The sequence below is a fragment of the Colias eurytheme genome, chromosome 2, assembly GCF_061535395.1.
Source record: "Colias eurytheme isolate Ceu_HAF_F1 chromosome 2, ilColEury1 Martin Lab GWU primary, whole genome shotgun sequence".
Classification (NCBI taxonomy): Eukaryota; Metazoa; Arthropoda; class Insecta; order Lepidoptera; family Pieridae; genus Colias; species Colias eurytheme.
Window position 1 is genome coordinate 4042723 of NC_142981.1, and position 70283 is coordinate 4113005.

The following is a 70283-nucleotide window of genomic DNA, read 5'->3' on the forward strand; positions in this document are numbered from 1 at the left end:
AATATTACAAATCAAAAAGGTACTACGATACATTATCACAGCTATTACGTAGACGTCAAAAGCAAAGTTATGTGAAAGCCATTGGAAAGCCATACCATAAAGAACGTCCATTCAGCGTGACGTATCTAAGCATATTATATTCACCCTTTTCTCTACTTTTAGACTTTCTTTGTGTTACTCATACATTGGATCCTTAAAACTGATTGACTTGATTATGTGAAAAAAAATATAACATACGTATAGTATAAGATTATATGTGTATACTTGATAGTTTTTCTCTAGTTTATTATGATTTATATGAAATGTTATTGAAACTTGAGTAAAACACCCATTTTCATGGAATCGAAACCAAATTTCAATTTTATTACTACTTGAACCATATATTCAATTAATTAATTAACCAAGTGCTTTCAACCAAAATTAGGCATTCTACAATTATTGGAAGAACATTCGAACATCCGGGTAAATGTACTTATTCTGAGAAGAATAACGTCGGAAATTATTAACGTCACTGTCGTTATATAGGATAAACATGTATAGCAATCATAATATTTTTATGACACTCGAGTGTACCTGATATTTATAGAGCTAATTATCTTAATTAATTACTCTAAAATATCTGTCAAGCGATATATTGTGATAGTTAACATTTTCATTAGCAAGCTTTTGTCTTTATAGTACCTATGGTAGGATGAATAGATATAGGTAATTATCGTGTTATTCCATAGAATAATTATTATAGCTCGAACAATAAATCATGTCGGAACAATTATTTTCATTGGGAACAATAACGTCTGTAATCGCAGCGAGTTCTCATTACCCGAACCTCTATTGAGTTTGTAACTGCTAAAGTTATCGTTCTTTGTCCTTAAGGACCTAGTTAGCTACAATATATTATGTCGTTTTCCCGCCATTTTTTGCTTTTTGTACAAATTTCTTTTTGTATTTTTCTTTTGTACGTAGGTTTTATTCAGCGTTATTTAAAGAATAGTTAAAATAGACCATAGAAATTATTTAATTGTTGGAGGTGAGCATACTTGGGTAAAAATTGCCCCAGCTCGCATCGGGAAAGGTACTGCACCTCGGTTACCAACCTAACATACCTTTTTCTCGATCCTCTCAGTCTATTACTTCATTCCCGTCGCCAATCCTTTTCTTATTGCCTTTAAAGCGGGCATTTGAAGAGACCCTATTTCTACAAAAATGTTAATGGGCTGTGGTCATATCTTACCATCAAGCGAAATATCAGCTGGCTGCACATCAAAAACAAGAGCTTATATTGTTACTATAATATAGGTATGTATTATTATCTTGTCTAAATATTCTCTATGAATTTTATGACATTTATTAATTTCTATTATGGCCATGTCTGCTAAATGCCTGTGAAATTATAACAAAATTAATAAAAGGACCCTTATCAACTGTCAAGAAGCTCACACAAAGGGTGCCTCGTGATAAAAACTCATAACTATGGAATATTCAATTTAATAATAATTCACATCTAGTTTACACAAATGACAGGAATTTATATGACAAAATTTTCTACATTTAGCTTTTATTCTTAATTTAGTAAAAAAATAAACGTTTATTATATTGTACCTATAATAATATATATATATACTGACATGTTAAAAACTAAATAGTTTATTTTTCCTGTAAGTTTTTCGAATTGTGTGATATAATCGAATCATATCTTTATCAAAGCTGCACTAAATTTAGGTTATTTCAACCCTTCCTCATTCAGCATAGGTTCAATGGCTTAATACTAGATATTATATCCCTATAGTTCTAGTCATGAATCGGATTCTCTTCAATATCAAAATAAACTTTCTTGTATTGAAAACTACCACTTCAATTGCAAAAGCGATAACTCTTCCCTTAGACTTAATGAATGTTACAAAGTTACAACACGTTACAATTAGTATTACTGGGCACTATGGGTCTAAAGAGAATAACCATAATGTACCACTCGTTGCGAAATATCGATAAACAATCATAAATGTCACATTAATGACAGTTTTGAGTTATTACTCATAATTAGCGTTGAAATATGAGCCACGAGGAAAAATACGTTCAATAGCAATTATAAGGAATAAATTGGGAGAGAGAAGTATTCTCGATAATTGGGATTATATTGCTTATTATAAAGAATTCGGATAGTAGGTACTTTTCTTGTGATATTTGGTTTGAATGATTTTATATTATTTAAATATTTAAGTAATAGGCAAGAATCACCCTGTGGTAGAAATTCGATTCTGTCTTATGACCGATTCCTGCTTTACAATACACATATCGGGTTCAAACATTTGCATTGTAATACAGCAACAACAACGTTATAGGTACTACATGATAATAATATTATGTCGATAAGATTGATTGAGATTCGAAACTGTATATTGCACTAAGGATTATTATAACAAATTATCTCTACCATTCCTATCTGACACTTAAGTCTGCTAAGCTTTCGTATTTATATGTAAAGCGGCGAAAAATCTCCCTTAATTCAGCTGAAAAACTGCATGTACACCGTGATAAAGAGCAGCGAGGGTCGCGGATTATCAGCACTAATCTCGTTAATATCCAATCCAGCCTAAATAAATCATGTTTAAATAGCCGTAAAACTGTCCACCTACGAGTTCGTTTAATCTCTTTGATATGGATCGTGACATGATCGAAATGCCTAAGGATATAACATATCTAACGTAGGTATAAAATCAACACGAATATGTTGGTTAAGTCTATTTCATATTTATTAGATAAAAATAGAAAAATAATATACTAGTAAAAATAGAGCGCCCAAGGATGTATGTGACGTGACCTAAATGTGGATTATAATATCTTTCTACTACCTACTTAAAAGTAAGCTGAAACATTGGAACACTCGTCATACTAAACTTTCAATGATATTGATTTAAAATTCCACGTTGAAAGCCTTGTTACGAAGTACTAAAAGCTTTTAGTTTATTAGCGAAAATGTACTCATCTATACACTTTATATAATTTTAGATAAAACAGAGAACATCTTAAATGCGATATCGTTTGAAGTTCTCTAATATTTTTAGTTAACATAATATGACAATGACGATAATTTCAAGCTACATTGACTAACTTCATGGTTTAATTTTGACAAATATGAAACACAATGATTTTGGTATCGTATATATAAAATTCGACCGATCGATTCCATTTGTTCCTAAATTCATACATCTATTTGATTGTGTACTCAACTCGCATCTATACCTCTCAACATCGACGTTGTTATAACAAATATTGTTCAGAATTCTGGAATATTAAAACGCATCGTGTCCTGAACATCGCTGGGGGAAAAGCAAATGGGTCACATGTTCTACATTGCGCCACGTCAGGGACTACGCTCGTCCATTACGCCGCAGGCAAAGTACTCGCCAGGGATTCTAAGTTGTTGGTATATGATCAACGTATACGCCCATGCAAACACCATTTTAGACATGTTTCGTAAACTAGCTAGTGGCCACGACTTCTTTCACAAAGATGTAACTTTTATTTTATCTAGTGGGTGGAATAAAACAATATTTTAAAGTAGTAAATGAAAGTTACTCTACTTAGTTAACCACAAGCTTAATTAAGGACCTCAAGAGTATGTTGTAAACAAACAGACAAACAAATAATATCAATGAGTAATCATCGGCATTGTTATGTGTTCTTTTTGTCCCATGTATTGAACGTATAGACAGCATTTTCCGTTTGAATATATTTTTTTATGAAATGCACGATATCTTCACATTTTCTTCAACAAGAATTTACTTCTAAATACTTTTCAAGTTTGAATTTGTTTTAAAGACCAACGTTAGTTTCTGAAAATCTTTACGAGATTGTGTGAGTTTTTAAGGCAAGAAAAGGAATTAACGGGTTGTTTTACTCGATTTCTATACACATTGAGATAGGACACAATGCAAGGACAGCCTTTGTTTATTGAACGATGTATACATTCTATCCTTGTTTGGATATTACGATAACAAATCACGAACATAATATAAACCTTGACTCAGCAACTTGAGCAACGGTAGATGTTTTCAAAAGTGTTTGTCATGAGAAAAATTGCGAGCGTGATGTAGAGCCCTTCACATTTCACTTTTAGAAGCACGGTTTTTATTTTAATTCGTATGAAAGTTTAAGAAAATGTAAAATATACTTCCAGCAAAGGAAAAACTTAAAATTAAATAAAAGTCTTTTTTCATTTAAATATCTTTAATAACTAACATACTAAGTAAAAAACATATTCGTTCAAACATACATGAGTTATCATAATTATATCTCCTTACTAATATTATAAATGCGAAAGTAACTCTGTCTGTCTGTCTGTTACTCAATCACGCTTAAACTACTGAACCAATTTGCATGAAATTTGGTATGGAGATATTTTGATACCCGAGAAAGGACATATAGGCTACCTTTTATTGCGAAATATGTACCACGGGCGAAGCCGGGGCGGACCACTAGTATTTTATATTCTTTTCAAAGCCTTTGTCGAACTTGTAACATTATTTTTTATTGTTTAAGGTTTTTTGTGTTGTGTAAAGTGTCTTGCCTTGCGGTGGTATGTAAACTCCGGCTGAGAATCCAGACGGCCGGAGCCTTGGGCGATTGAGGGATGAACCTGCGAACTATCAGAGTTTTTTCTTGTTTTTTAGGTAGTATTTTTTATGTAAGTACAAATCCGAAAATATTCTCATTTTATTTTTTGTGTTAAAAGTATAAAGAATTTTAGCGAGCAGCACAAAGAGATTTAACAAGCGTCAAGTACGTCTAAAAATCCATTAGAAAAAGTCGCTCCCAACAAAAGCTTTAACATTAGCACTGTGGGAATTGTTATGTAAGGATCATTAAAAGATTTTATGAAGGAAAGTACAGAAAAACTGTAAAAGGTACGGCCAAATCTCGGCACAATTATCAGTCCTACAGTCATAATTACAGAGGCCGGGGAGGTTAAACGAGATAAGCGACCTAAGCATAATTTACATAAGCTGGGACACCGCGCTTCTTACATAATTAGTACAATGAATGGGAGTTATGACAGAGATACTTTGCTTAGGCTGCGTTTATACAGCGAGGTAATTAATATGTGCTCCATCATGTCAACTTGGCTAAATGTTTAACGTCTGCAGTGCAGGGAAGTATGGTAACTAATCTGTCCCTACCAAGTCTTTTTTCCTGTGGGAATTGTTCAACATTTAAATATTTTTTTGATTTTGAATTAAGTGACTTATACACACGTTTTTATTTTTAAGATTATTCATTTCTTATGTTTCTGCAAGAATGTGAAATCGTGAGACTTATTGAACATAAGAATATTTTTCAGTGTAGATATAATAAAATATTTTAATATTTTTATCAAATACAGATAAGTTCGGTATGTAACCAGCCTTTAAAAAGTTGGTTGCAAAATTTCGACGTGATCATATTAAATCTTGTTACCGCAGACCATAGCCGCAGACTCATTATCACGCTGAAATATTAAATAGTTGTGTCTAGATGTTCCTGGTTAAATGTTTCGAAGAAATATTTCTTAGTAACCAAATTATTTCCACCGAGGTGGGTTTATGAAGGACGGTGATAGCAGTTAGTATACTGTGAATAGTGGTGAAGTAACCAGATTGCAGTCCCTCCAATGACAAAATTCTTTGAAATGCGCGTTGGAATATTTTTGAACTCATCAAATGTATTTTTTTTACCTACGCCTTAACTGAATGAAAGGACTATGGTCCATAAGGCACAGATAATATAATACTATACTTCAAAAAATTTAGCTGCTGAACAGTAATTATTGATGGTTACATTTTTCCTGCTACTTTTAAAGGGCTACAGATTACACAAGAAAATTCATAAAAGTCAAACCATTTCATGGGGTATTTGTATGAATGTGAAACAAGAATTATATAGTAGTACATACGACGAAGTATGTAGGTATGTTTATAGCGAAATAAGTACAAATGACTTCTATAAACATAATATTATTTTATAGCCTTTTTTATTGATATAGCTTGAAAAGACATGTATTATTATATAAGTCTAGTTTAAATTACGGAAAGACTTACTTCGCTTTATTAATAGCACTAAAAATATAAAACGTCTCAAGTTAGAAGTACCTCCTCGTCCCAAATTCGCAACACGCGAGACGCCGCGCCGCGGCCGTCCCGCGTCCGTTTTTTCTGCAAAAGGAAATGAGATTTTCCCGCAGATATAGAGCTTTCCACGAATCATTGTCGACACTTTTAATAATACGATTTATTTTTACGTAAATGATATTTTTGATCTGTTTTGTTACCAATTTGTTTAGCTTGAAAAGAAATTAATTGCATGCTTCTTAAAATGCTGGACAAAATAAGGTTTTTATTAATTTCAAGTATAAAATAAGCATTAGAAGCATTTCGTTTGGATTCTAATAATTTAATTAATAATTTGATTTTGACATCCAAAAAATTGAATATAAATTATAAATAGGTACAAGGGTACCTACACTAATAAAACAGCATTCCTGTGCAAATACCTAGCTTTTAGTTTGTTTAAATACAAATTATGTTTTGTACCTGAATATTATATGAATATAACAATATTGCCTATGAAATGTTTGAATACGTAATCTAATACATCACATATTATGTATTCAAATGGGCTGATAGAATAGAATCATCTGTGTTGACTTAATTAGGTGTATCCACAAGTGTATCATATTGTAGTTTCCAAACTATTTTAAATTATAAATTGATAAGTACCTTCCGTGAAAATATTCAAAGTGCAAGTCCTTGAGAAACGTTTTTGATTTTTATTTAAGACGTTCAAGCAGAAATAAAAAAAAAAACGTCTTATTTGTATTAAATAAGTAAATATTTATTTAATCGAATCTCTAAAATTTTTTGATTGCTAGAATAAATAAATCTATTTACTTACTATTGAGTCATTGTAACGTTGACAAATAAAACTGAGGCCCTTTAATTCTACAGATACCATATTGATGGATGATACAGCGTTGAGTGGCTTTATTTCATTTGCAGTACTAGAGAGTGCTCCTACGAATCCTCTCTGCTATTTGAAATTTTGTTTCATTCATGCTACCGTCGAGAGTTGTTGTTATTTTGTTATAGACCCACTTGACCGGAATAAACCAACGATTGAATGGATATTTTTCAGGTTTAGGTACATCCTATTATACTCTTTAATGACTTGCGTTTTTTGTCAACTCATAGTGAATTAAGCAAAAAATATTTTAAATAATATTAATTCTACATTGCTTGCACGTTTTGCTCTGCGTAACCAATTTTATAAACTCTTATATTTTCCTTTGTACTCATTAAAAATACAGTATATTTTTTAGGAATAACAAAAGATTAAGTGTAAATATTATAGTTATTGTAATTGTTCATAATTCGTACTGAATGGTACTGATTTTCGAAGAAAATCGCTTATATTTAGTCATCAAGTGCGAACACGGAGGGGAAACTTTTGCACTAAGTTGATTGCTGTCCTGTTTAACTTTTGACGACTAGAGCAAAGAAGACAAATTAGATACTTATAATGTGAATAATAAAGAATACAGTAATATTTATTAAACAGCTCTTGAATTAAAGAAACAAAAATAAAATTCTGATTAACATAATACTGGTGGTTCGTTATCCAACAAATACAAATAGCGCACAGTATGCAAAGGAAAACACAATTATCAAAGCGAGGGTAGGCGTGGAAATAAAAAGCACGGATTATGCAAAAGCACAGACGGTTCGTTCAGATAAAACTCGCTTATTATGCGTTGTTTGTAAAGAGATAATCAGTCAATAAGTTGAATAAACGTTTCAGGTCCTTAGGGACAATAATAGAAGAGGTAGATACACAGCATATTTATTTGCACGGTATGTTTTGTCGGTAAAATATCATAATAAATTGTTTGAATTGTAAAGTATGGAATAAAATAATTGCAGAGAATGTCTAGCTATACCTATATAATCAATTAAAAGACTTTAACATTGCAGATAAATAAAAAAGAACGATAACAAATGAATTGTATGGCCATTAGCCGAAGATGTCTTCGCGACAAATGGCGTGAATAATGACTGCCGAGTGTAATGCGCTTGATTGTCTTCCGTCCATTATAAAGTAAAATTCTTCTATTAATCATATTTTTATTGCCTCGCTATAAGTTCTTCAGATTTATTTATTGATGTCTTGTTTATTTTAGAATAGACCAGACAGGCTCTATAATTGAAGTACCTATCGATAAAAAAGGTTTTATTATCTAAATGTTATTTGAGATTGAAAGTGAATCGACGCCATGTAGAATCTGGAATATCATCTTTTAAATAATAGTGATAATTATTATTTTTTGACAATTTTCTTATCTTGAGAACGCTTAGTAACTGTGCTTAGTAAGAACGCATTGAATATATTCGAAAACAAATTTGTTTTCAACCAAAATACAAGTTTACAGAAAATCAATGACGGCGTACAATATTGAACAGGCAAGATAGATTCAGGTTTTTATGCCTTCTGAATTGAGCCGTAGAAATACATGGAGCTACATTTATTGCGGTGCATCGAGCTCTCAGTTCGCTATCTTGAAACTTTACGAGCTTTTTCAATGTTCTACATTAGTGTATTCACAAATCGTACGATACAGCAAGCTTATTTATTTCACGATTTAACATTTTCGATAACATTTACCGTTAAACCTTTGAAACCACAATTTGAAATTAAGTCTTGAAAACACCAGAAAGATTTTTTTTTATTGTTTTTTGACAAAAAGTCCAAGTGTTGTTTTCAGGTGAATTTTTCTAAGCGATTTCAAACGGTTTCTGTTAGCAACTACCTACTCAACACATTTTGATAAAATTTTGCGTTACTGCATACATATAATTGTATACATCAAGGGTAAAAGTACATTAAAATGGGCTACGAAATATTAACAGAATAGGTATCCGCTTGAGTAGTTGTGAAGCGGCGTATTTCGCCAATTTTATATTCCACTCAGAGACCAAATGAAAAACATTCCTGAATTCAAATTATTATGATGAATACCAAACGTGTTTTTGTTAGCAGTTCTGGCATTTGTGTGAATGTTTTTATAAATAATTGCAAATCTACAAGCTATGCTGTCTGGATCTTTTCTTAATATTAGCACTAAACAGCTTTATTAGCTATGCGAGAGCTTTTTTATATTCTTAAGAAATGCTTTTCTTTTCAAATGTTATATAGAGATATTTTTTATTCGATTTATTCGAAAAGTGGATTTTTGTAATTTCAAATTACCTATTAATTTCAAATAATATTAAACTAAACATTAATTATAAATTCGCTGTCGCTCACTGTCCGTCCCTATGTATGCTTATTTCTTTATACTACGCAACTGATTTTGAATAAAATAATTTTATTAGATTGCGTGGTTCTTGAAGGAGGTTTTAGTATAGCTATATAATATAAATTGTTAAGTTTTATAGAAAGTGGGCAAAACCGCGCGAGGAAAGCTACCTCTAGTATGTAAAATGCGGAAAATCCGCACATATTAACCGTGATTTAAGATATTTAACTTTTTCATATACATACATAGTTTTTTTATTGCTATAGACATTGTTATAGGTATAACAAGTGAGAAGCAAAAGTAAACTAAAATATTATGGAGGTCATTAAACTTAACGGTACTTACAAAACATGTGTACGATCATTTAAAACCTGAACCTATATTTGGCATTACCTCTCAGGCGGCTCGTTGGTCTAGGGGTATGATTCTCGCTTTGGGTGCGAGAGGTCCCGGGTTCAAATCCCGGACGAGCCCGTGTACTCTTTTTTTCGTTATTTTTTATATTTTCATTCTTATCTCACGATTGTTTTTGTTATACAAACGGACGACTCTCTCAAGATAAGAATAAAATAAAATTTGATTTTACCTAATTCGACATACATTAACATTTACATATTTATTTCCCAGATTTTATATTTTTGAAACAAATTGAACATACATGTTGTATTTTTACGTTATATGTGCCAAATATGTAATTAGTAATTACTGAACAAGGAAGGAATATAATAAATATTATCTCACCCACATTTAACAACCCCGGGATCGTGTTTCAACGAATAAATTATTTTTCATAAACTTATTATTACATGTATTTGTGGCCGCTTCTGAGGGTTCTATTGTTTTATCTGACACCGGGGACCTCTATTCATACGGAAAATGTAAAATTAACTCATCTATAAAAGAACAGCATATCATGCGAAAATATTTCTATATTATTATCTTTTCAATGTAAATAATATTATGTTAAACAATGTAATAAATTCTTATTGCAGAGGTAACATTATGAAATTATCGCTAATGTTTTCCCCGACTATTTCTCGTGACCGTACCAAGTAATAAAATTATATGACCACCCATTTGTTACAAATAGAGTTACAGAGATTCCCTGAAAAATGGTGGGAAGAAGTGAAGAATTCGTCGCCATTTTTAACGTTTAGGGATCTTTGTAGAAGTTTTGTAGATTTATGGCGCATAATTTGTACCCCGTGAACACTTTTTTGTGAGTAATGCAAGATCATTTGGTAAAAAACGAGAATAATATTCGGACGACATGGTATTTTTGATAATTTATCAAGTTCTATGTTGACAACCAACCATTAGAAATATATCGGAAACATCTAAGCATCAATTTATTTGAATTAGGGCTGATTTTTCAATCCTTGGTTAAAACTTATTCGTCAAATAATGTATTATACCATTTTAAAAACATATTCTAATTGCTCGTATTTGACAGTTTACGTGACATTCTAATATTATCGTGTAATAGTTTATTTGACGGATAAGTTTTAACAAAGCATTGAAAAATCGGCCCTTAAAGCGCGTCACACCCACCCACAAAATTTCGGGTCATTTGTAACAGGATGGCGGTTCTACAGGGGTCTTAGTACGCAATGACAAAAAGAAAAATGATGGTCAGAACGCTGATACCCGATACCATAAGATACTAAGTATAACGTTTTATATTAGAGAATCTTAATATAAAATATTATAGTATCTTCACCGTGTGTGACGCGCTTAAAAGAAAAAATGATACAATTATCTTTCCGTGATACACATGAATATACCTACTATATTTTCTTAAATACAGATAACTAACATAGGTACAATTTTTATTTATAGACTAAGGTCGGGTCTATAAGCAATAACTTTATATGAATATGATGGCACGTGGACAGCCATTCGACCCTAAAACTGACAGGGATAAATTGACACGTCTCCGACAAACGCCTTCGATCACTACACGGTCGACTACACATGTAAACAAGGGACTGTTTATTATGCTGAATATCAAAGTCTTTAACAGTTTACTGAATTTTGATTAATTGATAAATATATGTTAATATTAATTTAGATAACTCACATAGTAACGATATTCGCTTAAGCAAAGTTGAGGCTTCATATCTTCCAAAATAATATGATAATTTGAGCTTTCGTCAATGGTCAGCTAACGGGTCAAAGAATTGAAGATAAGAACAGATAAAGCTCCTAGGTACATCCCTATTTCTCCACCCCTAAGGTGTATCATATTGGAACGTGGCCACTAAAATGTTAACAACATGATTGCGGTTAAAAATCTCCAGACAGTTACTCAGTAGAGCGTGAAATTTAATTTCAAACCCGTAATTAAAAGCCTTTTAAAAGCTATCCCGGAAACGAGTTTACCATCTCACATAATGGTAGTTGCACGTAAATTTAAAGGCCACAGAGAAACTGCGCAAACATTTTAACTGGGAATGTTGGTTAACTGCATTCTCATTAGTGTTTGATTAAACTCGTACGGAATTACTGGCAATATAATGTCTATGTGCTTTTATCTGATCTTCCTTGCAAGTTGCCCGCGTGTATTTATTTTATTTCCACACTGTTATGGCCACTTTCAGTGTAACATATAAATAGTAAACAACTTTGACCTGCGGATTCTGGTTTGAGTCAAAATTACGTGATCTGTATCGGTAAGTAGGGAATTAGGAAAATTGGTAGTCTGAGAAGAAAGTTACTAGGTACCTAACTTAAGTTTGACGGTTCAATAAAGTATTTATATATTAAGAATTACATTATACATACATATTACATTAATAATTGGTTACCTATAACATATTTTGTCATCAGTAATTAATCCTCTGAAATCTGAATTCTGATTAACTCACACACTTAAAGGTTTTACAGTATAATTAGCTACCTAGACCGAAACCAATCACTAAAGTCATTATAAATACATCTGTAGCAGTCACTGTATAGTTAATTGCTCGTCATAAGTCGACATTTAAGTCAATATTTGTGAGGGCGGCACAAACAGGGCGGCGGCGATCAAACATCCTGCTCCTTAGACGATTATGGATTAGTCAAGTATGACTTATACTTATGAAGTGAGGCTTATACACGTGAACTACTTTATTTGTTTCAGCTTTACTTAAGAACTTCTTGATATATTTAATGATAAGCACAAGCTTGTTTATACGTTGTGTCAATATTTCAATAATTATACCTAAATTAACGAATTAAAATTCATTCCTGATTCCATTACCTATATTCTATATCATTAAAAAAAAAACATATTTATATTATCATAAAAACAAAAAACTCGACTGCAAAATTTTGATCTTGATTACTTTTTGGCGCAATTTTTTTTCCTTTTTAATTTTGTATCACTCTCAAGAGTAAGATGAATTTTTTGACACAAATCATATAAAAATACACCAACGACGACGATAGAAATGAACATACCTTCATTTATACGTACATATCTACATACCACAGATCACAGAAACTAAAGGCATACACTCAAAAAACTTAACCCTCCTATGACCTGTCGCAGACGAGTAAAAAATAGTACCTAAAGTTAATTAACGTAATGTAAAGTGGGACATGTTCCATGAACATTAATCAATAACCTTCCCGGGTTGTTCTGTAAGTTTTTACTATCATCTACAAGATAACGAGCTATCTATCTATTCGATTTCAATCATCTTGCCCCACATCCCACTGCGCCATAAATCGTACCTGCCGTTACATTTTATTACAAGTTCACCTCAAATTTTCCGCAGGCTTTTACCTAAGCGAGTCTAAGTGATGTTCACTTTCACTGGTAAGGCAGCTGAGCTCTAAGTGAATTTCAGTACATCGTATATGTATACCGTATAGATGATAATTTGGCTTCAGGGTGGATGAGAGGTAACGTGGTGTGACGAAGTGGCGCGCTTTAAGTGCTCTGCTAAATTGATCGCAATGACAACGTTGCTACTGCTAAATATTACCTGCCTGACACTACAGTTATTTCGGTTTATTATGTGTGTTGGTGTCAATGAAAGCTCTCCTAGAGAAATTATTACGGAGTATTAAGTTCAAAAGTAGAAGCTTTATTTCGCTGTTTTTATTTTGTTTGTTAACTCTTTATGTATTTCTGTCATTTATAGCTCAGAGAATATGCGAAGCAAAGTTTTGGGACAATATTTGCATAACAAAGAAATTTAAAAGGAATGCAAATCTAGCTTTAAGTTTTAAGTGCTGAAAGCTGTATTTGTAGGATGTAACTTCAGTAGTTACTTTGTTATTTGAAGTATAAGATTTAGCTCTACATGTAGATAAATAAATATCTTTACATAAATTATTGCAAGCAATGAGAACAGCATCGCACGTTGAAATGAGGAAATAAGAACAGATTCATATGAAAATAAAACCCAACTAACATGCTACACCGTACACGTAGAAATAATTGCTAATCTCACAAATTAAAACAACGTTCCACCAGAACTCCACAGAACAAAGGCAAGAACATAATTACCATTTTAAATTGAAACACGATACACAAGTACGTCTCGCGCACAAAGCCAAATTAAATAGCAAGTAATTCAATCAGGGTCAGACCTTGTACTAATTGCTAAGTCAAAGTGGCGGCGGAGCTACGGGACGAGAGGTTTGATTTTGGACGTATATTTTCCATTGTTTCTATTTATATGTACTGGACTTATTTAGTGGTCGGAGTGACGGACTGTCCCTTTGCCAGCTTTCTATATTTAGGATCGCAAAAGGCCAACCAATGAAGGACATTTTAGGAGTTAATTGTCAGTTGTTAATTCTGAGTTAAAATTAAAATATATGTATATAAAAAATAATATATGTATATAATACAGTAATCTATTTTGCGGATTATAATCCTATAATTTAAATGATACATTTGAAAGACGTTGTGTGTAACCAGTTTAAATTGGAATCCAAGATCTTTATTACAAGCATGATTTTCTGGTTAGGGAGCCAGGTGCAAATTTGGTTAACTATTTCCTCTCAAGAGATAATTCGTCAGTCGCATGAGAGTATAGTATTATAAAGCCTCGTGAACGTCAGCTGGCGCTCGGTGGGGGGGGTGAGCGGTTGTAGCCTCCCACGCACATAGGAAAAAAAATACATTCATTCATTCATTTCCTCTCAGCTAAAAATTTGTCAAATTGTAGCTAACCCAATATCTCAACGAAAAAAAATAGTCAGCTGGTTACAACATGGTGTATTATACGTCAGCTGGTGTCTCGAACATGAAAGTTAAATTTAAAGAAAAATTTATTTTCCGTTATTTCCTCTCAAACAAAAATTTACCTGATGATAGCTTATATGTAACTGTGGATAAATATATATGTCAGCTGGCTGTATCTTGGTGGAAAAACCGCCAGCTGATACGGGAGGCTACAACCGCTCTTCCCCCCAACCGAGCTCCAGCTGACGTTCACGAGGCTTCATAATACTATACTTTGATGCATTTTACTAATTACCGCTTGAGAGGAACTTGGTCATAAAATCTGCTGCTGGCTCCCGGACCATTCCAACCAAACCATTTTCATTAATTTCACGGAACACAATTTTTGACAAGAGCGCTCGTGGATATCGATTTTGCAATATAAGTGACAGTTCAATCTATCGCCTTTTCCTTAAAATTATTGTATGGTCTATTCTTAGTAATTATTATTGGCAACTTTCTAAAAATAAGGAATTTTTGAGCTAAATTTAGAATAATAAATGTGAATTATCTCACAGCACTTTTTAGTTCAGTAATTAAGACGTTATTGTCTTTAAAAGTCTTTGTCAAGGATACACCAGATTATTCCGAGATATTCTTTATCTGTGTAAATAAAAGTCATTTATCAAGAGGACGGTTTGCAGTTTTTGTGTTCCCAACAGATACAAATGAGGTCCCGTTTACTCAACATCTATATCGCCATCTTAAGTCGCGTAATGACTTTTTTATGCTTTTCCCTAGTATTCTTTGTAAAATTGTGGGGACATAAAATGGGGATTGTATTCATGTAAGAAGTGAATTATTTTGTCACATCCTTGTAATTTTTTTTGCGTAGTCTATATATATGTTTCAAATAATTTAACGATGTTCGTGTTATATTTTCGAAATTAGATCACTCAATCACCTAATTATAATTATGTAATATTTATTAATAACAATTTTACATTTTATAAATTTCATTGCATTTAAATATCTATACGTCAGTGTGTCATAATCCACTTTCTAGGTAACTTTAATAGCTACCACAGTAGAAATGTACACAATTATATAAATTGCATGCCAACATCCTTAGCAAGCAAAATAAAAATTAAATTGTTATACATTCCGATGAGCGCACTTAATTGAATGTGGGAAAGTCGAACATGCTTCAGTACGAAAATAAATTATTGGTTTTATTTGAAATACAGTAACTTTTCCATTAAATAGAAACAACGGTTACTTTTATTTTAATTTGATAATATTAATTAAACATTTATTGCTGAGCTCATAGTTTCTGCAATCATTCTGTAATGACTGCATTATTAATTGATAAAGTCTGCTGTTCATTTGGATAAATTATAACAGATTAATATTTTTTTCCTTATTATTTCTTTACGTAGGATACAAACATAATACACATTTATCTAATGACGACAAACTCTCGAGCTCTTAAAGTTAGTACATCATCATCATCGATGCTTTATGTTTTTTTTTGTAATGCTTATCTATGAAAACAAAGCAAACTCAAACATTATAAAAAATTTTCGCCCAAACAGTGTACATATTTTTTTTATTTCACATATAAAAATCACCTTTAATATCATGATATGTTATGATTACTTATGACTTATTAACTCTTAAAGGTGAAAATACATGTGATGAAACCCTAGGAAGAAAACCATTTCCCAAATTATTTCTTACCTCCGCTAAATGAAAGGGTTTCCTTATGAACACTGTATTTCAATAGCAATAAATTGCGAATTTATTAAAACAGTAATTCGAAAACTTGTTACCGTGTAATTGGTGTTTGTATTAAACCATATAATATGTAAATTATAGTGCATTGATACGCATTAATTAAATTTCAATCGTGTCTGAATTAATTCATTTATATATTCATACTTTTGAAAATATACGAAAAGAAGCAACGATAAACAACATAAATTATTCTAAATATATTTTGTACAAAAACTCATAATCGTGAAGAGCCGTCAACGAGAATGAAGTATCAGTACTTCGAGACTTTTCTTCATAAATTTGTTAAAAAATACATAGCTCAACTTCTAGCGATCCCTCAACTTATAATTGGGTTCCTTCGAGGGAGTTTTTAAAACATCAACCAAATGTTATAATGCATACCTACACTTAAAAACTCATTTTAGAATGGGATAACTTTTAATGGGGGTAACACCTACCGTTTAGAAAAAAGTGGTACACATTGTCAATATGAGAGTATATTTTAGAGTCCTTTTCCATCGACAGTTTCAAAACTTTATACGGTTTTTGGGTACCACTACCATATCATCAGCTAATTATTGGGTAGCTGCGGCCAGCGGCAACATAATAATATATTTTTTTCAAATTGTTGAAGTACAACTTTCCATAAAATTAAAAGACGACGAGCACACACATTTTACAATTTATTTATAATTTGCTTGCACATATTAGCATGTAACTAGTAGTAAAAATATTTAATTACATAAATAGCTTCAAACGATACTGATGCTTTGTTGTTCTTAGAAATAGTGACCACGCGACTTAAATATTAGGAACATAGATATAGCTATATAACCAATTTGGTATATTGGAATTGCTTTCAGTGCGATTGACGTGGCAAACAACCCTTTTGATAGCTGTATTTGCTATTTATATGTATTTTATTTGATATATAACGAACTCCATATTTCAATATGGAGCCAGTAAATCGTGTGCAGTTTCCATACGTTAAACTAGGTTTGTGAATGACGAATTGCATTGTGATTGCGAACTGGAATGCTGTAACAAATTTTGTATTCGAATGAAAATACCGCTTTGAATATAACAAGTAAACCCAATCAAATTTTAATATAATATTGCGTAATGAAGCATATTCCGGTGAATGATAAATTGATATTATGAAATTACTAATGCGAATTATTACTGAATATAGACATTTTAACTTGCATATTTTTGTTGTTCGAGAGCAACATCAACATTGAATACTTTAACTTGTATTAAAATCTGTTTCGTCTTATATTTAATCGTATAATATTAAACATCAACATTTAGTTGCATTTATTGCTCCTCGATATTTTTAGATACTAATTTCCACTGCGTTCTTGCCGCTCAAGCTCACTGTTTAATTATATCCATTTATATTTGATCTACCTGTTTTCATTCATACAGAATTATCCAAGAAGTAGAGACAATTCAGACAGCGCTTACGCCACATAGACCGGGAGATACTGACACAAAATTTCGAGTCATTTGTAACAGGATGGCGGTTCTACAGGGGTCTTAGTACGCAATGACAAAAAGAAAAACGATGGCGTGAACGCTGGTACCGGCGGCTTAGTCGCGTGGGCGTTAGTCGAACTCGTCGGAAAATAGCGAAAGTCAAACGATTTGTAACAGTATGGCACTTATTTTTCCTGTAAGTTTGAGGATCAACAAATATAAATACAAAATTTCAAAGATCTATGTGTTGGAAATCTTCACTTATATAAATTAATAATAAATTAAGTTTTCAAGTATGACAGCACTTTTTCCCCCTACTAGAAGTATGGCAAATATAATAATGGTCACATTTTATCAAATACTCTCCAAAAATCCAAATGCAATACTGGTACAAAAAGTTTGGCAAAATAAAAATTTTTTGCAGATTTTCGGCGGTATGGCGACCATTTGGAATCGTCCGAAAAGTATGGCATGGCGATTTTCGTAAATGGCTGCACGACGATAGTTACCTGTGCAAAAGTTAGCCTGGTACAAATGGTTGAATGATTGTTTTATTTAAATCAACACATTCACATCGGTATGGCGGGCTGTAAGTCACACCGGAAAAGTATGGCATGACACTACCGCCTACTCCTTTTTTATGGGCTATCGGTAAATTCTAAAATTTTTGTGTTACAAATCGTTTGACTTTCGCTATTTTTCCGACGAGTTCGACAAACGCCCACGCGACTAAGCCACCGGTACCAGCGTTCACACCATCATTTTTATTTTTGTCATTGCGTACTAAGACCCCTGTAGAACCGCCATCCTTGTTACAAATGACTCGAAATTTTGTGTCAGTATCTCCCGGTCTAACAGGCGGACAGACAGCACTTGACGAGGGTCTGCAAACTACGCTGTAACTTTAATTAGCCGTACTAATTTCGTCCTTATTTCATAAAAGCAACGACAAATTACTGTACCCTCTGATTACCGACGTAATTCTGTAACGGTTTCATGATCTTTAGAGGTGGTAATTATCTACCTTAAAATGGCACTCATAATAAATAATATTTTATAGCACAAGTACCGCTTGTATAATATAATAGTTATGAATTATGATTATTATCATCTTCTCTCCTCTTTCGTTGATAAATTTTAAATTATGTAGTACATTTAAATATTAATTGAATACTTTCAATACTTACTAAATATTATAGAGCTCTTTAAAAATATATATATCTACGATTTAACAGTATTAAACAACATTTTATACTTGAAATGTTTTCCTGAAAGAGAAAGAAAGTAATTCCGGGAAAATTTAGTTTTAAAACGTTTTGTTATCTCTTCTAGATCGTTTTAGTTTTAAAACATTCTCTGGCTGTAAGAGGAGCAACAATAGCAAGCGTCCGTAGATAACAGGAATACTGAGTTAATCAGGAGCGCTCGGATTATCGTACAACAATAAATTGTTGGTCGAATCCGAGCTGTGTATGTGGTTAAGCACTCTCGGGTTCAATTGGACGATAACAATGTTTATCCGAAAGATAAACATAAAGCAAATGCAGAATGCAACTGCAGTGTCATATTAGATTATTCGTTTTGTGTTCCACGCTTTGAAATATTGCGCCAAATGGAGGGCACATAGAATTTTACGTAGGAACAACAATGGAATTTATATTGTTACCGGGAATATCGCGGCACAATATTTCGGAGATTCCAGTTTTGAGAAATTCTTTGGCCTTAAACCAATGTAGCATAATATCAACTTCCCGGTGGAATAGTAAACATAAATAAAAACTTGCACATCTCTAGGTAGAGCCATAGAATGAAAGCACTGCACCAAAATATAGAAGCCATTAGATATTCCATATCCATAGGCATTTAAAACTTTCAAAAGTTTTAAATGCCTTAAAACTTTTGAAAGTTTTCTGTTTTTTTTTATTAATTTATATTTCGATATGATTAGACGCAAGAATATGACAAATAGAAACAAGGTCATATCAATAGATCAATTATTTACCTAAGTAAGTTATTGCCAGCTTCAGTTCCCTTTTATAAATTTATTTTATATAAGAAGGTAACGTAGTTGGTTTATGCCATAGATCGATATGCATTGGAGCCGTGGGCTTAGCAATAATCCGAACGCATTGCTTAAGGCTGCGGTTCTCAAAGTAGCACTTCAAACGTAGATAAGTAACAATAGTAATGCTTCAACACAAGCAATTTTTCAATCCTTTACATTAGATACTAATTAATCTTAAATATCTAATACTGTGAGCACATCGCAACCGCGGTAGCTTTTTGTAAAAACAGGTTTAAAAAATACCCTTATTCAGCAGAAGAAGAATTGAATTATATAATACAATATTATAAAATTATTATTAATAAAAAAAAAATAAAAGCTTTCCTTAGCAAACTGTGTGCTAGAACCTTCCTCTTGGTCCACTTAATCCATTAAATAAAATCGCATCAATATATAGGTACCTGTTGCGTAGTTTTAAAGATCTTTGCATACATATGGCATATAAGTATATCTTAGCGATAAATGAGTTTATTTACTAAAATATTCTTATTTACAAAGTCTATTGAATGCAAAAGGTTTGCGAACCTCTGCTAGTGCGATCCACAGAGGCCGAGGACGGAAAGTGATTTGTGTTTAACACGAAATAGAATCTCCGGGACGGGCTCCAGGTGATCTCAGCAATTTGCATAATACCGCTAGTTCGTTCACGTCATATTACCAGAGCTATATGTTATAGAATATAATAGCTACATGCCTTTATAAATAGATATTATAACGATAAATGTTTAGGTTTCATACGCACTATCGTCAATACTAACGCAAATCTTGCGAAGAGGAAAAGGTAGAGCATTATAAGATGGTTGTAATAAAAAGTAAAAGAGAGACTCGTTAAACTTAGATATTATGCTTCACTAAATTCACTAAAATATACTTAATTAAAATGTCCCATTATCAAATGAGAATGTTAGTAGGTATCCTTCCTATACCTATCCAATTCCTACATTCAATAAGACAGTTTTTGGAGTGATTTCTCTCACAACTTTTTAACAAGCGCTAGAGCCTACAACAACAATGATACAGCTTTGCCATGAGATAAAGTTTCATTAACATGATTGAGTCAAACGCAGTGCGATGGATCCACCAATCACAGTGAATAATGGATGAGACACAACCCGTGTGACCTCTGTCCTAATTTTCGTTGTCAATGTCCAGCATGGTAAGTTCCTACATACTCAATACTGTTTGAATTTCTTACGTTACTTTGGTTTTTGAGTCTTCATTTATAAACACATATCTTAAAATTGCCAAAAAATCTATAAATTATTCGGTCTATTTTTGATTACATATAATAAGGAGAGAATGTATCAGCATGGTAGGTAAACTAAAAACACACATCAAACGTACTAAAGGTGTAAAACGACAGAAGGAAGGATCAGATGATTTACGACGTGATCCCTCCGCACACATAAAGGTATAAACATTTGTTTATGTCACTAGATATGTAAACAATAATGCGACGATACACGAGGTTCCATAACTTTTGTATTTATGTCCCGTGATGCGAACAAAAACGGTCGTTTCATTGAAAATGGGCAATACGATAGCAAACAGCAGTATAAATTGCTCTTCGTTTTGTTTTAAGTGTTATGATCTTGGTTCGTCATTAAATATTATAAATTTCAATGAAATACGATAAGAGGTAAAAATATAACCGCTAGAAATAAGAATAATGAAGTGATTACTTTTATTTCGTTAACTTTATTAATACAAAATCAATCATTTTAAAGTTTTTAGTATTACGGCAATTGGCATCCATACGTTTTATCTATGTAAATTAAGGTTCCTCACGTTAATAGCTATAACTTCAATAATATGGCAAATTAAATTGAAAAGTACCACACTAAGTAAACAAAAAGTTGAGGTTTTCCAGAAACTTGTACAAGTCGAAGCTGAAGCGTTTGGCAAATATTGATTGTGTGGAGTGTTGAGAAAACTTACGAGAATACTATTCTATTGTAATTTATTTGTTGTTAACTACTAAATTTGAATTTATTGAAAAAAAAATGGTTGAAAACCTACCAGCTGAATATAATTAAATGCTTTATATTTTGCCTAATAATATAATTTGAAGACTCTCATCACTTCACGGTATTCGAAGCAATTGAAGTACTCTCTGTCATAAAGTAAGTAATCAGCCTTGTATAGCTGGCTATGTTTTTAACTTATACCATTACATCAAGACGGCGCGGCGGTAAGGACCTAATTGTGAAATAAATTTATACTTAAATTGTGTACGACAATAACTCTGTTCAAAATGTCTGTTTATAATAGTTAACAGATTTCGATGAATTTTGTTATAAAGAATGGCGCAGGGCGCAGGATGGCGTAAGTTCTGCCTGATAAGCTTCTTAAAAAGTTTTGAATTGTTTGTAATTAATTTATGTATCTAATAATATGACTATTTTGGTAATGTTCAAAGGGTATAACGTCTTTATCCGATATAGAGGAAACGTGATATATACTATAGAAACTTGAACGACAAAGAACCCTTGTTCATAATAAGTCACTCATTCCTTTGGCTCCCGCAGTAGTGTGAAATGACTCTTACCTTCGAGTGAAATGCGAACGCCTGAAGAGTTTTGTGTAGCGCTCTTGCATCTGTCTCACCTTGTGTTTTTGTGCATTCTCTTGAACTCACGGCGTATCAGCTAGTTTCATTAGCTCAGATATATAGTAACTAATTGAGTTTTTATGGATCTTTAAGACTCAAATATTGCAAATATCTTTAGGTTACGTTATTACCGGCTTTATCTAGCGTAGTACCTTTTAATAGTGTTTTGGTATGTTTGCATTTATTTTTATTTAATAAACTCCGCAAATACTAAAAGAATACAATATATTCGTCGCTCCAATAATAAAATCTATTCAGAGTCATTAACTACTAAACGAAAATCAGGTTATCGGTACATATGATACGATCTCTGTCATCCCAAAATTAAATGACCTACAAAATTTTAGTAGGAAAGGTTTCGCAAAATACGTATGGACTAAATATAAGTCGATTAGCTTTGTGCATATCAGTGGTTAACTACATAATATAGAAAATTTAGTTTATTTCATCATTTTTGGTTACTAAAATAAGACACCAATATTATATTTAATATTTATTTATAAAATCCATACCTACTACATTGTGATAAATTATAAAATTCTCGTTTTATGTAAAACAGCCATTTTCCCCAGCATCTTGAGTTGATATATCTAACCACTTTCATCTTAAATGAGATTAATTTAAACGAACATCGTTCGAGGAGGGTAATTAATCTCGGAACAATATTTCAAAGGAATGCGATAAAGTGATGAATATAAATAAAATGTATCAAATACGATATTTTTAAATTAACGAATATAATTATTATATGGACAGACGACCTGGTCCGAGTGGCAGGGAGCCGCTGGATGCAGGCCGCCGGTGACCGGTCGTGGTGGAAAACCTTGAGGGAGGCCTTTGTCCAGCAGTGGACGTCCCACGGCTGAAACGACGACGACGACGACGACGAATATAATTAAAATTAATTAATCTTAAACTATAATGATATGATTAGCATGTTTTCGAACTGTGTCTGATAAGTATCTCTTTATTTTGGCAATGATTTTACAGTAATGCTACTTTCTAAGTGACTAGATCTAAAATAATGTAACATAGCTTTGCTATACTCCGAAATACACGAATTGACTAGGTTGCCATTTGACATTTTAAAATACGTGAACACTAATCAATATATATGAGTGTAATGAACGATTAAATTTCTTCGTGAAAGTAAGGTCCCTGCCCCAGTAGCGAGTATTAACATTATTTAAGTAAAAAGAGTATAAATTTATTTTATTACAATGTATATTTTATTTTATGAGCAGCACAAAATAACGTAAGTATATAAAGCAACACGCGCTTTTACTATAAATCTTACAAACTATGTATAAAATCTTTGTGCCAACCAAAATCTTTTTCGACCTCAAATCGATTAGACAAGAATCACTTTAAAACATTTATTAACCGACTTCATTTAAAATATATCATCTAATGTGGGTAGAAAGAACAATAGAAACTCTAGAGAAGTAATTTACGCTAACGCTCGCTAGTGGGATTGACAGTCAGCTTAAGGGTGCGCTTAATAAATAATGTCTTAATGTAATGAATATGTAGTCTAATGAAATACCAATCACGATTAAGGGATCATCATGTAATTCTGCTAAGTGCACTGTGCGATCACAATATGTAACTGTGTCTTAAATCTAATACTATGCTGAAATTGTGTATCGTCTTCTCAGTCCTTTAATATCTAAGGGTAGAATTCCTTGGCAGTCAAAATACAGATTTATATATAGTGTTTCTAACCTAACCTAATATGCGAAAAGGGTTGAATTTTTTAGCGTGATTTTGAGAATTTTGTGGTCTCCGGCCCCTCATAGGTTTGTGGATTGGTTCAACCGCACCAGATAGCAACGGTGATTGGAAATCGTCAATTTCTTCTTCTCTTAAATTATCATCACTATGTTGGATATCAATGTCTGATGTGTCAGAAATTATTGTTGGCACTGTCTTATCATTATCGTTGATGTCAGCGCCAGTTGTTTTTTCAGAATTGTTAAAAACATGGGTATCTGATATCAATTGAACAGAGGCAGTAAAATTATGCGAATTATCATCTGAATTGGTAGGGGTATCAGATGTATTAATTAATGATGTCATAGAAATATCACTGTGCTCTGTAAACTCGGATGTATATCTATTTATTTCAGTTACGGTTGAATCGGAATCAACTGACAAATTGGGATGTCTATTTTTGAGTGGCTCCAAAGTTGGTTTTGATTCTTCGACTTTACTTATATTGTCTCTAAAGATGGGCATCTTTGTGGCAACTTCCATAACCTGAACGTTAGTTGAGTTGTTATTATGTTCTATGTTAAAAGTAATATTGATAATTTCATCATGTAAGACATAAACATTTGGTGATGTCGCATTTTGTTGGTATTTTGTAGAATTTTTATTTGTGTTAGTCGCAGGTATGTTAATTGTTTCATTATAAATACTTTTATCTTCTACAACTTGTTTTCTAAAATCATTAGGTTCTCTAATAATCACGGTCAGCTCTATAGAGGATTCATCTCTTTCATTGTCATCAGTGAGTATTTGTGTTTCATTTTGAATAGTTTGTTCCCGATTTTCACCTTGTTCTGTTGTATCTGATAATGAGATAGGAGTTTCTACAGTGGTGTAGGATGGTGCTAAAGATAATAAAGATTTATTTGAACTCCTTTTGACATTTATTATTGAAATTGATTTTCTTTTAGAATCATCGTATTTTGCATACTTTGAAGTATATTTTTTCGGCATTACTTTTTTCGTGTAATCCTTATCGTTATTCTCGTTGTTACTTTTTAATTGCGAGACACTAATTAAAACACTGTTTGCTAATGTTGTCGGAGTTTCATTTGTCGTGTTGTCATTTTCTACATTTACCAAATTAGTCGTCATCGTCACTTGATTGCTTGGATGCATTATATCTTTATAATCATCGTGCTCTTGTGCAAGCTTTTCTTCAAAAGACATTGCAGTCATATCATTGCTTAATCTAGCTTTGGCCATTACTAGGGGTGGGACGAAATGATCAGTAGGTTGATTAAATATCGTTTCCAAATTACCAAGCCGAGCAAGTTCATCGTGTAATAGCTTATGTTGAATGTGGCGTTCATCCTCTAACTTATCCGCATACTCGTTACTTGCAATGTCATCTTTGAAAATTATACTGGGAATATTATTATTTAGATTGTTATTTTCCACAGGGTTAATATTTTCATTTCTAGTGGTTGGTTCATATTGTTTGGTTATAAATTGATTGCGCTCTCCTAAAATATAATTATGAACAGGAGTAGATTTTATAAAACTAGCCTGTTCTATATCTCCACGTCCGGTTGTAATAGCCTCCTCAGTCATAACATCATTATCTTGGTCAATGGAAACGTCAGTAGTAACTTGCCAATCCGAATTGGTAAAATGTATATTTAGTGTAGATGAAGCTTGTTCTTCTTCAGTACACGATAAATCTTTCAACAAATCTTCACGTTTCTGAAAGAAAGTGTGATTTTAGTTTATAAGTTATAGATTAAATATTTTTTTTATTTAAAATGAATTTGATACGAACCACATTGCCCGTGCATTGAACGCGTTTCACACCAGCTAAACCACAGTCAGTTGTAAGTTGAACGGCTGCACTCTCCGGAAGGTACAAGACAGTAAGAGCTGGCAATGCTTTTACCATACAGCCCTCGTTGCCAAGCGCCCATTGAGGAACTATAAAGGAATGCTATTTTAATCAATCGCTTTCTCATATCACAAATATAAATTTTAAATAGAAAATAAACAAGAGTATAGAATAGTTTATAAGAGTTCTCATCAATAATTTACCCGGCAGTTCGCAGATAAAGGAGGCAACAGAAGGTCCACCGCATGCTCGAGCATCCCATCTATAGTCCGCTGCGGGATCAGCAGCTGCACAAAGTGGTGCAGTTCGCGAGTCTGGAGCTGAACTCCAATACCCTTCACCACTTAAGCCTCTATAGTCACTAAAATGTAAGTATCCATATTAAGCAATTTTGAAATAATTACCTATGCAAAATGTTAACAATAAATATTTTTTTCAGAAAGCTATTTATGATTAAAAGCGGATGAATAAAGAAAGCTTTTTTTGTTTTGATGTAGGAAACAATATTATTTTAACAGATCAGATGTCGTAGCATATGACTCTTTCTAATATGTGTAGGTTTAGTTTGTATGAATTAATAATTTTCTTACGTCCATGTGAAATCCCCATCTGGGTTGCTTCTAATGAGTCCAACCCAAACTGCACTGGATATATCTAACTCTTTTAGGTATGCTCGAACAGCGTCATATTGTGCCGTAGTGTCGACTGCAACAAAGTAATATGAATTAAATGAGAATGATTGCATTAAAATCGTATAATTATGGATTAATTAGCTATAAGAAACAGAAAGACTAACAAACGCTTTCATACTAGTCCGTTTGTTATTGTTACTTGTCAATGTTTTTTTTTTTTCAACTCTCAATATAAAAAAAACGAATACTTAATTTTTAGTATTTACGTCTATGAATATAAAAAAAACTCATGGACAGAAAAAATGTTATAGTCAATTTTTGCATATTTTGTTGTTTCAATGTCTCGTCTGAAGCCTCTTATATTTTCAACTGTTTTTAATAAAAAGCCCTTCTTATTACATTACCCATAAAAACTTCAATTTATAGCTAACTAGCTTTCCGCCTGCGGCTTCGCCCGCGTTTTCAAAGAAAAACCAGCATAGTTCCCGTTCCCGTGGGATTTCCGGGATAAAACCTAGCCTATGTTACTCGTGGATAATGTAGCTTTCGAATGGTGAAAGAATTTTTAAAATCGGTCCAGTAGTTTATGAGCCTATTCATTACAATCAAACAAACAAACAAACAAACAAAGTTTTCCTCTTTTTAATATTAGTGTAGATGTAGATACCAGTATAGGAACCTATAACCGTAAATATCACTTTTTGAATTTCGTTCTCGAGTGTTACCCGTAGTATCTTTTGAAATACAGTTATAACGAAAATTGGAATGAATTCATAAACCTTTCGTGAATAAATAATCATTTTAATGGAACGCTTAGCTTCGCAATAAAGTTGGTATCTCTGTCAGCAGATTTATAGCGCCCTGCCAAACTCGGTGAAGGAAAAATTGTTGGAATTTCGTTCGCAATTTCCTTATATACGCTGAATGAAACCAATCGGAAAAACATACACCGTATTACGCGTTCTACTAAGAGTTTTGTTCAAATTATTCATGGTTATTCTAAAGTTCTCGTCTCTTAAAATGTCATTATTCCTAATTTGAATTTTCACTGCCGTCTTGTGAAGTTTATCTCATTTTTCTTAGTAACGATCGATCATCATCTATTTTATGGTATCTTGCCAATTCTTCGCTTATAGAAGACTTCAAAGAAGCCATTTATCATTGTTGATTGGCAGCATATTTTACAATATTTGAAAATGTTAAAATGTACCCTTTTTGGTGAAATATTTACCTAATGCGTTTTCGTATGCTTTACATTTCATATGAAACTACTTAGAAGTACGCTGAAGGTTTCTATTCATCTTTGATATTGTACGTAGCCTTTGAGAATAAAGGCTTTACCTCCAACAATGTGAATACAATCGAAGTGATTGACAGCAGCATTCGAGCACCAAATTACAACGGGAACTACGATGTTCGAGGATCTTTCGAGTAGGAAATTTGCATTAACGCTGAGTGATGTCAAGTCTACAAGCTAGCTATAAATTTAAATTATTAACGTTCGTTTATTATCGTCAGTTTATTCTTAGATAAGAAAAAATTGGTTATTGTATGTATGTATATTTTATGGTGATCGAATTATAAATACAGTGGCATTCGCGTAGATGTTTATATTGCTAGGTTGTAATAATTTGGATATCAACTAAAATAAAAAGTTTTGGTGTTTATTTGTGAAGGTTCTGCTAGGACATACTTCAGTCTTCACCAAAATTATTATTCGATGCCAGTTTGTGCTTATTTACACAATTAATATAGAAAAATAAGTATTTTAAGATAAATTTAAAGTTCGTAGTTAAAACAACAACCATATTTGTTCAAAATCCATACTAATATTATAAATGCGAAAGTAACTCTGTCTGTCTGTCTGTTACTCAATCACGCCTTAACTACTGAACCAATTTGCATGAAATTTGGTATAGAGATATTTTGATACCCGAGAAAGGACATAGGCTACTTTTTACCCCGGGACATAGGATAGGTTTTATCTCGGAAATCCCACGGGAACGGGAACTATGGGTTATAGGTTTTTCTTTGACTGTGCGGGCGAAGCCGCGGGTGGAAAGCTAGTATCTTTATAAAGATCTAGTATCATTGAACCTACGGACTTGGTTGGTACTTCTAAATTTTGTAAAAGCTTGTTGTGTTTTCTCTGTGTACGTTGAGATTTTTCAATGAAGCGTAAAGTTTTAAATGGCGAGTTTATTTAAAATTTCATAAAATCGTTCAACATGGCATTTTTATTAAAATATAATATTGCAATATAATATACAGTTCAGTATGCTTTGTATAGCAAAATTTAAAGCTTTGCTAAAGCTTTAAATTTCGTATTGAATATTTCGTTGGTTTTACTCGACATAATTATTTATCTTTGAATTAAAATTACTACTATAGCCATTCATTAAATTAAAATAAGATATAGAAAAGCGCGAATGAAAGAAAACCCGATAAACCCTTTCAGGCAATAACAAAAGAAGATTAAGTGCTGCTGTAATAACATATAGTGGCATTATCTACGAGCCAGTTTTTACTAAAACGTCATTTATCATCCCGTCACAGGGTTATTTCTTCACATTTTATGTAAAGGAAAATTGTATTATACGAATAGACTGTTCCTCTATTCTTCGAAAGCAATGATAATTAATTTAATAATCGTTCAATGGAATAAATTCAAGTTAATACCGCCGATAAATTAAAATGGAAACATTCGTTTATATAACTCTGACATTTTATCATATAACGTTGTTCTACAGAAAAGAGCGTTTATTCTTACAAACATTTCCTTTTATTTTATTTAACAGTTCTTTATACCTTTCATGGACGTGTCTAGGTTCTACAGACCTGGCAGTGCGCCAGACAACTCGCGACTCCCAGCGGGACTCTCGACGGGCGAAACTTCGAAACGACGCCAAGTCAATATTTGTGAGGCTGTTTAACTGCCCGCCACACATCTACGGGCGACATTTATTACCCGGATACACACTCATGCAAGTGATAATTGCTTTGTGACCATAAACTTTCAAATTTCAATGCGGCAACTGTGCTACGCAATTATAAATTCATGTGGATAACTTCGATAATAGATGGAAATATTGGTTCACTTCCTTTTGAGCTTTTGGTAGTTTATTTTATTATAACAAACGTTTACATTTGATTGACTAATAGAGTGAGAGTTCCTCAATATAATGTTATAAAATCCGCTTATAAAATCAATGGCAGAATAACATTTTTCAATGTTTTATTCCCCGAATATAAGATGATATGTGAATCAAATATGTTTTGCCAAATTAACCTTTAATAGAAATTTGAAATGTTCAAATCGAAAATCGAGTTACCTTTAGCAAAAATGTGTTATGATGTTCAAATGGAGCGAAAATAGAACACTATTTAAAGACCAGGTCTGCGCAGAAATTCCTCTGAGTATTACGAAGTTAGCGAAATACAAAATCAAGAAAATTTATATTAAATCGTGATGCGGGGAAGTCATCCGCAGTTTAGTCCCGGGAGACGTCAACATTTTGTACCAGATTTGCGCAGGTGTTCTTGGCTGGAATATTCCAATTTGAAATACTTCATTAATATTTTAAGCTAAAACATGAAATGTTATCGTTATTTAATTTTGAATGGTTACAAAATTATAGAATTAAAGTCCAGAGGTGCGATAGTTATGTTCATATTTTCAATTATCGATGATAAAGTTTTATTCTCAGTAGTCATTTGTAGATCAGTAGGTATTCGTAAAATGTTTTTATAGCCATTAGAGTAGCTAAAAATATTTACATATAAAGTTGTTTTTGTTACCAATTATTTCTTCTAAAACGTGAGCATCTCCACGTAAACATTTATCTTTGTTCACCATGTAGGTACGTTCAAATATAAGTTTTCAACTTGCAAAAGAGTTCATATATCCTAACAAAAGGATTTCATAATAAGATCGTTGAACTCATTTTAATTTTAAAAGCGTAGCCAACTAATTTAAGAAGCGAGTCCCTGTATTATCTGACAAGGGTGGCATGAATAGGCTTTGTGCTTTGCGACGTGAGAGCTGTGAAATAACGAGTAAATCGATGCATCGGTACCAATGGGCTAAATTCTGAGTAAACTTATTGAATGTGGAATGGACTATGAACGTGTCAACAGTGTAGATCACCTATAATTATGGCGGCAAATTTTATGTACGATATGTGTTTTATTAGTAGTTATATCAAGAGATTTGTCATGAATATTGTAGACGTGAATCTTCTTCTGACTGTTGTTATTCTTTCACGCCGAAGGCTCAGATGATCTGCATTAATTTTCGATAATCGTCATTTATCGCAGTACTATTCCAGAACGACCAAAAGTGTCGCGCGAAAGCATTTTTAATTTATAATTCAATTTATGGGAACACTTTTATCCGGTTTCATTATTACCATAATAAAACTTCTTAAAGATTTTCTCAAAGTTTTTTAATTAAACCTCGCAACGTAGAATAGTTTAGTTACTTGCTGGAAGCATACCTATTAAAAGATTCATTTTATACCTCAAATTATTTTAGAGGCAACAATAGAATTCGAGTCTGTTAAAATAATATTACCTCACATAATTTTATCTTCGCAATTTTCTTTACATAGCCATCAAGTTACAGCATCATGACATTTTACTACGAGGAGTGTTCGAACAATATTATTTTTATTCTAATATGCTCTTTGCTAGTTACAGAAAGCTCGAGGCAGCTGAGGTCAAATTGGCTATAGCGTTCCGGTTGCTCTCAGATATTGGCTTTGATTAATTAGTAATTTGAGCGATTCCATTGTAATAAAGGATTCATCGTTTTGAACGGCCTTGGTTACTAGGCTATAGATATTGTCCTCGAGGATAGGCTTTGTCAATAGTTGCCTTCTACAAGGGTAGTAGTCGTTAGATATATTTATCTTTGTAAGACGATAAAATATCGATTTATGAGAAACAGAGAGTAATAAGGTAATAAGTATATAAATATCGGTTGTTTCCAAATGATGAATTTTAGCACTTTGTACTTTATATTTGTATTGTTTAGAATTTATGGATTGTTCCCAAATAAACGATTTTTATTATTATTTTGATTTATTTCTACAAAATTGATATTGTCATTTTTTTACTTTTCGATCAAGTTCTGTACGTACACGTAGCTTTATTTATTTATTTAACTCACCATTTCTTTTATTTATCTGTAACGATAAACTTAACTATACTAAACAAAAGACGCTAATACAAAAATATACATATATTTTTAACAAATAACTATATTTAACAAAGCTTTTGAAGAAATTACTTAATTTGAATATCTGAGTCGGAAATTTTCAAGTGAGGTATTAAGGCCAAATACGAAACTAAGCTTAAAGATTTTCGGATAAGATTAAGAAGGTAGCCATAGTGACTCAATATTATTTTTAATCATTCTTAATTGGATATTGAAGTGTTTTTAGATATACTTGAAAAAAACCTTAAATGAAATTATAATTAACAACATTCTATGATTTGGTTCAAGTATTTTTAATTTATTGAAACATTGAAATATTTGTTTGTTCAAAAACAAAAGAATACTCTATGCTCACGAAATATTATTTCGACAAGTGAATGTAGCTGACGTTTATCACGACAGAGACGTTGGAAAAGCTTTTGTTGTAGCATAATATTAATTTAATATATGTTACTTTGAAAGTCATAAGTAGGTATTATAAATAGCTTTTGTGTCATTTCAATTTCAGTGTTAATTAAGCTTTAGTATTAGATATCTCGATTGCATGTATAAAACCATTAACATGGAATAAACGAAGAGACGCAGCCTTGGTACAAATGCACGTATAACTTTTGCGAACAAAAAGTCAACTTCCAATGACAGTATACGCTAGTCGTCGCTAACTAGAGGGTAAAAAGTTGTGCGGCTTTTGCCCGCGACCCAGCGCTTGAACGTAAAATTATATTTCAATATCGAATATTCCACACACACTATATTCACTTCAATGAATAGTGATACACAGCCTCCAGGTTTGGTTTCTAAAAAAAATTACATTTTTGTTGGACAATTCTTTGGTTCAGTTTTTTTTTTCAAACTGTAGCTATGTTACTGTACTGTGTTACTGTAGCTATATTCATATAATTTTTTATTACTTTATGAATACCGAACCATGTACCTTTATAGTTTAGAGATGCTTGCGAACAGTTATTAACGAGATATTAATGAAAAATAAACAATGTTGTAAACTGGATAATAGTAGATTAACAACATGTAACCCAATTTGCGATAAGTCCAAGCCATCCATCCCCCTTATCTTCCTTTTACATTATTAGTTAAGTATATTAGTTTGTTTAATCTAAAACAACACACCACCCTATAAGCAATGCAAATGAGTTTGGGCGGAATAATTCTTGCCATCGTATACAAATTTTCTCACATTTTACATCTATTTACGCTTATACTATCTTATTAAATAAATGAATCGACCTTATTCATATACAGAAAATAAGTGAGTAATAGGAAAATGAGGATCATGATGTTACGTAGACGCAATATAGCAATTTTTATGCTCTGTACACGTTTCAATTTGGCAGCTTCGCCTTAAATTCTGTGCTATTGCTTCATTAGGCAGAGATGTAAAAAGCCTCTGAAAACAATGCTTGTTACAAATATATAATAGAATAGATTCCATTTGTGTACGCATGTCAGCAATTAAGGGGCATGTTGTTTGCATGCCCTGTCCGGTGTCAAGTGACGGCTCGGCGTGCGCTAGCCGGCATAACAAGCACTTTATTATACGTACCAATGAACATCGCGTAAACGGCTTGCGGTTTTCAATATTTTTTTCTTATTTTATTACTTATGTCATTTTAAATATTTAAAAAAAATTGGAAACTGCAGTTTTTTCATTATACTGCTACTATGCTACCCACAGATGCTACCGCATGGCTCACCACTTACTCTTATTTATTGTATTTAAGTAATTTAGCGGCTATATACATTACCACTTGACTCAATATTTCATTAGATAAATATGAGCATAAATCGAATCTCTTTAATAGGTAGGTACATAAGAATATCATATAATCATTTATTGAAATCAAAATAGCATGAATAAAAGCTTGCTGTGTGATTTTAATTAGAACGTATGCTGTGCCTATAATCATCCATCATTTTAAACCATACCACGATCTCATTTTTATTCCAACGATTTTACATAAAAGCAATCGGTCCATTAATGAATCCATCGGACGCCTTTAATTTTTCAAACATTTTAATATTGGTAGAGCATACGTATTTCCAGTCCTTTCAATATACGGGTACGTGCTTCATAGGTATTGATAATTCGTGTCGACGCAATTCACATAAATATGCAGCTTTTATTAAATTTCCGTAATAAAACTCCAATCCTGGAAAATTTTAATTAATTGCACTTTTTTGCATATATTTTAATCACGATTGTTTGCAAGGAGAATTTATTTTAATCGTTCTGATTTATGACATCATGTAATATAAAGCTTTTGCACATTTGGTTAATCTTACAATAAGTAACATATTTTTATAAATCACAACAATTTCTAGAATATTGTCAAGCCCGCATTGTAATTGATGCACACATTTATAGTTACTTTCCTACGTATTCAACGAGAAACAGCGATCACTTGCCAAGGCCGCAATTTTACGCAAATTCTTCTTTAACGCACCACTGCGACTGCTTGCAATAAAAGCTAATCTATTACGCGTAAAGGTAATGTTATTCCGGCGTCGCATTATACGAATGTTTAATTTTATTACTTTACTTAGCAAACAGAGCGTACCGCGCGTGATGGATGACTCGCTAATAAAACACGCCTAACCTGGCTACACTACATGTGGGTCACCGTTCAGGATTTATGGACGAATTTTCTCTGGTCTTTGTATCTACGGATCTGAAATAACTATATAGCTATCAACGGCTTATCTGAGATGAAATCTTAAGGAACCCATACCAAAATGTGTCCTTGCTTTGTGTTGAAACAAAAACGTACCCGTTGTAGATATTTTGCAACGCAATTTGACGTTGTCTAGCAATGTATTTGTTAAGAAAAATGTAGACTATATCTAAATCGGGCTCTGGCCTCGCGTATAAGAATGCGAGCCTTTTCTCTCCAACAGGAACTAGGTTACACTGATTTTATTTATACGTTCCAGGCTAAACGATCGATTTTATTATGCACATGGTCACCCCTCGGGTATGCGTTTACCCTTTAGGGTGTGCCTTAAATAATATTGTTTACAGGGGACCACCCGAGGGACAGTCAAACACGTCACCTCATAGCCAAGGTTTTAATAAAAGTTTACTTGCAGTATCTCATAAATTTAAATATGTAGTTCAAACAAAACTGTAACTGCAATTTTTATATAAAAATAAATAAACATCTAGACAGTATCCAACATTTTCATATTTTGTTACCCACAAGAGTTTTATTGATTGACAAACTATCGGTAGTCCGCATGGACCCTTAGGTATTCACATGTAGAAAGTGTTCTGTTTATTATATGTATGTGTCCAATTTATGATAAGCTGTATGCCAAGATGTTGTCTATATTTTAGATTATATTATATTATAAAACGCACAAATTTTGTAATTTTAGAAATATTCCTTTACCTACTTACAAAAATATATATAAATATTCCTGTACTTAGGTATGGCCTTACAAAATATGTTTTACAATAAATTATATTTTAACAAGAGTAATGCTGTTGCGTCACGAGTAAAATATTACATATATGTCTGAATGTTTGAAAACTGGATGTACCCGCAGCAATTAATCTCTCTCCTTATGCTCAGTACCTTATAACTTCGTTCTACAGACGTTTTCCATCTTACTTTAATTGATCTTTAAAATAATGACGCACCATTAAGGTAGGGCCCGATTCGTACCTTGAAATTAATGAACTGTAATAAGTCTGATGGCTGGCTCCACCCTGCGTCTTAGACGATGAATAATGACTCCATTAAGTCATGGTGCTCGTTTAATCGAGGACTTACAAATTTATATTCTTACAAAAGTTATTAGACCTCATTTTAGCACCATTAGTTACATTAAAACGAAAATAATGTACTTTATTTGCTTAAGAACAATGGACTTAGTTACAAAGAATATCATATTCAATTCTACAAAATAGCTTGAATAATAGATACGCCATTTCATTAAATAAAGAAGCTCTTAAACCTGCGATTGAGAGTACGATATCTAAGAGCTTTTAAAGTGCGAAGAGAATTCAAACTGCTATGAGTGCTACACTTTTCGAATAAGCCGAGCGCGAAACTCAAATAAAATGGAACCAACAGTACATATAAGTGCCTATAATATATGACACCTTCGTTTAAATCGTGAAACCTATACTATCAAAATAATTTACTGGAATATATTTTTAGTTCAACGTAGAATAATTATTATTATCATGTTTCGTGTGTCAATAAATTTAATAACCATGAAATTATTTATGCAAATATGTTGTTTAATTCAAAATAATCAATAGGCACACCCACTCTATTCGGTAGTTGAGCGTATACGGTACATGTACATATATGAGGGTAATAAAACCACACCTCGTCTCGTGTGCTAAAAAACGAAATAGAGCATCCCTGTTTGTTCATGCATACGTAAACGTATGATTGGTTTCAGCTATATTATAAGCCACTTTTAAATAAAAATGTACTTTTTATATTAAGAAATAGTAAGTGTAAACTTTTATTTGCTATTATCGTATCAATTTTAACAATTTTTTGGGATAAGGCGTAAAATAAGTGTTCAAATATATTTTAAGGATAAACAGGCTTTTCGACCCTTGTTTGTATTACCACGATGATGGTTCAAAACCTTCTAGTTCTATTGAAAGTAACCTTGGTCTAATTTTTTGAAGAACGGGGCCATAGATTCACTAAGGACTATAGAAATTATATAAGATATTTTAAGCCTTATACAAAATGAATTAGTGAAACTAATGGAATCCCTACAGTCCATTTGTGAACCGGAAGGTGATATTCACGTACCTACTGCAACGAATGGGATGAATTCATTTACTAAAGAATATTAATAAAAGGTTTTCATATTCATCATCTCTTTATTCTATATAAAATTGGCTTTCAATTGAAATACAGTGAAAAGTAATATGGGCTTTACATTTCCAAAGAAGCGTATTTTACACATAATAACGCGTGGTAGCTTTTCATAAAAACTAGCTTTAAAAATAACGTTTTCAGGCGCTTTTAAGCCTAATTGAAAACAAAGCTCTTGTTTCATTTTGCATTTTCTGTGGCACTCTTTTTAAATACTATTTTTGTACTAGACTAGGCCCTATTATCTTTGAGCCTACTGTAATCTGTATCGTATAATCCATACTAATATTATAAATGCGAAAGTAACTCTGTCTGTCTGTGTGTTACTCAATCATGCCTAAATACTGAACCAATTTGAAACCACGGGCGAAGCCGGGGCGGACCACTAGTAATTTATATAAACATTGTATCAAATCATAACATATATTCTTTAATATTCATTTACTTTTTTTACTTTAGAACACAATATTTCATCATCAATTAATTATGATCCATTGAAATGTTACATTTTTTAGGCCTGACCTTGAGTTTTTTAGAGGACGCAATTTTATTTTTTTGATGTGTAGGGGGGGTCAGTGTGAAGCTAAAACCAAGTTTGTGGGGTCGCCACCCTTGTCCCATGGCCGCCATCTTGAAAATAGCGGTTGAAATGGTTTTAACGATATATCTCTTAAACTATTTATCTGATAATAAAACAATCTTAACATTATTTGTTGCAAATTAAATTCTCTACAACTTTGATTCAGTAACTTTTTGTCGTAGAACTATAAATAAAAAAGTTATAAGCGAAAATGTTCAGAAATTAGAGCTATTTATATTTTTCAATAAAACTTTTTTTTATCATTTTACGAATAAATGATATAAGACTATTTTTGTAGATTGTTTTTCGAGGAACAACTTTTATATACAACATTTTTTCATTACGTCAATAGCTAAGGTTTTACAGCGCTCAGAAGTGAGTACTATTTTTCAGTAGTAACTATACATAATAAATTGGCTATTGGCTCTTTTCCCAGACTCCACAACAATGGAAGCACACTGCAGAACATTTCAGCCCTGCTTTTCGACGTAAAAAAAACGCACTTCCAGACTCTACCTCCTGGGTTGTGGGGAACAGATTCAATAATTAATTATTAATAATATTGTTAAATTAATTATTAAAAATATTATTATAACAAAAATAAAATAATTACTGGTGACAAATTATTATTAGTACACACATAATATATCGTATTCTGTATAGTAAAGAGTACTTAAAATAGTACTCACTTCGGATGGCTGTAAAACCTTAGCTATTTACTTAATGAAAAAATGTTGTAAATAAAAGTTGTTCTACGAAAAACAATCTACAAAAATGGTCTGATATAATTTCTTCGTAAGCTTATAAAAAAAAGTTTTATTGAAAAATATAAACATCTCTAATTTCTGAACATTTTCGCTTATAACTTTTTTGTTTATAGTTCTACGATAAAAAGTTACTGAACCTAAGTTGTAGAGAATTTAATTTTCAACGAATAATGTTAACATTGTTTTATTATCAGATAAATAGTTTAAGAGATATATCGTAAAAACCATTTCAACCGCTATTTTCAAGATGGCGGCCGTGGGACAAGGGTGGCGACCCCACAAACTTGGTGATAGCTTCACACTGACCCCCCCTACACATCAAAAAAATAAAATTGCGTCCTCTAAAAAATGCGACCCCAAATGTAACTTTTCAATGGACCATTAACACATTAATGAAAATCACAAAACCTGTTTGTTTTGCATATAGGGTAACGGCACCAGTGGTCAGCCAGGCACCAGTGATCAGCCTATTGCGTTGTTTATTGGCCATAAATATCGCTGTAATCAAACTAACCAAATCACGCGCACCTTAATAGAAGCTCTGTTTCGTTATTGGTTCATGCATCACGCGATAGGAGCAGCAGGGGGTCAGGGGAGAGAAGTAAACACGTTCGTACAGGTGCTGTCCGCCGACAAGAGCAGAAGTGTCATGTCTGCAATATTTTTTGTTTCATGTGGTGCTCTTTTGAAAGGTGAGAAATAACATATTTTAGTATGAAATGTGATTGTGTTTTATAGATAATAACTTTATAGATTACTTAGAGCATTTAATTTTGTGAAATTTGATAAAAAATATTGTTTTTTTACTTAAAAATTTGAGGGGCTGACCATTGGATACTGATTTTTTATGAAAGATCCAATGGACAGCCCCTGGGGCTGATTACTGGGTTTATTCCTAATTGTTAGAAAACCCAGTGGTCAGCCGCATTTCAAAATATTTTTTTCAAGCGGCTGACCACTGGGTCTCAATCTGTGGTCTCAATGATCCAGTATTCAGCCACGATGTTATTGAAATAATATTTGAAGTATAAATTCGAATGTTTGTGTTTAAATCTATAAGTAATACTTCATGTTAGTTAAGTTTTACCTGAAATAATTGTATTATGTGTATTCATATCCAAAAGTTATTATTGTTCCCTTTTTTTTCTAGCTAAAAATGCCGCCAAGACAACAGTATCCTCCAGAGAAATCCTCCGAAAGAGATCCTCCTGTGGTTGATTATAATTATATACATATATTGTGGATTATAGATACATCAAGAATATTATAAACTAATATTGCTGATTTCTTTAAAAATAATTATTGCTGTTTTCATGATAAATAATAAGAAGTACCTAGAAAATAAGAAGACACAAAGAGATTGTAATAGTATGTTTAAAATAATATTTGTATTATGTGCGATATACATTTTTTTGTGCTAAGTGAATCGTTGCTATAAAAATGTGATTAATATAGTTGATTTAGATATAACATTGTTTATTTTGATCTCATAATTAGTTATACTTACTAAAGGCTGAACACTGGGTTCAACAAGGCTGTTTATTGGTTTTTAGAGGCTGTTCACTGGGACACTGGGCCATTTTTTGTTTAAAATTAATTATATATTTTACTAAGAGAATTATTGTTTTTGATAAACGCTGATTCGAAACTACAATAAACAATAAATCCATACATGTTGTACGTTTTTTTATTCGACGATTATTGTAGAAATGGCAATTGTCAAAACTTCAAAAAGCTGTTATGAGGCTGACCACTGGTGCCGTTACCCTACATATAATGTTATATTTTACGTGCAGTATATTATTACAAAATTTGTAATCATAAATTTATAAAGTTGCGTATTTAGCGATAACTCATTAACACCGACAACAAAGTTATACAAGTACTTTAGATTTATGTAATTTTACCTTATCGATTTACATAAACGGATTAGAAGTTTGGGTCCGGATGGATTTAAATAATAAATGGGATGCGATTCAAAGTTGCTGGGTGCAAAACTTTATATAAAGGAACGCCGAGATGGGATCACGGTCATTTATTATCAACTTTCCTTACACCACTTGAAGAAAAGATCATTAATTTAGTTTCTATCACAAAATCACAAATTTTTTAAATCAACTCATCAGTCTTTATAATAAATAATTCTTGTATCTGCAAAACTATATTATAATTACAATAAAATTTGTAATTAAAGTAGGTAATATAGAATATTAAAATTAACACGAATTTAAACATAATTTACAAATTGTCCAAGTCACTTCTACTTCATTATTAAACATTTAATATTGTATAAAATAACGAGAGCGTTAAAAAATAAGAAATTAAATTTCACTCAAAATTTCGTACGTAAAAAATTCTCAGGGGAGCTAATTAAGATTATATTAAATTTCGTGAACATAATAGATATTCAGAAAGTTTAATATCCATTCCTCTTTATCATAGAATGGATCCATGAACGTATTCTGGAAGATTTACTTTCATTGTTTAATATTTAATGAAGGTGTTTGTTCGGGGAGCAGATAATTCGATTCATCAAGTTTCGTTTGTTAGGACTCGAGACGCTTCAATAATAAAGTTCGTTATTGGGCTCACTTATCGTGAACGAACGAAATATAGAATAGGGCTCCCTGGAGATTTGATCGGATAAGTATTCCATGAGAAAACCGTATACAGGTTACATTATCGATGATTACGTTCTCGTATTTATGGATCAGTCTCTGGCTGTATCCCTATAAACTACCTACTAACAAGGTCTTTTGTATACCGGCATAATAGTTTTGATGAATCATTCCAAATTTTAGATAGGGTATAACAACATCTTGAGTTCTTACATAACTGTTAATTCATATTAGAACTTAAGATGTGGATATTTAGAATATAGACTAAAGAATTATCCCCAGTTGACACTAAATATTCTGTGTTCATTGTAAACACTTACTTACTCAATTTTGAGAAAATAGCGAAATGATTAAAATACTTTTAAAAAAGTAACAGAAATACCGCTTCCAATTATGAATAGCCCACTCACAAAAGTTGACCTGTTAACAAGCTTCATCCACATCTGTCCTGATTCAAAAGTTTCAGTCTACACTCACACATGCAACCAGCTGCATCACATCCACAGCTGGCCGTATCTTTATCAGAAGACTGCACTCGTACGTGCCTCTGGCCAACGACACTTTGCGAGTCTTTTACCCTCAGTAACAAGCGTTTTGAGACACCTGCAATCAACACTATTGTTCTTGCTTACTTTGTGCATTCTAAAGCTGAGGAAGTCGGAATATAATAAATGTCTAAGAACCAGACTAGATTCTGGAGTCCAGTAATTACTAAGTTAATAAGTCCATATAGGTATTACTTATAACAATTTGAATTAATGAGCCAGAAATCAGCATTGACTATTGTTAGTAATTCAGCTTATTAACTGATTGCTTAAGGTGATGAATTAATTTTTCTAACATTTACGGCCCTTTTCAAACCTTCGTAATTTTTATATTATTAAAGTTGTCGTGATGAAAATTCTTGACAAGAAAGTTCAATAGTAACACAATACGTCTACCGTTTTAGAAACATGATTCCATGATATTTTCTCGATAGAAAAAAAATACAAAGTTATCATTGTTATTTTTTTTTAATCTCTGGCATCTTCAAAATAACAAACGTAAAGTTACGACTTTTTGGATATTAACTATAAAATATACAACCTATACGTCTACCGTGTTAGAATTTTGAAATATGCGATGGTTTTGAAATAAACAAGAAATACTTGAAATTAGCGCGCGACCAGCCAATATAGCGAGAGCCGCCCTGTACCTTCCTACCCCGATCGCTGCACGAGTCATTCCCGCTACGGCCGTCACACGGGGAACTTGTGTCGCTCTCGCAATCGTAAAAAAGGGTGACAACACCATAAGACAAAATGAGACAAATGGGGACAATAAAGAAAATAAGAAGAAGAAACATAAAGGTTGGAGGAAAAAGAATGCTTACAATTGGAACAAATTAATGAAGTAAGTTGGTTTTATTTTAAATTTGATGATAATTGTATTATAGACGATGTTTGATATGTACCCCTGTTTTAAGTACATAACGAATGTGTAAGATTTTTTCATTTATAGCATAAATAATCTGTTCAGAAATCCGGAATCCAGAAGGAAAATAAACCCACTGATTGTTCACAATGTGAATCCACTCCTTCGTAAGTACCTTTATTCAGTCAAAAATGTATGTTATCAAAGCTCTACTGGTTTTATCGCATGATTCCATTTTTAGCAAAAAGCAACAAAGTGCAAAGAAATAAAAAATCATGGTGAACTTAGTGGAAGTATGGCGGACATAATATGGAACAGGAGCTCATTGGAGTAGTATTATACTTAAAAAAAATACGAAATAATTTCAAGAATTACATTTCTTAGAAGGTGGTAGATAAGTATGTTGTATAAAGAATTTGATGTTGATATTTATTTCATTTATACTTACTACACCTGTGCGGGAAATTGCTTAGTAATAAAACAGGTTTATATTCATATTTACATAGTAATGTGAGTTTTCATTTCGAAAAATTTTGTGTAAGTATATTAAATTGAGTTCCTGGGTGATCTGGAAACACAATTGGGCCCGGAAGATGGCGCTGCAGTCACTCCTCCTAATGACATGAACCGATTTGGATGAATATTTGTGTGCACATTTCATTTTTGTGGGATGATTGGTTGATTCGCTTTCACATTAGCTAATATTATGTATTTTTGTTGTTAGAAAGTAAACTTAATTTAATGTTTATAATACATTATTATTGGTATAAATAAGCCAGTGTTCGTCTCACATTGCTGTACCTGCCTACCTACCCTACCAGGGCCTAACTTTGTTCTGGCTATTTTATTTTGATTATATGTAATGAATAATTACAATTATAATAGAGTGCAAAAAATAAATACATGCGTCAATATATTTTGTGTTTTTTTTAAACAATTTTTTTATTTAAAAAAATATCATTCCGACCGCGGCTTTGCCCGCGTGGAATTAGATTATATCGTGAATCCTGTCTTATCCCACAGAAGTGTTCAGTTCGGATAAAAAGTATCCTATGTGTAAATCCAGGCAATTAGCTATATTTTATCAAAATTGGTAATGTAGTCTTGACGTGATTAAGTAACAACTAACAAAAAAATATACAAATTAACATCCAAAGTTTCGCATCAGTTTTACTGTATTAGTGATATCTTCCACTCTTGACTTTGACTGAGAAGAATTAGGGTTTATAACTTCTTTCAGAAATATTACCTTTCATTTCTGGGCATGACGTAATATCTACGTCAGCATCAAATTCTATCTAAATCCATTCAGTAGTCCGCGTTATTGAGTACCATTTCATTTTTTCAGAGTAACAATATTTTTGTTATTTTAAAGATTATTTATAACCTGTATTATTTTGTAATAAAGTAAACATTACGAAATAATAATAATTATTAATAATGTCTAAGTAGTTGTTAAAAAGAAGATTATTTGTTTATAAGCAAGAAAATAAAACAAATAAATCAACAATTAAATATATGTATAAGAATATTATAACTGTATGACGACTCCATACATGTTTGTCCCGAGTCGGCTAGCGGCAGCGCGGCGAGTTTGCAAGAATGACTTCGCGCACACCCGCGTTCGCGATAGCGAGCTATTAAGCCGGGTATCCACTTAGGTTCGCCGTGGTTTGCGAACGCGCCCGCTCCGCAAACCAAACATAATGGATACGTCGTGATCGCAGAGCGCGACTGGAGCACGATCGGAGCACGGCGGAGCGCTCTGGAAGCGGTTTTTTGCGCGAACTCAAAGGGGAGCGCAGTTTGTTCGTGGACGCGAGCGTGTGTTTGTTAAGTTCGCGAACATGGAGTGGTCCGATGAAATGATGAATATATGCATTATTTCATTATTTCTTCTTCCCTTATACATATTAGCTTGCCAAAATCGAGGAGGTTGTTTGTATTCCATCACAATATAATGTATCAAAATATAAGCTGCACTTCCTACTAATTCTGGAGGCGGCATGTTTGCACCGACCGTCTGTCTGTGTCTACTAGAGACCGGAGCGCGGAATTTAGCGCTCCGACAGGAGCACTGATGTTGCAGCCTAAGTGTGTACACTGTACACGTTCACGTTCGCGGAGCACACAGTGTTCGCAATCCACGGCGAACCTAAGTGGATACCCGGCTTTAGACTCCGCCCGCCAAGCAGTAGATTTTTTTTTGTGTATCGTCTTAAACGCATACGGTAATGGACACATTTAAATCTGCATTTCGAATCATCAAATTAATTGAATTTTGCTAGCGAAGAGATAATAGTTGCAATTCGCAATCCAAAGGAAAATCAGTCTCCAATGTACTTACAAATTGTAATTATGTAGTTATTATACTTTAACAGAACCTTGTTATAAGTTTTGCAACGGCAATGGCAACTCTGAAGCGAACATTATATTAAATTTATTTATGGGAGATATATTTCGAGTTAAATAGATTTTATAACACTAAATACTCATGTTGCATAAGGAGTACATCCATGTGCAAATTTTGGCATATTATCTCTTTAAAGCAGTGGTCATTACGGTGTACCTGTGTTTCAAAATTAATTATGATATTACAATAATAAATTGACGCATTTCGTTTTCAACGATATGCCCATAAATTTAAGTAGGTCAATAAAGGCGTCGTAGCTGATATAAACAACCTTTTATCTTTAGATCTTATCTTTGTAATCATAATAAAAGCTTTTAGCCATTAGCAAGAATTAATTTACCGCAGGCAACAAATTAAACTCAATTTGCTTAATAAGTATATCCTTAATATACGAAGTGTTCTGGCGAAGCTTGGAAAGTTTTTCGAGCAAGTTTTAGGCTCTAAGCGGAGTTCACGAAACTCAATCGTGACAAGAATAAGCGGGACCAAACTTGGAAAATTCTTTTACTTTGGTGCCAATACATAAAGATTTAAGAGAACAATGGTAAATATGACGTATATTTGAAAGACTTAATTGGATGAATAATCGTTTATGTACACTTAAATTCGTTTGACTCAAAGCCGTTGTAGAAATATTGACCTGGATTCTAGATTTTAATCACATCAAGAAGTCAAAGTGCAAACTTCTGACGTGTGAAACAGAGGTAAAATAAACGATAAGAGCGAATCTACATCTAAACTGTACAATTAAATTGTACAACATTTATTACTTGCACGTTAATATAAAATGTGAGACTTTAGATGTTATCTTAGTTATTTATATATTATAATTTATAAGTACCAAATACATCCAACTATGCATGTAGAATAATAATTATAAATTGTTGTATAAATTAGGCTTAATTTTTTATCGATAGAAGCATAATAAAGAAAGCAAAAGGAAAATATTTCTCAAGATCCCCAAAATGTTATCACGACTTACACAAGTACATCACGATGTCATAAATAAAAAACGGAATGATGTCTCTAGAAGCTCTTTGATTTCACAATGGGCCTGAAATCTCTACGTCAATGATTTACTTTCACGATAAACGGTTAAGGGTCAAATGTCACTCGAAGCCGTCGCGTTTAATTTAATACATCTGGTACGACACGGAACTTTCGCAATCTGCTCGATCCAGTTTTTCTTGCAATATTATTTTTACAATAAGAAAAATGTTGAAACAAATCAAGAATGCTTCTACTATTAAAAAAAATATAAAAATATCATAAAATATATATATAAATATAATATTTTTATATATTATTATTATAAACCACTTTTGGCGCTCTTTTTTTCTCGAGATAAACGTTTGATTTTGTCACGATAAAAGTGGTTTATCGCAGATAAAACCAAAACTAAAAGTAATTACACAAAATGCTCTGACAAATATCTTGCAAATGTTTTAATATAATTGTTTATGAAAAAAAAAATCATAATAAGTATTACCATGTCAAGTAGAAAACGTAAAAGTGTGAAAATTAGAGCTAACTTGCTGATTTTTTTTTATCGAGTAAATTTTGATATTTTATGTTTTTGATTAAACAGAATCGTTGAACATATCATCTAGTTTGATATATATTTTATTTTTTAGATTTGGTCTTGCATATTACACGTATCATCTAATAGAAGATTGGTTATTTTGCTTTATGCGCCCCCTTAAAAACACGCATTATGAATAGACATAATTCAACTTTTTACATTTTGCATTATATCTGAATAACGTTTTATTTATTTGTTTAATAATTATAAATTAACAAAATTATACCACCACAGTTCTTTGAAAGATTGAGTTTCTCTTATCACGATACTTATTTATTTCGTATTTTATTATTATAACCAAAAGAGTTAATATTCTTCTAATAATATTCCCTTTGAATACATCACATAATCCTGTTTTGGTTTACAGATGAATCTCCATTTTCGTGTCACAAACAAAAACATCATTTTATCCTATACAAATATACTTGGCTTGTTAAACAAGGATCCTCTTATTCATAGCCTGTTAAACCCGATAGTTTGCTTCTGTTGTTTACGAAAAATTTAGTCATAAAATATATTAACGGCGGTAAATTATATATTTATTTATTAGTTATTATGTTTGATAAAGGTTTCATGTTAAACTGTCATCATCATCATCATCATACTACCTAATTACGATTTTTAAAACTAATTAGGTAACTACCTAAAGATCGTAGTCATAAAAATCGTAGTCACACATAGTATGTCGAATGTCACACATATATGTATATCCAAACATTTCAGTTATCCGTATACATATAAAAGGAATGAAGAATGAAAAAAATGTCTCTATGTGACATGTGGAGAAAAATACGTACTTGAAGACGACTACTACGACGCTAAAATATTATGAAATATGAAGTTTGATCCATTACAAAAACCCTAGATTAAAAAAAATAGGAGAACGACTTCCACATTCGAAAGTTATGTTTTAAATAAATATAATATTTAATTAAAACAAAAGCATCTCATTACATCTCAAATACAATAAATATAAAACAGAGCTGACGAATTCTGAATCTCCTAATAAATCTTGCGTTGGAATTTCGGAACCAATTTAAGTTTTCATTTACAAGACAGCGTTATGTTGCGAAGGATTTGCCTAACAAGATGTTTGAAGGAGCAACAAAACAACGGAATGAGATGGAATTGAACTCGTCAAGGATCCCCGCACTGATATTTTTGTTTCTGGGACGAAATATTCATTGTTTTAATAAATGGAAGTTGAGTGCTTAAAATAAGTAGGTATGTATTTAGTAATTCTAGAATATTTATAGAATTGCTTTGTTATTAATATGACGTTATTTATCGCTGATTAAAAAAAATACTATCTTAATTATGATCAAAATACCTACCTAGTATCTACTAAAGGCTTTTAAACCATATTTTGAAACATACTTTTGTATTTGTGTGAGTTTTGTACTATGTTTTTTTTCAATATAGAAAAGATTTTAAAATGAAAACATCTTTGAAAGAAACCAAAGCATAAATTTATTATCAGGATGTAAAAATTGAGTTTCTTATTTAAATGGATAGGTACTTACATCAAATATGATTTTGTTATCGTAAGGGCAACGAAAAGCGTTTATTATAATTTATGAAATTGATAAAGTGATGAAGGTACGAAGGTAAGAAGGGTTGAATATCTTACCTATATCATTTTTTATTGAGGACCGACCTCTATCATTGTTATGACGGCGTGGTTTCTTTATAAATCCCTTCTGTCACTGCTACTTGTATTATGTAATGACCTCTTAAATACTTCAATTAAATATGTATAATTTTCTCCAAGAACCAGATTCATGATTGATATTATTTGAATTCAAGGCTTTATTTTCATATTCATATACCTTGAGTAAAAAAATCTGTTATTCTTGTTAAAATTCCCTGACATAATATTCTTCGTATAAGAAACAATGATATATACAACAACGTTTCATCAAAGCGTGAAACAAAATTTTTAAGAAGACTCTGTTGTTTTGTCTATTTGAATAAAGTAATTGGCTACGTTGGTGAATTTAAAGTACAGTGGTACTAATTGCACTTTGCCTAATGCACAAAGTTTGCACGTTAGCTGTTATTTATTCAGTTTAACACCAATTACCGAGCTCAAACTGACACGTGTTGGTATGTAAATGGTTTACTTTGTATGCAGCAGTTAAATATTTAATATTTATGGTATTCGTTAGCTACACTATTCGCGATAGCATAATAGTTATCCCTTTTCTATACAAAAATACCTACAATGACTGGTCGTGGATAGATGATGGTTTTAAATGGTTCTTTTAAGATTGTGCTATTTCGCAAATCCAAGTAGATCTAAAACAAATTAAGTCCTGTCCTGAAATATTTAAGAAAATATTGAAAAAGATCTTCTCAATCATGCCATTAACAAATCAATTGACACTTTATGGTTTTCATACATTTGGACTATTTGCAGCATTTGTCGATCAATGTTAAGCAGGCAAGGTTTAAAATTTGATCCGTAAATCTAAATGTCATTCCAGTGTAGCAATATTTCAACGCTGTCTGTCTGCCAGTACAACACAGCGACGCTTGCGACCGTCGTTCGACGTGAATCTGATTGGAGTTTAGCAATTTCACCACATCAACTAGTCGGAGAAATGAGAGCACAAATCAACAAAACGTTGAATAAAGTAACAATGTATTAATATTAATGTAATGTATATGAAATATTAATAAATAACAGATTTTTCTCGTCATAAAAACATCAATTACCTATCATAGAACCACCTTGATAAAGCCGTAAAAGTTCCTAAACGTTAAACACAATATTATAAAAGTACTTATAGTCTAACTTTATTTATAAGATTCCAATCAGCAGTTATCAGTATATTCTAGCAACTATTACAAATACATAATGAACCATTATTGTTTCTTAATAAGATTCACTAAATAGATAATTTATAATGTTTTTATCTATATAATGATACAATATTATGTAACGACACACACAACTTCCATTACCCAAAATATACTCTAGAAATCGTAAAACCGAAACTGGAATATAACATCAACGTAAGTATTAAAGATGGTATCGAGCGGTACATTTATTTCTGGCTGCTATCTCGAGTGGAGTCGAGTGACATCAAGGTAATGGGGTCTGGACTGGCCTGCCCTCGATTACCCCTAACGACTGCTCCCAATACTAAAATGTAGATATATACGTGTAAGTAAAATCCTACCATAACTGTGTTACGAGTTTCTAGAAGATAAGTCGTTTTGTTTTTTGAAAGAAATTCATAAATTGTGCAGTTTTGTATTATTTTTTGGATTTTTGTTAGAATTTTAAACCACCAAAATAAATAATCGAGATAATAATATATTGCTCTACTATTATTATGTTTGTATGATTTGTTGTCTCGCATTATGTTTAAAATGTTTAGATAGTTATCGGAAATTTATATTTATACGTCTTTTTATTTAATAATATAATAAAAACGTACTTCAATTTTATACAGTGTCTTTGATATTGTTTCTTTTTGATGTTGAGTAATTGAATACAGCATCCTCTTATGTTAATATGATAATGCTTATTTGGCTTTGAAAGATTTCTTGCATGAATTATTAGTTAGAGATAAAAAGACTTTTAGATGTTATATTTCATTATTATATAATCAAGAAAACATATTTTAATAGTATCTATCTATATAATTGGGCATCCTAGGTACCACACGAACTACATTTCAAGAAATAAAAAGTTCCATTATACACAGTCCTATATCTTAGCGAAATTAAACTTGCAGTTGGAACTGCCGACATAAAAATTACAATATTCATCCAATTAAATGCTAAGCCCTCAGCATGAAATGAAGCTCTATTTTCACAAACTCTGACCCATTTTTTTCTAAAACAATGGTCCCAATTGCTTTTAAGTGCTCATTACAGCAAACAATTCTGTTTCCTGCAAAAGCCCTCGTTTCATTTTTAAACTCGATATCATTTTATACAAAAAAGATTTTTGTGTTTCTTCTTTTTTTGTGATAGAAATAAACTTACTTTTTAGAGTGAATAAATTAAGGGACACCAAAATCACGATTTTCTATTCCTCTTCTGAGTTTTTGCGTTCTGGTGTAGAGCATTTTTCATCTGTATTTATTTTTTTATAACAATATGTAAACCCAAATGTGTATCCTACTATATATTATAAATGTGAAAGTTTGTGAGGATGTGTATGTGTGTGTTTGTTACTCTTTCACGCAAATACTACTGAATCGATTACAATGAAATTTAGCACACATATAGAGGGTAACTTGGATTAACACATAGGATAGGTTTTATCCTGGAAATCCCCGGGGAACGGGAACTATGCGGGTTTTCCTTTGAAAGCGCGGGCGAAGCCGTGGGCGAAAAATCTAGTCATAAATAAACCTGAGTGGGTAAGTGATTAATTGTGGACGATGACTTGTAACGTTAAGCTGTAAGCGTACAGGCACAGATTACTAAATGGTTCCTGGTATAGCATCTTCTTATGGTATTTTGGGTTGTTATCACGGTTAAACTCACGTACCATTTAATTATTTTTTTCATACTGAATGAAACCAATTTTCAATTTGTTTTTCCTACCGAATTCTTCTGATGCAAATAATAAATTATATTTTTCCGTTGCCATTTTGATAATAACTTCCAACTCCAATCTCCTTTATTTACTATGATATAAATTTTATTCTTATTTTATTGCTTACTTCGCTTATGGTTCTTTATTAATAATTTTAATGAAAAACTAATGAGTTTTTGTCCCCAAAAATAGTTAAAAATCTATGATCCTGATACTACAATTATGTATAAGTTGTTTGGATATCAATAAAATAAAATAATGATCGACGTGAAACGTACCTGTAACCAGATTAGCATGATGGAACTGGCAGACAGCATCAGCCTCGTACCAGGAGATTCGGTCCCTGAAGTAGCGGTAGAAGACGGGGAAGCCTTCCTCAGGCAGCACCCATGTGTTGCTGATGTTCACCTGTAGAAAATAAATATTTAATAACTTGCTGTCATCGTATCTCGTAATGTACTTCGTATTGAATATTAGACCGGACTCTCAGTGGAGTTTCGTTTGCAAAAATAGCGGACCTAAATCTGACTTCTGATATATATTGTATAGATCCCAGACATCCTATAGACAGATGTTGCCAACCAGTTTTGTGGTCCCCCTCTCCCCACCCCGAAATTTACGAAAATGCTCCATTTTTGAGTTAACTTTAAACCACTATAGATTGAAAACTCATGAATATATTTTTTAAATTATTATTTTAAATAATTAACAATAGTCCATTGCTTACGATTCAATAGTTCGTACAGTGAAATAGTTGCATGGGGGGGGGGCATTCAAAGATGGCGAGTATATTTTCAAGTTTATGCCAGAAATAAAGGCCTAATACAAAAATATCGCTGTCAGGGCTTAGAATAATTATCTCTGCACTGTCGTTGTGTTTGACAAAATGAAAAATATGGCAGAACATTCTTGAATCAGCCTCTGTGTGATAAGATTTCAAATCGGTAACTTCAGTGAAAGTTGCGCCTTGCAATTTAAAACATTTTGTGGGGTCATCAAATCCACCACATACATATAGCTCACTTATATTATATTACGAACTATTGAATCGTAAACAATGGACTATTGTTAATTATTTAAAATAATAATTTAAAAAAGTGTAAGAAATGTTATAGTATGCTATATATTCGTGATCTACTCTATAAGCTCTTTCATTTGATACCCCACACGGCATGTTTTGGAAATTTTTATTTTTTTCTTTGTATACCATATTTAATTACCGGGGTGGGGGGAGGGGGACCACAAAACTGGTTGGCAACATCTGTCTATAGGATGTCTGGGATCTATACAATATATATCAGAAGTCAGATTTAGGTCCGCTATTTTTGCAAACGAACATCTCCTTGGAGCCTGCTCTATATTGTATTGCATGTATATTGTTAGATTGAATAGTAGAATGTCAATAAAGAAAAACATAAAATAAATCCAGTAACGATAAACAACTCAAAAACTTTAATAAATTTCTTGCTAAACTTTGTGAATACTTCTCGAGTCGAAAAACTAACTTTAAATTTTGTTCTGCCAACATCAGAACTAGATCCGGAAAGTACATTCCAATCGCAAATTAATAGAAACATTGCAATTGCGGCAACTTCCAAGTCCATTCAAATTTGTCCGTATCTAAAATTGCTTGCAACTCCGGCAAGTCAGCGGTAGACACAAAGGAGTGGAAAATTAGAAGTGGAATGCGCCAGCGCTGTGTGCTAATGAACTACATCTGGAATGTACAAGTTTAAAAGTTCAAACTGTTCTAGAAATTCTCCGCGTACTATACTACTATCCATGCAGTCCGGTGGTTTAGATCATTATAGACTGGAGCGGGAGCAGCTCTAACTTGATTTCACTGATTACTTTTTTCAAAATCAAATCTATCTATATTATCTTATCTGAACTATTTTTATGACTTTTACAGTATTGTAAAATTAATGTCATTAATAAAGTAAACGTTTTTACGTATGTTTTGAATATAAAATCCATTCATAATAATTTAGACTATGGTTTGATTGCTTAATTGATTGAATCTATCAATCAATCAATCAATGGGTACACACTATGCTTATGAAATACGCACACTTTCATCGCGTTGGTTATATTTTCACGAATAACAATTTTGATTTCTTATACATACACTGAAGAGTCTATACAAAATTTATTTGATTTTGTTCTTTGGAAGTTTAATCTCTACGCTCTTATAAGAGCTATCCAGTAACGGGTTCATTGTATCAAAGCATCGATGTCATAAAATACCCTGTAAATAACTGAACTTAGCGCCGACACGGGAAAAGATTACACGTAGCTAATTAACGTTAAATCACGTACATGCCATGATGCCAGAAGGTAACATGCTTTCACGTAATTCGGAATTTCACTACGGAATTCCTTACGATCGATTAAACACTTGTTATACGGCTTTTCTAAATTTGAAATCTCTTTATGTTTAGATGCGTGTATTATTTACGTGGATTTACATTGAGTCTATATCGATTGTTAGTGGAACTCTGATGATCCTACAGTCATATCAAGCTCTACAGCTTCACCAATAAAATAGATAGCACTGGTATGATACATGTGATAATACGCTCTAATCTTATATCTATACTGATATTATAAAGCTGAAGAGTTTGTTTGTTTGTTTGAACGCGCTAATCTCGGGAACTACTTGTCCGATTTGAATAATTATTTTAGTGTTAGATAGCCCATTTATCGAGGAAGGATAGGCTATATATCATCTGCACGCTAAGACCAACAGTACTGGAGCACTGTGGGTAAAACCGCAGGGAACAGCTAGTAACAGTATATAATCAAAATTACATTTATCTTAACTTATCTAACTAAATTTAAACCTATGAAAGGCCTGATCTAGAGTGATCGCCAATAGCTCAATTAGATATAATTAACGAGCTTAGTTCGAATCGCTTTGATATGCTAATCCAATTACTGTATCCACACTTGCTTTAGCAATTAAGTCTTTACGCTTTCGCTGATGACTGAGTAAATTGTTCCCTTTTTATATTCAACTGATTCACACGTGATTACATTAGAATTATACCACACTAAATGTTCCGCACGGTTTCACTCGCGGACGAACCCGTGGGAAAAATTTTCAGGTATTTATATAGTTCATGTATAATTCTGAGCTACATCACTGCCTAGTACTATCAAAATTCATTCAGTGGTTTTTCTGTGTAAGAGTAACTAACATACATCTAGCCTCACATTTTTTTGCAATATCATAATGTATGACTCTAAAATAAAAATTTCAATTTAAAATATTTCGCAGGTATAAGGTAAAAAATTTTCTTTAAAAGATACACCGACACAGAAACTCATGTAAAATTCACAGCATCAGCCACATGTAAACTGTGTTGGATTAATACTTAAATGAAAATGTTTTCGCTAAAACATCTTGTTGGAACATTATGCTATTCGATTTAGGTAATTGCATAAATGCATTTCTTTCATGACGGAGGAATTTTATTTTTTAACGTTTTACCTTACTATTACGTCTAACTTATACTTATGTGTATATTTTCTTAAGAATTGAATACAGAATGCATGTGACGAAGCTAATTTAAGGGCAGAAGGCAAAAGAAACGGATGAAAGTAAAGGGAAATAGGGCGTCGGATGCTATTATTTGGTGGTATTATTTAGTGAGTGAAATATGGTATGGGACGTTTAACATTTGGGCATAATTAAAAAATAACTATATTATTTGTTGCATGACATGACGCTTTCAATTTCAACTTGACTCGCGTGCACTTTACCGCCGTATATAGATATCTATTAACCAAAGAAATTCCCATTAACTATTATAATCTCTCATGATTTATTTCTCCAAACAATAGAAAATCTATATATCCTTCCTTGACGAAAAAATACCATCAAAACGCCTTTAATTCACAGACAGATTATAAAAACCATATTTTTTTTCACACAGTGTTTTAAAAACAAACAACACGTGTTTAAAAAATACATAAAATAGATTTAGAAATACACAGTCGATTTCTAAGAAACCTTGTTTGTAGTATTTGCACCTTGAAGAGAATTGGAATTACGCCTTCTGAGGAAAACTGGATGGAACATTTACTAAAGATTACTTTTATTTCAAAGCCATATTGGTTTAGTAAAAGTGTGGTATTAGAGAGAAATCTTAATGCTTTTACTATATAGAGGCTTTTTAACGCTCCTTTAAGCTTAATAGATTTTGAGCTTTTATACACTTAAATTAGCTTTCCGCCCACGGATTCGTCCTAGTGATCCAAAACTTTACATATTGTACCAAAAATTTCATGCTATTCATTTGTGAAAACAATGAAAATTAGTGCAGTAGTTTTAGATTTGCGAAAAGACTGCTGAGAGATACTGGATACACTAACCGCGCGAAGGTCCTCCACCTTGTTTTATAAAATATAGTGATAATAACATAATAAATATACCTCCATCTATGTGTTCGAATATCTTTTAGAGCCCTCATAATCTTCTTATATATAAAATTCTCGTGTCACAATGTTAGTCTGCATACTCCTCCGAAACGGGTGGACCGATTCTCATGAAATTTTCTGTGCATATCGGGTAAGTCTGAGAATCGGCCAACATCTATTTTTCATATGTACCACGGGCGAAGCCGGGGCGGACCGCTAGTATTATATAATAGGAATAATTCAATAAATGTGAAATATAGAACAAAACTTGCTATCAGAAGCTAGATACAAGATAAGCAAATAATCCGCAACAGTCGGTTAAGTCTAAATTACCCAATTATAGTTTATCGTGCTCCATTTACACCCCCATAACTTTAATTGTACGCATGCGGCATTTGAGCAAGTCGCTACTATATAGTCATTGTAATTTTAGAAGCCATTATCATTCAAAACGATGCATAATTCAAACCCTATGCAGATTACACGTAGCGTTATCGCGTGGGCTCATGTTGCAATCCATATTAATATTATAAATACAAGAACATTTCTGAATGTATGTTAGCAGCTTGAACGGAAATGGATTAATTTTGATGTATCGATGAGACTGGAAAGAAACAAGCATTTGAAAACAAAGACCAGGTAATTTAATTTTATACTCATAATGAATTAAATTTCTCTGTATATACAGAATATTTCTAGAAATTATTACTTATAAGACTATTATATAAATATTTTTAATGTAGTTAATTAGTTTATTCTCTTGGTCTAGAATTACAATCACATTATATCCGTCATAAGACTTGAACTAATCTTTTCTTTTTAAAATATAAGTTGTATTTGAATAAGATATAATATTATAATGGAGTTTGAACAAAATATCTTAGGCCAAAACCAACTTGTATGAGGCCTGAATATTGATAAGTCTGCAAAATATGTAGGACGCGTTATAAACATGTAATTTTGAGCTTAAATTTCTGCGACCCGAAAAATATGCTGACAGTTTAAATACTAAAAATACAATATACTCTAATCTTTAATATGTAGAGCGTAATTCTTAATTTATATTAAACAACATTTAGTCCTTCAAGTACTAAATGAAGTTTTAAAGAAGTACCTACTCAAATAACGAATTTAATTTAGCAATTTGTCTTTACGCTTTCCTATCCAATTCGAAATGAAATAAGTAATTTGGGCGTAAGACAGAAAATGTGATAAATGGAGCAATGTCATTTCATCAGTTTTTGTTTTATGATTTCATCTCGGCTCCGCTATAAAACAGGATTTCCGTTTGACGATATCGGAGCGCGAGACGCTGTTTGTACTTCAATTTTCCAGAATCCCATAAAGCAAACTCAACAATCGATTCTATGGCGATCAAATTTGAAGATACTATTGTTTGTGTTTTGAATTAAGCATTAAACAAGGAGTAAGTTGTTATATAGGTTATTATGCTTGAGCTTATTTCATTTTAATTTATAAAAGGTAGGTTAACCTTACAGCTACTATTAAAAATAATAATACTAAATACATATGTATAGTAAATCCAATTATTGTGTGCTTGTGTTTTAAAATTAATAATTAAATTGACATATAATCTAGTAACAATGTGATGTTTGTTATTGAGCTTTAGATTTCTGATTTAGCCATTCCGGTAAATTGAAAATGGATTCAATATAAACTGATAGCAGCACTTTTAACGATCGACTTGGCATAAGTCATTTTAAATTTGATTGAAAATGTGTTCGGATCGAAATTAATATTCATAGAATCTTATAAAAATAATATCGTTTAACCCCGTGTGTTATCAGAGATTATTTCTGCGCTTTATATAAATAATGTAGATATATTTCATTTAAAGAACTAGGATTAAGATTAAAACAACTTATTAGCCTTTTTGCTGTATTGATTTTCCACCCGTTCTCCTGACAATTTAAAAGCTTTGGATTTGAAGAAATCGCGGATACATTTCTCGGATATTCTTATAGAACAAAATAGCTATCTCAAAACGCGTTATCTAGTCTACAGTCAACTCATTTCATACATTTCAATGCTTACAACTTCTACATGTTAAACTTTGCGCATAATAATTATCTATAAATGGCGTTTTCATGAAATTCTGAAGAGCGATTCAGTTTTAAGTGCTACATATTCATTGACTCAATTCCTTTTGAGACGCTGTATCATGTATGGAGGACGCTTAAGCCTCTTCAAGGTATCTCATATAATGTGGTCTAAGAGACATTGGTTTATCATGTCGGCCTTGCTAATTAGTTATTAATAATAAGTACAAGAGAATATTTAATTGGATTAAAACAATTGAGCGCATGCAGATATCGCTAAGAAAACTGTATAAGATTATTGGCGGCATAAGATAATATATTATTTTTGAACGAATAATTTACTAATCATATTTTGGATGAACTGTTTTAATTTTCACCTCTTTCACTTCTCTATTCCTTATTTCTTTATTGTCCAATTTGTCTAATGTCTAATAATGTTAATGAGAGGGTAAGGTAACGGCACCAGTGGTGGACAAGCATCCAGTAATGGACAAAATAAATATTAAATTTAAATATTAAGACCAAAATTAACGTTACATAATTTGGCAATACTTAAAATAAAAGTTTGGTTCATAAGCTATCAAAATACGACATTTCATGTTATTCGGCCAAAATGTTTGAAGATGGCAGAACGTTATGTTTAGTTGCTGCGACTCGTTTCGAAGAAATCCGTTTTTACTAAGGAAATCCTTAAGGAAGTGAGGACACAATTTTGGTTATAAGAATTTTTGTATAAATGTTAGCAAAATTTGATATTACTTTTATTTATAGTAGTTAATTGTACGAAATATTACACGATTTAGTATCATGATAGGTTATGTTGTTTAAATAAAATTCTTCAGTGTCCATAACTGGATTTAATTCTATGGATATATCCATTTATGGACATATGTCGAAAATAAACTTTTTTTAAAGGTATTAATTACATGCGCTTTTCTGTATTGTCTTTTCATTCTGATTAATAATATACCTATCACGACTATTTCAAACAAAGGGTTCCAATATTGTACAACAATTGTCCATGACTGGATTTGCTTTGGTTCCTATAATGGACATTGATGTTTTTTGTGAAAATTACACTAATGGGTCCAACAATATAATATCTATCTAAACATGAAGAATATATTTTAGAACAATGGGTCATTATGTGCTGTGCGACTCGTTCATCACTGCGTAGAGAAGTCGCATACTTATGCGTATTGTAACGCATCTATCATAGAGAGTTCTCTGATGAACTGTTTGGATCGCTGTCTGCTGCTAAATTCCACCACCATATAGCACACACGCTTAAATTTCATCCACACCATCTTGACAACAGTTTAAAAAAAGCGTTTTGCCTCGTGATACAATTTGGAATCTATATCGATGGACCAATCAGATTAAGGCTGTATTCAGATTGGCGATTCACTTCACGAGTGTAACGGAATGCCAGGAAACAGAGAGATATGGCGGAACATCGTGAAGCGGGTAACATCTACCCCCCAAACCTCATGTTGACCACGTTCGCTCTGACGAGAGTGATATGACGAAGAAGAAGAAGTCCCAAAATGGATGGAATGGCAGTACTTTTTTTAGTTATATTTTTCATCCCTGACTTATTGAGAAAAAAAACCCATATTGGTGTTTCTTAACGGACTCGTATTTATCGATGCATTTGTCCAATTTTTGCCTAGAAAATGGAAATTAAGACTGTTTTAAATATTATAAGTATGCAAAATAATTAATAAGTACTATTTTTTATAAATACATCCCCGATTTATTATATTCCAATCATCATTTTCAAGATTCTATTGATAACTATAAGTCTTCTCCAAGTGTAAATAACTGGAGAAACAACATTAGGTACAGTCCATAAATGGGTGTTCATAACTGGATGTTGTCCAAAACTGGGTGTCCATCATTAGATTTTCACTGTCCATCACTGGTGCAAAAAAGTGGTTTTTTAATTTATAAATAACTTCATTATTTATGCACTTTAATCTTTTTTCTAACATTGGTTACGTTAAACTAACATTGAACTAAAGGTATAACTAAACAATATCCAATAAAGTTAAAAAACCTACGAGAAATTCGCAAAAAACTTCAATTTTTTCCTTAATCTGTACAAGACTGGTGCCGTTACGTTACGTTCTTTATAAAAATTCTTTTATAGACACTCTTAAAAGAATGGTTTCTAAGTGTCCTTAAAAGAAGCGACACGTCCATAAATCAACTCAAATTAAATCAAAAAGCTTATAATGATGTAAGGACTGATGAAATCTCAATATTCATATTATCATAATAAGTTTCATAGTTTTATTTCTGATTCGTAACCCGTATGAAGAGAGGTACCGTACCCGCATCTGATTTACGTCTTTATTATAAATCTTGTTTGTCCTTAACTTAATTTTATTTTTGTTCTCACATATTCCTTTTCAAAAGGAATTTTTTTCATATTCCTATTTATAGATGTATATTTTTAGAATCATTGATTTTTTTCAGGATCAAACAAGGACACGTGGAAATCTTTGTTTTATTTAATTATTTATTATATATTTTTATTACATTATTTATTATTATTTATTTATTTATTATTATTATATTATTAGGTACTTTATTTAACACAATAATTCCCCGACTTAAAACGTGTATAATATAAAAATAATAATTATAAGTATAAGGTTCCTTAAATGTTAATTTTAAAATTTATGTTCAAAATATCTTAAATGTTGTTTTTTTAATAACAGTTAGGCACAGATTTATTTGAATACATACTTTTTTCTTGCTTTAATTCCAATAATGCTAAATGTATATTAACACTACAACATAATATAACTTTATTAGAAAATTTAATCTTTCAAAATAAATATTTAGTTATGTAACAATTTTTTATTATGGTGTCACCCAAATAAGTTAGTCCTTCCGAGGAATTTTATATATTAATTATAATTTTAGTTATAAGAATAAAATAGAATAGTTTAAACGCTGTTTATTATTACAAAATATATTTGAAGAAAGCAAAAAAATAGTAAAGTCATTCTTACCGCACGTCCTTGAACTGTTACGAACAGTGCCAAAAAGAGGCACGAAGTCCACATCACGTAGCCGCGTAGTCCTCGTAGGCGGTTGACGTAGCGGTCTGCTACAGTCGAAGGCCTTCGCGTGACTGCCGCAAGCTACGAGACCTCGCGTGTCGCCGCGTAGCTCGCCCACATTATGTAAACAAAATATTTGACAACACAGACGACGATGGGCTACTTCAAAGAAAACCTTTTTTATGCACATCTCACAGCTGCGTCGAAGAATTATTGTAATTGTAATAACATATATATACTCTTCATATGTTGTATTTTAAGTAGGTAGGAAGAATATAAAAAAACATTTTTCAAAATGCTGCTTCTAAAACTTATTTCAAACTGAAACCACACTGAAACTATCATTTCAGAGTAATTTGTTTTAGTAATAAGTATGAAGACTGCAACATGTTTTATCAAGCTATATGAAATACATATATCAACAAAGCTCTATAGAATTATAACCCAATTATCTTGTGCAAATACAAATGAATAGACTTCAATATCGTTCTATCCAACAATTTCTATTTGTTTAAAAATTATAAATTAAGGGATTAAGACTAAGTTCGTAATCTCTGTACCAAGGAAAATAATACTTTTAGGGCAATATTGACAATAGAAGCAGATTAAGCTTTATGTATTTTTATCGTAGGTATATTTATGTTTAAATGTCCATTTTGTTCATTCTATAACTTTATTGGAACTATTACTGGACAATATCATATAATAAATGAACTTAAAAAAGCAACCAATGACTCAACGCGGTCTTTAAATAAGAAAGCGCTAGAAAGTCAATTCGTATTGTTTAGTTTGCTTTTCATCGTTCAATGAAAGGAAAACACTTTCGTGGAAACATCTTATTCCTTCGCCTCTCGTAAGTTATAGTATTTATTTTATGATGTCATAACATATTTAAACTTGATTCTTATTATTTATTAGAATGAACCAAATCATCAAATAAACAAAAGTTTTCCTAACATATATATGGCAAATAAATTTAAATCAATAAATAGTTTGCACTAGTATAATGATCTAAATATATGTAAAGAACATTTTTCTGCCAATGATGATACCATTAATTTTTAATAGTATGTATTAATACTAATAAACAAAGATAAAACAGGCAGGATATAAAAGCGGCAGAACCAAAAGCCCCGCATTCATTTCAAATTACTGCAAAAACTTCAGCAGCTTTTGTTTAAAAACTTTTGTTTGAAACACTCGAGATACGAACCAAATAGCTGGAAGAGCGCAGAGGAGTAATGATCCTGCGGAGAAAAACTCAACCTTTTCAATGCATAGATGCAATTTATACAACTGAGGTTTTATATAAAAGTGCTTGTACAAGATAATATTATTATTCGTATTCCATATGCAAAATAAAACAGATGTCTATGAACATCGAAGTGGTACATGTTGTTTGTAAATAGTTTAAAATGCTGTAATTATCTTAATAGAAAAGATTTTTAAGTTGTTTCATGCATTTCATGCAAGTCCATTAAGCTTTCATTGACCTCAGATCTGCTAGACTGAAACCTTTATTTTTCTCTACCAGTTGGGCTGATAAAACTAACAAGATAACTGTATATAACTCAAAGACGTATAACAACAAACGCAGTTGCAACCAGTGTTTCAAATAGAACAATAATATCATCCAAGAAAAAAATAAATTTTACATTTCTTCAAATTATTTTATACGACTGATGGCTTACTTACTATATTTACATTTTATTACGCTGTTTTTTTTATCAAATACGTTTAATATAGTTTAATTTAAACATAAAAATAAAATAAAATAAAAATCATTTATTGAACAAGGTTCCTTACATCAAAATATAGACCCCAGACTCCCAATATAGCTTTCGCTGTGTTTCAGGAGTCTGTGCCTTCCCGATACAATACATTAGAATAGTTCAATAAAATACATTAAAATAGTAATTAGTTACAAAGAAAATTTTACTTAAAGTTGACACAAGAAGAAAATTTATAAATCATAATATTTAAAAAAATTTAATAAATTAAAATATTTAAAACAATTTACATTTCATAACATAATATTTAGTTCCACAATATTTACTGTTTAGCAATTAAATCCATACTAATACTAATATACTAATATACTAATAATATTATAAATGCGAAAGTAACTCTGTCTGTCTGTCTGTCTGTTACTCAATCACGCCTTAACTACTGAACCAATTTGCATGAAATTTGGTATAGAGATATTTTGATACCCGAGAAAGGACATAGGATAGGTTTTATCCCGGAAATCCTACGGGAACGGGTTTTTCTTTGAAAACGCGGGCGAAGGCGCGGGCGGAAAGCTAGTAATTAATACAATTAAAATAATTAATACAATTAAAATAATTATTTGATTAGTATCATATTTTATAATAAACAAAGTAATTAAAGATTTAAAAAAAAAGTGTATAACATACGAGTAAATATTAAAAATGCGTACACATATATTATAAAGTAAAACCTTCATATTAATTAATACAAAGGAAAATTGTTATAATCCTGACCTAATCAAATATTCTGGTCCCTCGTGCAAAACTTTTTTAATTAATCCAATCCCGTTTTTTGAGCAACCAAAATAACTTGATGAAACAATTTTGATAACGTTAAAATTCAGATTAAAATCAAAGCGTTTGTAAAGACGTTTCTCTGGATGCTGTAATTTCGATAATTGCCCGTTATTACCACAACGCGATTAGTAAAAGCTTGGGGTAATTTGTCTGCAATCATTAAGGCTAACTGGATCCTTGATCGATGTGACTGACCTTTATCTTGAATGAACAGAAGTGTTGGGGCAATCACGATAAATAACCGAGCCAATTAACTTTATTGCATGATTCTTTTATCCTTTCAATAACGTGAATGTTTGGAAACTATTACCATTTTGCAGTAGCGAATTGTATTTATTTAATTAATATAAATGGGTAAAATATTTACCGATAAATTGAATTTGAATTCAACTTTATTTGCACTTTATTACCTTACTTTATTTATTACCTATCGAATTTAAATAGAGGTAAAAATGGATTGAAAAATTTTAATTCAGAATCAAATTGAAGATTGGCAGATATTTCTTTACATTATTAGAGCAAAGAAAAATGTTCTTTGTTAAATATTACTTTTCAAATGAAAATTATTAAAACTCCCGTAAGTTTCAGTAAATAAAATATGAGCACACTGTAATTTAATAAACGGACAAGAGCTTCGCAGTACACTGTTGACTTATACACTTTTCTAGTATTATAAAACAAAAAAGTAAATCCGTCCGACTTCCTTCCGCGGACGTGATGAGAATATTATGGCACAAAGACGCACATAGTTTTAGACACGTTCCTCCAAACTGTGCAGGGTACCCTTGAATTCTTCAACTCATAATAACGCGTGACTAACATGTTTCATCCGAAGCGCCGCAATCGAAACTGTTTCTTATTCCCAACGCCTTAAGAACCACTCAATTTACTGGCATGGAGTAAAAATATTACGCAATGAACAGAACGCATAAACCCCATATCAGCTATACAGCTTACAAAGTATGATTGAGAATTTTATAGAGCTCTTTGTTTATCGCTTCCATACTTAAATCAAGTCTCGAGACGAGATCTCGCTGCTAACAAGCGACTCTTGAAAATATTTGCTATTATGCGGCGAACTGAAACGAATCAATACCATTAAAATTCATACTTTGAAGATGACTATGTAAGTAAACAACATGATTGCGATACGAAGCTTATAATACGGGTATTACGTTCGCATAGCTAAGCTATTCAGATTTCAAACAGATATCAAAATGAGATCACAATATAAGTTGCTTGATAATGGAAAGGCGTACTTAAATGGGTATAGACTGAATATTTAGAAAGAGTCTGATTAAGAACTCAAAACTATCTGATTTATTAAAATATAATATATTTCATATATGAAATTTTATACTAAAAATATTAATATAAACACTCTGACATAACAACATAGACGACGTGAACTATATTGTTAAACCTTTTATCTTTAATTATATGTCACTCCCATATTACTCGCTTGATAAACTAACCTGAAGAGCATTTGTATTAAAGGGGGAATAGTTTATTTTTAAATTAATATTGATTTAATGTGAACACTAGCTGTGTTCATTCGCCGTACATAATAGGCACACTAGATTAGTTCCACTTGGAATGGCGAGGAAGTAAAAGAGAAGCCGCTCTGAACAAAATCTGTTACGTTCCGGACAAAAACTCATAAGGGATTACTGTCTAAGCCTCGAAATTTACTTTAGGGTACGGAGAGGATTCGTATTATTTTGTAATATCATATTATCGGTTTAGCAATACACATTTTTTCTAAGAAATAACTCAATGATTAAACATGCTGAAACTTTATTTATACATCAGGAGACGCGCGTCGTTGCCTGCTCAAATTCGATTTTCTTACTTTTAATGTGAAGTTTCATCAAAAACGGTCTATATTTTTTGGAGGTAGGTGAGGAACGAAGAGAAAAAAATATTGATGTTTTATTGTATGCACCGTATAACTTGCATATGACAAATATTATGATGTTAAAAATGCATGTTTTTATACTTTCACTTACAAAAAAACATCGTTAGCCGTTGCGTAACTTAAAACGATTCCCAGAAACTCAAACCATTCTTGGTTTGAGTTAAAATTGCGTTAAAAATATAACTGATGGAAACTGTAAATCGAAATGTAGTTTCGAAATTTACTTGGAAAATAACCAAATTCCGATACTAACTTTCATACTCCATTTACCCAACTGTCATGTAATCTTCAGCGGTTTCGAACCCCAAGTTTATGATATATCGGAATCGGATGAAAACTTATACAATCGTCTTCATAATATAATATGGTTTTACTTTTATTTTACACTAGTTTTACCCGCAGTGCTCCGCTCCGCTGTTGGTCAGCGTGTTGATATAGCCAGCCTTCATCGATAAATGGTCTATCTAACACCGAAATAATTTTACAAATCGAGAGAAAACTGAGATTAGCGCGTTCAAGCAAACAAACAAACTCTTCAGCTTTATAATATTAGTATAAATTATTTGTCTTAACTAATAATATATATTTTTTTTTTTGTATTTGCTACCTCATTAAAAATGTGTTATTTATTTTTGATTTGCTCATCTGAAATTTTATCGAATAGGTGCGGCTCAATGTTATCTTTTTATCAAAGAAAAGGAACAAATATAAATCCCAGGCACTGAATTCTTTAATTAATCTACATCAAACAGAAACAGTGGGATCTTACAAGCGATTCAGCAAAAATAATTAATTAATACCTAATTAGATACGTATTCCAAAAATATAGAAGCAAATATAAAATGATATTTTGTTTGCAAAAAATGATATTTTGTTTTATCTTTTAAGCAATATGCTTTTAAGTATTATGCCAAAAATTTATTTTATTTTTAAAATAAGTAAAGAAATAGAATATTATGAAAATCATTCTGACGAATAAATTTCACCACAATAACAAGTGCCGGAATATCTATACAATAGAATACAAAATATAAAATGTAGTTTTTATTCAACACTAACTTTATTTTCAGGTTTGCGTATATCTTATTCATACTGCCTGAAGCGTCGTCGTATCGTTACTTGCCAGCGACGGGACTTATTCCATATTCCTCTACCTCGGAACGTGATCTGCTCGCAAATATAACAGAAATACCGCATCACGTTTTAATAGTTTATAGTACATGGTATTGTTCTGGAAGTTTGACGGGCAGCAGGATTGTTGTTACGGCTGCTAGCTGCTTCGCAAGATACAAAGGCGAGACGATTACTGTGAAAGTAGGCGCTGAATCGATAACAGCTAATGGGTAAGGCATTTAGAGGGACGGCCTTAATTTCCGATGACAATAAAGATGTCTCAAACTCGATTAGAATGTAGATATATAAATACAGCCTAATATAAGTTTGCGAAACTAATGACTCCTGTCTCAAATAAGTTGTTCTGTGAATTATTGAGTTCATGTTTAGTTTTTAGATTTTATTGTTATTATAATTTCTCGTGAGAATTTTGTTATATTCTGTAATTATATTTTTCTTCCTGATTTATTCTCGTATAAACTATAATGTACGTAATCGGTTAAAATTTTTTTTGTTTTAATTATTTCTGAGAAGGAGGTTTCTAAACATAGCCGCCAATATTTAGTGAAGTTATCATTATCATACCATAATATTTTGCAATATTTAATCACGGTCAAAAAGATATAAATAACGATTTATCTTTGTGTCCCCACAAAAAATATCTGACATGAGATTAAATTGTGCGAGAGGAAGGTGAGGGAGACGTTGATTTATACAAAATATGGTCACGATTCTATTTGCCCAAGTTTTTCCTTATCCCTGTAAGTACGATGAAAGTTTCACGTATGTTATTAATTCCTTCGTGCCCGATCTTGATCCTGGCATGGTGAAAGGAAAAATAAGTAATAAACTGAGGTTTTTCCGACATATTTTATCTTATACATTTTTATATTGTAGTATCCTATATATTTTATATTAATATGATTTTTTCAGACAAGTTATAACAGTTATCGAAATGAAAACGCACGAATATTTTAGACACTTGAACAAAATCGATAATGACATTGCAATGTTGGTTTTGAAGGTAAGTAATTGGGCCATTAACCTCCCTGAAATTTAATGATGAAAAATTAAGTGAAATAATAAATAGTACTAGAGACTTGTAAAATCTTTAATTTGTTACAAATGTTTATTCATCATGTTGCCACTAATGTTATCTTGTACCTATATCCAATTAGGTAGAATAATCGTATCAGAAAATTTAAAACCGTAGTAACAAAATAATATCCTACTAAAATATAAACGAATAACAGTAAGCATAACGTAGGCACTATTTTATGCCATTTGTTATAATTTCAGAGATGCCACCTCTAAGCTCCTAAAATTTATACTAAAAAGTTGATCTTATTTCTTGAGCTCAATGTACAAAGGTTGCCAACTATGTATAGCACCTGTGCACTAACAGCTCTTTCACGATACTTTATAAAAAAACATTTAAAAGAATTCAGTGAAAAATAATAAGATTAATAAAAATAATTAATAAGTATTTAGTTATCATATGATAAAAAAATTGTATACGTAGCACAACTCTACAATACGAATAACATAGGAAAAAATGTATATGTTTGTACTTGGAACAGGATTATTATTTGAAATAAAATCACCTTATTACCGGGATTGTATTGATACATACTTACATAGATAAAATAATGTACTTGCAAAATAATTTCACAATCATTACAGGATCATGTCAATTTTGAAGACGGTGGCGGTGTACAGAAAGCCATGTTAATCGAAGCTGATGTCGCATTTCATGTCAATACACTTCTAAACGTTTATGGATGGGGAGGCCCAGTACGTTTTGCGATCTTTATTAGATCCAAGCGAAGTTTCAATCTCTTAGCATTTTATATTACAACGTCATCTTTTATAAATAGCGAAACTTACTATGTTCTAAAAGTTTTCAGTATTCAAAGCCAATAAATTTCTACGAGTTCTTTGTACAGTAGAACACTGTAGTAGTACTAGATGGCGCTGCAATAAAAATAACAATATTGCTTGCCAAATTCAGAGATATCGGCACAGACTAATAATAATATACTACGATATCGGTATGTTTGGCTAGCTAAGGGGACTATAAATAATTCAACTTCAGTATCTACAGCGCCTATTGTCACACATAAGTACCGACATGGCGAAATAACAAGGGAACCATTTTACCTTTCAGGGTTAGGTTAAGTGCTCGTTGGGTCTCAAATAAAATGTAGCCATACCACACCCCGGACACTCCATACAAAATTAGCGTTTTGACAGTCACACTGTAGAGACTGCAAATGTGTGCGCTTTATGGTTGGCACATTTGTGACTAGCGTAAAAAAAAACTTCGCGTTTGTCTGATGAAATACATCCGTAAACAGCACAATATCTAACCATTTTCTACGAAAAACGATAATCACAAATCCAAAATAATAAAATTATTTTAAGTCAATTTGATTAATGTTGTCAATCTTCGTTGCGTATCGTCCTTGCAGAAAAATGTGGCCCATTTTAATCACGATCGCGCGGGGTGAGGTAAATGTTTAATTTTGGCGGGAGGCGGAGAGTGTCCGTTCTGTAGCGTTTAGCTACTTTTTAATTATGTATTCTGTGGCCATACTCTGAACACGAAACTCAATTTTTATCTTTTATATTTTCCTTTACTTATACTTGAGCATTTTCTCGAGCATTTCCATGCAATTTTACATTTTAAATACTGGTACATAATACCTACAAGGCAAAAGCTCAAACACCAAATACATTTCCTGGTTCGAAATGCAACGTTCGAATTCGAATGCTCGGCGCTATGTTCAGCGAAATGCGCACAGCTCAAAGCGAATGTGCTAACCTATAAAATTTTGTTGTTTATGTTATAGGTATGTCACGTATGTGGTTGCGGTATCTTTTTTTTAATAGTTTGAACTTTGGCAATAGAAAAAAGCTTCGCCATGCTTGCGTTTGTGCTTTTACTCGTTAAACATTAGACCAAAACGCTCGTTAGTTTTAAAATCGTTTTTAATAAAATAGTAACTATTCCCAACCCTAATGCTATTTCACATATCTAAATGTTGTCGAATACTCATATTTATATTGCACATATAGGAGAAGGCAGTTAAGTACCAAAATATGCCGCTCTGTTCCGTGATGGCAGTCATGGAGAAATTGGAATGTCAGAAACAGTACGGACATCTGATAACGCCCTCAAACTTTTGTGTGAGATATAATCCGGTAAGTAGGTCGGAAGGAAATCAAGTCACTTATTATTAGGTATATTTTGTATGATAGTATTTAGGTTATGAGTTAGATGTTATTGAAAGCACCAGATTAGCCTGCCCGTCTCTATCCAAGAGTATGGATTAAATTCAAACTCAAACATTTATTTATTCAATTAGACTTCTTTTAAAAGCCGTTATGAATCGTCATAACATTTTTAACATTTACCACCGATTCGATTCATCTTATTATATTACTAAATTAACGACACTCACTTGATGGGTTGGACCGTGGACGATCTAAACACGCACGTTTATGAGAATATAGTCATATTTCTACTACTACTTAAAGGTAGAGTACCTTACTAAATGTATGTTTATGAAGGTAACCTATTAAAAACTCGAATTTCTATAACCCGAATCTTAAAACCCCGAAAACGGTTGTTAGAACTTTTAAAAGACAGATGTAATGAATGACAAATTTTTTAAATTCCTTTTTTAATTTCCCAGATGAATCAATTTCCAGATGCACCAAAACCAGATTTTTAAAAAGTATTTTTTTGTTTCCCGTATTCTCATAATACAGATCTCCTTATACCAGATTCTCAAAATGCTTTTTTTTGTTTCCCATCGTACCATTTTCCAAATAAACTATTGCCAAATTTTCATAATCTTTTCATTTGGTTCCCATATAATCGTATAACAGATAAACTATTGCCAGATTTTCATAATCTTTTATTTGATTTCCATACAATCGTGATTATACCTTTACTATTGACTGAAAATAAACATTGTCAGTAAGTAAATTTATTGTTTTACTTGTCCATTATATTACAGACCGGTTTTAGTGTCAAAGTCGACTCAGTAGGTTAGGTTTGAACTACGACCCCCGCACGCTAGAACTGACTCGCTATTGTTTTACTTGCCTATTACAGAAAGGTTTAAGTATCAAATTCGACTCAGTAGGTTAGGTTAGGTTTGAACTGTGACCCCCCATGCACGAGCCGAGCGAGCGAAGCGAGCGTGCTGCGTGCCGCGGCAGCGGCCGGCGAGGGCCAGAACCGACTCGCTATTGTTTTACTTGCCCATGACAGAAAGGTTTAAGTGTCAAATTCGACTCAGTAGGTTAGGTTAGGTTTGAACTGTGACCCCCTACGCACGAGCCGAGCGAGCGAAGCGAGCGTGCCGCGGCAGCGGCCGGCGAGTGCCAGAACCGACTCGCTATTGTTTTACTTGCCCATTACAGAAAGGTTAAAGTGTTAAAATCTATTCAGAAGGTTAGG

General features: G+C 32.1%; 2 protein-coding genes, 2 long non-coding RNA genes and 1 other non-coding gene across 5 annotated transcripts in view; 3 read left to right on the forward strand and 2 right to left on the reverse strand.

Moving 5' to 3' along the window:
* The first annotated feature begins 9727 nt into the window (after positions 1–9727).
* On the forward strand, positions 9728–9799 carry TRNAP-UGG (transfer RNA proline (anticodon UGG)). The gene has a single exon. It is a non-coding gene; the product is annotated as a tRNA-Pro (tRNA).
* Positions 9800–23311: 13512 nt separating this feature from the next.
* On the reverse strand, positions 23312–26757 carry LOC149910217 (uncharacterized). The gene is made up of 4 exons (XM_090109157.1): positions 26603–26757; positions 26216–26373; positions 25953–26101; positions 23312–25876 (listed from the first exon to the last, which is right to left on the reverse strand). The coding sequence occupies exons 1-4, from the start codon at positions 26755–26757 to the stop codon at positions 24146–24148; spliced, it is 2193 nt and encodes a 730-aa protein (XP_089965283.1). The 3' UTR covers positions 23312–24145.
* Positions 26758–38512: 11755 nt separating this feature from the next.
* On the forward strand, positions 38513–39745 carry LOC149910218 (uncharacterized). The gene is made up of 2 exons (XR_016457280.1): positions 38513–38766; positions 39225–39745. It is a non-coding gene; the product is annotated as an uncharacterized LOC149910218 (long non-coding RNA).
* A 9405-nt stretch (positions 39746–49150) lies between these two features.
* LOC149910219 (uncharacterized) lies at positions 49151–60276 on the reverse strand. Its single transcript, XR_016457440.1, has 3 exons — positions 60164–60276; positions 50937–51066; positions 49151–49248 (listed from the first exon to the last, which is right to left on the reverse strand). It is a non-coding gene; the product is annotated as an uncharacterized LOC149910219 (long non-coding RNA).
* Positions 60277–63899: 3623 nt separating this feature from the next.
* LOC149910220 (trypsin-7-like) overlaps positions 63900–70283 on the forward strand; it is a 7726-nt gene continuing 1342 nt past the window's right edge. Inside the window, exons 1-5 of the mRNA XM_090109177.1 lie at positions 63900–63907; positions 65770–66042; positions 66746–66836; positions 67496–67606; positions 68891–69016. Of these exons, the coding sequence (XP_089965303.1) occupies positions 63900–63907; positions 65770–66042; positions 66746–66836; positions 67496–67606; positions 68891–69016 (609 nt within the window). The remainder of the gene's footprint in view (positions 63908–65769; positions 66043–66745; positions 66837–67495; positions 67607–68890; positions 69017–70283) is intronic.

Coding starts and splice junctions, on each gene's coding strand:
- LOC149910217 (XM_090109157.1), bottom strand. CDS start 26,757: ATGCAATCATTCTCATTTAATTCATATTACTTTGTTGCAGTCGACACT. Junction 26,102..26,215: donor CTTTATCTGCGAACTGCCGG/GTAAATTATTGA, acceptor ATTCCTTTATAG/TTCCTCAATGGGCGCTTGGC. Junction 25,877..25,952: donor TTCAATGCACGGGCAATGTG/GTTCGTATCAAA, acceptor ACTTTCTTTCAG/AAACGTGAAGATTTGTTGAA.